The sequence below is a fragment of the Vombatus ursinus genome, unplaced genomic scaffold (genome assembly GCF_900497805.2).
Source record: "Vombatus ursinus unplaced genomic scaffold, bare-nosed wombat genome assembly UNPS02014163.1, whole genome shotgun sequence".
Classification (NCBI taxonomy): Eukaryota; Metazoa; Chordata; class Mammalia; order Diprotodontia; family Vombatidae; genus Vombatus; species Vombatus ursinus.
Genome location: NW_020953941.1, coordinates 816,964 through 889,052, shown reverse-complemented (window position 1 = coordinate 889,052; position 72,089 = coordinate 816,964). Strand labels below are relative to the sequence as shown.

Below are 72,089 nucleotides of genomic sequence, written 5' to 3'. Positions count from 1 at the left end.
AGCAAGGAAGACATGGGGTCAAGCCCCAATGCCTACACATAGTGTAGACCTGGGCAATTCATTGAAACTTTCAAGGACTCAGGGAATTCTAAAACAATGTCTAGTGCAGTTATCCATATGTATTGAAAAGGAGTGAGCCTCACTGAGAATTCCTTACAGTAATAAAATCATAGATTCAACCTAACAACAACAAAAGTAAGTATGACTTACTGGACTATAGCACTGGACTATAGCACTGGACTATAGTGTTTTTCTTTAAATCAGTTCCTCACCTGTTTTTGTTGATGTTATTATTTATTTTCAAATGAATGTACTTCACAAACACAAAATGGTTATATAGATTTTTACTTTGCAGAAGAGCAGGTAAAGAATAATTCAGCAAACTGAAAATTAAATATAAATCAATAATATGATATGACAAAAAAAAGTTAAGTATTATCACACTTATTTGAGGGAAGCACAGTCTCCACAAGGGTGGTGAGCCTGCAGCCTCGAGGCTATGTGTGACCCTATAGGTCCACAAGTGCAGACTTTTGACTGAAAGGAAGTTTCCAAGTTTTACAGAATAAATCTGTTTATTAAAGTTCTGTGAACTTTGGATTCAGTCAAAGGGCCATGCTTGATGACCTCAATGGCCACACATGGCCCCAAGGCCACAGGTTTCCCACCCCTGTATCTAGGACTATGAAAGAAGCAGTCCCTTATACTCTTTCCTGTTTATACCCTATTCAGAGTATTGTGCTCTATCCTAGGTTTCACATGGACCCTGATTGGTCACAGAATGTCCCAAATAGAGCAGCCAAAAGAGATGATGGCTTCTCTATTGTGTTACCTAAAAAGTAATTTAAATAACTTATGATATTTCTCTTGGGGAAGTAATGAACGGAGAGCTGTCTTCAATTAATTGTAAGTTTCTTGTGGAAGAAGTAGTGTACTTCTTTTATTTAGCTCTAAATCATAGCATAGATGGAGGATTTTGGAGTGGATGTTGCAAACAAATTTATTCCCAATATAAGGACAAATTACCAAAAGTTAAAGAGCTATTGAAAAGGAAAATGAGTTGCCTTGGGAAGGAGGGGGATCTTTAAAGAAATGATGAATGAATTCCCAGGTATATTTTAGGAGGGATCCTTTTTTCAGACACAAGTTAAAATACATTTCTTCTAATGTTCTCTTCAGCTCTGACACTTAAAGAATGACTAAGCTTATGTTCTACTAAAGGCCTAGGGATATATAAAGGAATACAACATATATCCAAGTAAGTAGAACATAAGGTACGATGTGATGCTCCAAGGAGAAGGTGGTAACTAAGTTGAGCACTGAAGAATTAATAATTCCGAATATTTGGAAAATCATTTTTAAGGTTTTCAAAACCATTTACATAGATTACATTCTTTGCTTCTTCTACCCACCCAGTGAGATAAAGAATGCAGGTTTATTATTTCAATTTTATGGATGAGGAAATGAAGTCAGAGAGACTCAAAGTGATTTTTAATAGTACAAATTACAATAAAAGTACAAAAATAGTACAAAATTACAAATAATGATTATGACAGGTATTATTGAAGTCTATGTGAGTAATAACATAAAGTCTCCATGCTTTCCATTATACTGTATTTCCTCTCAAGAGGGTAGAAAAATTAAATTGGTTTGAATTTCATTGAATTGTTTAATAAGATGCTTTTGCTTTTAGGTAACTTTTATTTGTTCACTCATATGTCTTCAATTTCCTTCATTGGATTTTTCTTTCTTTTGCCATCTCTGTTTTGGTCTGTCTCTGTCTGATTCTCTGTCTTTCTATCTCTGTTTCTTCCTGTCTTTGTCACTCTGTCCCTGTCACTTTTTCTTTGTCCCTCTGTCTTTGTTACTGTCACTTTCCCTCTTTCTATGTCTCTGGCTATCTTTCTGTTCTGTACAGTCAATCCTAGGAATTCAAACATCCTCATTTTACCCACTCACCCACCCCCTAACCTGTTGCCTTAGGCATATTAAATTGTTTCCTCTTACTATTAAATCCAAATGTCTTGTGAAGGGACACTTAATGACTAAACCAAGATTTTGATTCCGATTCTGTTTATTTTTAGCTATGTGATATTAAATAGGTCATTTTTTTTTACCATAACTATATATCAAAAAATGGGGGGGGGAGTGTTACACTACATGCCAACTACCATTCCATCTGGCTCTAGATAATATTTTCAATGATTGTCCTTAATTGAATGCGATATTGTGTACAAAATTTTTTTTCTTTTCCCTTTTGGATTACAGAGGTGGAAGGTCTGTCTAAAGAGGTAATAAAGCCAACTGCAAGCTGCACTTTGAAAATTATATTAACAAGATAGAACCTTGTTTGCAGAAGTTTGAGGAAATTAAAAGGCATTGAATTTCCAAAAGGTAACCCAGCCTTTGCCAGTGTATATGTGTATTTGTGTTTACAATAAAGACTGATCTAATTACAGTGAAAGATATAAGTAGATGGGAAGATGTTTACCTTACCCAGGGAATCTTTGTCCATTCATGTCATAATCTAAATGAAAGATGTCCTTCATCAAGCTGCTTTTTTGTTTGTTTATGTATTTGCTTCTTTGTTTATTCCTCATTCTGTCTATATGGTTAGATCAATTTTTAAAGTTTGTGATGTACCTTACCCAGAAAGTTCTACAGTATTTTGGGGTTTGATGCAAGGAATATAATGTCATTCAGAAAAAAAAAATGAGTAGGGTCTCAGCAGCTAAAGGGAATTCCACCTTCAACTTGGCTTCTCTTCTGATTGTCCTTCAAAGACAATGGTGACCAGAACTGGTGAGCATATGTCTTCTTATTTTATGCCTTACTTAATATTACCTATCCGGGGGGTATCTTGGATGTTTTATATATCAAGAAACCTTGTATACTTTGGATGGATACATGAGGGACACTACTGAGAGAAAATTAAGTTAGAAGCTTGCTGTACCACTTCAAAAGTTACAACAGTTGACTGGTGGTATACTAGGCACTTAAAAAATACCTGTTGATTTGGTTTGTCTTATTTTTTGAAGTAGTTTGACATTTTATACTTTGCAGTCACCTCTATGATTGCAAAAGAATGACTGTGGTATAACACATGTGAACCTGTCTATTCCCTATGAATGGAAGTATGAAGGATGTTCTTTTTCGATGTGTAAATTATTATCAATCACATTTTTATAGATGGGAAATTAAGCATATAGATCAATAGTTGTTGATATTCTTATATATACCAAGGTCTTACATATGAAGTGTATTGTTGGGGCCAGCTAGGTGGCACAGTGGATAGAGCACCAGCCCTGATGTCAGGAGGACCTGAGTTCAAATCCAGCCTCAGACCAAACACTTGACTCTTACTAGCTGTGTGACCCTGGGCAAGTCACTTAATCCCAATTGCCTAAGAAAAACAAAAACAAAAACATACTGTTCTTCTAAATCTTGTCAAGTCACTCAACTTCTCATTATTCTAGTTAGCTAATCCCTCTAAGAGCATCACTTAAAGAAAAGGTGCTAACATCAACTGACAGAGGAATTCCCTCACTTGAAAGTTCCATATAACAATACGATTATATTTCCTATCTTAAAAATTGATGCCTCATTTCCCTTATAATTGTGTTAATTCTAGCATTCATATAATTCAGATGTCTTTTTTCCAACTTTGTTCACTATTCTTTTATGTCTGCATCTTTTTTAGAACATCTAGGAAACAAATATTGAAATCCAAGTATGATTGCACTAGATTCATTGATGGTGGACAATTTGATGTAAATACATTTGCAGTTATCTTACCTCCCATCCCGGGGAAAAAAAAAGGAAACAAGTATACAAATTTATTAAAAAAAATTAAAAATCACAACAAGGGCAGTGGACCTGGGCTCTAGAAGTTTATGGCAGAGGGGTGTGATGGGGAAACTCCTGATATGTCATTCAATGCTTAAATGATTCCGTTTGAGGGAATTTGTGGCTGTCTATGGCTTTTATCCAAGGAGTATTGTAAGTTGTGATGGAAGATAGAAGATCAAAAAGAGAAAGAGGAAAATATGAAGGAAGGTAAGGAAAGGAACAATAAAGAAGGGGAGGAGGAAGAGTAAAGGTAGTGATATATTTTCATTCAAGAATATAAGAAACATGGTGATACATCCAGGAAACAAAAGAGAAGAGAGAAAGAGAGTTCAATCTTTCCCCAAATCTCATTTTAACATTATGCCTTTACCATATACTTAATTGCCACAAAGGTTGGAAAAAGAAAGCACCACTCATATCTGTTACAACTGTCACAGTAAAGATCATTGCTTCTCTTAATTAATCTCATTTTTCCTCCCTCACCTTGTGGGAAGGCATTTCTTGATTTTATGATGATCAGAGGGACCTACTCACTGATTCATTAGTCCACACTTCCCTTTCAGAAATGGAAATAAATTCATGTCAGTGGTTTCTTAGTCCATTGTAAAATACTCTTTGATATATTTTTTAATGGGTCCAATTTGGGTGCTGTGTATGGTTTGTCATGTTTTATATATTTCCTTGTTCTTATTTAGGCATTCATTCTATTTGTTGAAAGTCTATTATTTTTCACTGATTGCTAATTGGCTATGTAAAATGGATCAGGTGAGTGGAAGGAAAGATTTGTTTAGTGTTATTTTTTCTCCTAGTTTTCAAAAAAATGAGTTTTTGACAACTAGCATAATATTCAAATTTAATATTTGTTGCATTATCCCTAAAATGATAACTTTTAGTCATACTTTTTTTATAAAAATGTCAGGAATTTCCTTTTTTTAACCAGCTCAATTTAATTATTTTAAGAACTGGCTGATATAGGGTGAGTCCTTACAAAAAAGATCTTCATGATTTAGAAATCCATTAAAAGACACTGTTAAGACAATATCATATCTTTTAAAGTTATATTGCATTTTTAACTTATAGGTATAAATCGATTTTAATAGAATGAGAAGGGCTACTGGATAGGTATTTAATTTCAGGAGAATACCCATCATATCAATGAAATTAAAACAAAATTTTGTTTTTTCATTTAAATATATAGAAAAAAGCCAAAATATAGAATTAAATTATATCCACAATCTACTAGTGAGACTTTATTAAAAAAAATCTACAAACTTAGTGCTTTTACTGATTTGTCATATATGGCTTAATTTCAGATGAATTAGAATTCTTCAGGAAAGCTGTTCTCTTCTTTAAATACATGGAAATTCAGAACAATGTCACAGAATTTGTTATCTTGGGACTATTCAAGAAGCCAGAGACTAAGATGATATGTTTTGTAATCTTTTTGCTCTGCTATTTTGCCATTTTCTTTGGGAACATTATTATCTTCATCACTATCATATGCAGTCATTTAATCCAGCAACCTATGTACTACTTCCTCTGTCATTTATCCTACATGGATCTTGCCTATACTTCCACTGTGGTTCCCAGGCTACTCAGGGACTTAATTGCCAAGCAAAAATCCATCTCCTATAATAGCTGTATGACTCAGCTCTTTGCAGCTCATTTTCTTTCAGGTGTTGAAGTGTTCATTCTGGTGTCTATGGCCTTTGATCGGTACATTGCCATCTGTAAACCTCTGCATTACATGATCTTTATGAATAGACAGAGATGTAATATGATGCTCCTGATGGCCTGGCTAGTGGCCTTTTGGCATGGTATTGCCCAGATGATCATGGTCATTCGATTACCTTTCTGTGGTCCTAATCAAGTGGATCACTATTTTTGTGATGTGAAAGCTCTCTTAAAACTTGTCTGTACTGACACACATATCCCTAATATCTTAGTCATTGCAAATACTGGGATGGTTGTCTTGGCCACCTTTCTGGTTTTGGTGGCGTCTTACATCGTCATATTATATAACCTTAGGAACCATTCATCAGACGCTCGATGGAAAGCCCTCTCCACCTGTGCTTCCCATGTCATGGTTGTTGTTCTGTTCTTTGTACCCTGCATTGCCACCTATATCCCACCTCCCAGTGCCAGCCCAAATGATAAGGAGTTCTCAATGTTTTATACAGTCATTGCACCCATGATGAATCCTCTCATCTATACACTGAGAAATACAGAGATGAAGAATGCTATGCAGAAGGTATGGGCAATGAAAATATTTTTAATATTCAAATAAAAGAGAATTTTAATTTGATTTTTCATTTAAGGCCCTTTGAAGAAATTATATCATACTACTATTTTCACCATTTTTTCAGGGATGAACTTTATTATTTTTTCTTCTTTTTATTTTATTTGTAACATTAATTAAAACTTTTTAATTTTCAAACTCTCTTCCTCCCTCTCACCCCTCCTTTACCCATTGAGAAGGTAAGAAATATATCACGTGAAATCATGCAAAACATTGTTCCATATTAACCTTTTCACAAAAAAAGCAAGAATTATAAAGAAAATGAAAAAAAAATACCTGGATCTTCACTAAGAATAGGGATGATTTTTTTTAAGGGCAAAAATTCATGTATTAAAAGCAGGAATCTTAGTTTATGTACCTTTATATCAGGTTTGTTGCCTAGTATAGTATTTTTACACAGATCTAACTTAATAATTCCCCCAATGATATAAAATGGAAAAGATTAAAGAAAATGACAATCTATTACCATGTTCCTTTGTTATACAAATTATTATTCCATGTCTAGATGTTTGACACCATCTAGAATGTAATACAGCCTAAGGAATCAGTAAAGGGCAGTCTATAGAAAGACTGTGAAGTAAACACTTTTCTTTATTTTTTAATTCCCTCCCATTTCTACTGTTCTCAGTTACAATCTTTTTATACTTTAGTGCCCTCCACACGTTACCAAGGCCTACTTGCTTATCTAAATTAATTACACTACTTATCTTAAGTCCGCGTATTTGTATTGTCTGTCCCCAGTTCCTCCACAGTTCCCTTTTCTCATCTCTACCTCCTACCTTCCCTGGCTTCCTTCTAGACTAAGCTCAAATTCTATCTTCTGGAGAAGGTCTTTCCTGGTTCTCAAATAGCTCCATCTAGTATCTGCTCATTCAGATTGATTTCTTTTGACACTCTATTTTAACAGGATGTATATAATATAGATCCATTAAAATTATATTATTTTATGTCCTTACTTAGAATGTATTCTCCCTTGACAGGAGGAAGAATGTTTTGGGTTTTTCAATTTCTTTTTATTCCCTGTATTTATCACAGTGCTTGGCTACTATCAGGTGCTTAATACTTGCTTAGTGATTGACTGTCTGTCTTCACTTTAAGGGAAAGTTGCATGGTATGGTGGGAAGTGTACTGGATTTGTGAGTTAAGAGAGAAACAAGGAGAGAGAGAGAAGAGAAAAGGAAACATGGACAGAGTGATAAAGACAGGGTCAGAGAGTGAGAGAGACAAAGAGAAAGACAGATAGACAGAAGCCAAGAAACAGAGAGACAGAAACTCAGAGAAAGAGATACACAGAGAGATATAAATCTATTAGGTACTTACTACATACCAGACACTGTATAACATACTGGGAAAACAAATATAAGAAAACAAGATGATCTTTTCTCTCAGTGAGTTAACATTCTAATCAATTAATATAATTCCTAGGGGTAGCAGAGGAATCATTATTGCTCATGTGCAAGGTTGCCTAGAATGTGCTGTAGCTGGGATGTGAACAAAAATCGTGCACTAACTATGTCTCTCTCAAAACTTGGGGCCTTGAGTTATTAAGATTCAAGAGTGCAGGGGCAGCTGGGTGGTGCAGTGGATGGAGATTTGGCCTTGGGGTCATGAGGACTTGAGTTCAAATCCAGCCTCTGACACTTGACACTTACAAGCTGTGTGATCCTGGGCAGGTCACTTAACACTGCCTCACCAAAAAGACAAAAAAAAAAGATTCAAGAGTAGAAGGAGGGAGTTTATCTACACTTTATAATTTCTTTGTCACATTCAGCATCATCATAATGCTCCATCCAAGGAATCATTTCATGCAAATAATATTGTGATATGTAATTATTAAGTGACTGAAATATACAAGGAATCAGGCAGTGTGGTTCAATAATTGCATATTCAAAAAAATAAATTTAATTGTGACCACTGACATATTGTTTTGGTAACCCTAATTAAATCGCTGAAACTCTAGGCACTTTAGGCAACTTTAAGATGATAAACTTTAGAACAGTTACCAATCTGCCTTAGCAAGAGGACTTTTCTCTATGGAATTTCTCTACACAAAGTTACAAAGACAGCACAACAACAAAGCACCAATAATAAAAAAGTAACTATATCCCATAGTATTGAGTAAAACTAATATTATATCGTGCTAATAAATAATTATTAATTCGTGATCTATTCTTTTCTTCCTGTTTCTGTTGAACTCCTATTCCTGAAAGTAAGTCAGTCTCTGAAGGGCATGACTGACTGATAAGGTCACTCCTAGCCCCCAAAGCACATGTTCATTAACTAGGTTGGGTGGGAATGCAAGCAGAAGCAAATTCTGTCAGGAAGTATCAATTTTTCTCAAAAAATACACAATTAATTCAATTGAATTAAACTATTTTTGCCAAGTAGCCTTTGCTCAATTTCTTTACCACCTTTTCCAAGAAGCTATTGGACCCTACCTTCCTTTCTTCTCATGTGAGAAAATACAATATTTATGTACATCCTTTAGTCGCTTTCCACTACCCAGAAAAGAAGAAAAAGTTTGATCATTCACTGAATGCCAGAGTTGGAAGGTTTTTTGAGGAGATCTAGCATGCATAGATGTATATGTGTTTGATTTCTCTCTTTATTTTGCTTTATCACTTTCACTGTCTGTTTCTCTTTCTGTCTCTGTTCTCTCTCTCTCTTTCTCTCTCCCTCTCACTCACTTACTCACTCTCACTCTCTCTCCTCCTCTCAGTCTTTCTATTACTCTCTGCTCTCTGTCTCTGTCTTAATTCTCTCTTTGTCTCTATTTGTCTGCCTTTCCCCTTCCCTCTCTCTCTCTTTCTCAGTTTTCTCTTTACCTCTGTCCCCCCTTCTTTGTTTCTCTATCTCTCTTTCTCTGTCTCTGTCTGTCTCTTTAATATAACATGGTAAGCATGGTTGGCTTGGATTCAAAGGAACTAGATTAAACCTGTGCTTTTCTACTTCACAGTTGTGGGAACTTAGAAAATACTTCACCATTTAGAGCCTCAACTTTCTCATCTGCAAAATGAGTGAAGCCATATGATATTTCCTCTAAGGTTCCTTCCAACCTTGACTTCTCCCTTTCTTTCCCATTAATTAGTTACAATTCTTCATTTACTGACCATCTAGTTCATGGGTGCTTTGGATAAACCCACTGAGGTAAGTGATAGGACATAATATGAAAAATGCACAACAGTAATCTAGACTCAGTATCTCAAGTTATCTGAATATAGTTAACTATAGCAACAGTAAACTCACCCATCAGAATCAGTCACAGGTGTCTGTAATCTTCTGTGGTCTACAGTAACTAGGAATAGAAACAAGGCTTTCATAGACCACCAGGACTGGAAATGTTAGTCTCTGTGTCGTGGCTCCAATTTTTTGATTATGAAATTGCTTATTAGAAAGATCTTTGCAGTTCTTCCCCCCCCCAAAAATTGCAACATGGGATCTAAAATTTTATTAACTAAAGTAGGATAATAGAAGATGATGCAAATGAAGGTCAAATTCTTGCAGATCCTGGCAAGACTGAAATATCAGTCTTGTCCTGCTATTTTGCAGTTTTCCTGGGGAACTTTATCGTCTTTATCACCATTACATGCAGCCATTTTATCCAACAACCCATGTACTATTTTCTATGTCATTTGTCCTTAATGGATCTGGAATATACATCCACCATGGTCCCTCGGCTCATCAGGGACTTAATTGCTAAAGAAAAAATCATATCCTTTATTAGTTGTATGACTCAGCTTTTTATTGCTCACTTCCTGGCTACTGTTGAGATGTTTATCTTGGTGTCCATGGCCTTTGATCGCTATGTTGCCATTTGTAAACCATTATACTACATGATCATAGTGAATCAACAGAGATGTAACACAATGATTCTGATGGCCTGGGGGAGGTGGCCTTTTGGGCCATTGCTCAGATGCTCATGGTATCTAGGTTACTGTTTTGTGGCCCTAATCAAATAGATCACTATATACATGATGTCAAACCTCTCTTAAAACTTGTCTGAGAAGACACACATATTGCTAACATCTTAGTCATAACTATTTCTGGGATGGTTGTGTTAACTACTTTTCTTGTCTTGGTGGCATCTTACATTGTCATATTATACAACCTTAGAAAGCGCTCATCAGAAAGACGGCGCAAAGCCCTTTCCACTCGTGGCTCCCATGTCATGGTTGTTGTTCTATTCTTTGTGCCCTGTATTTCCACCTATATTCGACCTCCCAGTGCCAGCAAAAATGACAAGGAGATTTCCATGTTTTACACTGTCATTGGACCCATGCTGAACCCTCTCATCTACACATTGAGAAATGCAGAGATGAAGGATGTCATGCAGAAGGTGTGGTCAAACCAAATGTCATTGATATTTAAATAAAATGATAGGTTTTAATTTTATTGTTTTCTCCCTTTCTGCCCTTGATGAAGAAATGGTTATTGTGTCAACAAAAACACATTAATGTGTATTCTTTTAAAAAAAACATCCATCAAGTCCCCTGGTGAAAACCAGGGATACATCCTCATCAACACTTTGTATAACTGTTAGTGTTTGGCACTAGGCTTTGTGCAATTTAGTTACCTCACATATAATACTATGGAAACGATGAGCAGAAAGAATAATCTATCTTTTTTTCTTCTCTTACATGACTCATCATCCCAAATCCAGAATATGTTCCTCTTCAAATAATGACAAAGAAATGAGCTGTGACATAGGGACAGGCTCTGTCTCAACTTTGAAGTAATCAACATTTTCTTTAATAGTTAAGTACTTCAGCCAAATCCGCAAGTATTGTGTCAGGCACTGTGCAAAGCACTTGAGATACAAATACAAGTAAAAAGAAAGACAGTCCTTGCCCTCGAGTAACTTAGACTCTAATGATGAAAGACTACATGTAAAAGAGTGCTGACAATTTGGGAAGAGAGGACATGGGAGAACTATGTCTATCTAGAGGGGCATGGCAGGAAATGACTTCCAAACAGTAAAGAGCAGAGCCTAATGAGGAATGGTGGAATGAAAATGGCTAGCCTGGATATTGGTTTAAAAGGGATGTTGAAATAAGAACTGACCAATAGGAGGAAGGGATTCTTTAAGGTAATAGGTCTCTTCATGGATGACAAACCAAAGATTGGCGGAAAAATACATAAATACAGAGAGATAGGAGTAGGTTTAGGACAGAAATGACACTTTCTAATCTACTCTCCCTTGCTTTCTGCTGATGCCTTTGATCAAAACAAATTCAAGAGATAGGTTCCTGTGTCCCTTTTTGACTCTCAGTTTTGTGCAAATTTTTTCTTTCAAAAGAAACTTCCTACATTATAAAAAATGTCATTAGAACGTAGGTAGCCCTAATTTCCACCTTAAAAATGAATGTTCTGGGATAGCTAGGTGGTGCAGTTGTAGAGCACTGGCCCTGAAGTCAGGAGGACCTGAGTTCAAATCTGCCCTCAGACACATAACACTTACCAGATGTGTGACTCTGGGCAAGTCGCTTAACCCCATTGCCTAGACAAAAAAAAATGAATGATCAAAATCAACAAGACTGTATAATGGTTGCTAGATTTGGAATCAGAAACAACTGAGTTCAAAGCCTACCACAGACACTTATTAGCTATGTGAGTCTATGCAAGTAGATTAACTTCATCATCATCATCTGCTAAGAAATATCAGTTCAGGCACTCACAAGGTGACTTTAAGAAAATTAGTTCATCTGATGAGATACAAGTTGGAGTTACAAATTCATGTACTATCAACAATGTTAAACACACACACACACACACACACACACCAGTAGACAAACCAAAGATGAAATAAAAGGTAATATGTGGTCCTGACCCCACTCTTTTTTCCCCCATAATAGAAATTACTCATTGAAAATTATGAGTATGCACAGAGAAAGAAATACTGAAAAAATGTGCCTCACTTCTTGTCCTTTAATCACTCTTTGTAGAAAATATAAAGGGATGATATGAAGAGGAAGAACAACAATCACAACATTGCTTCTCTTGCTTGAATACTGTGGTTATACCTAGACTAGCAGAGAGGAAATACCAGTCAAGGTTCCTCTCATTACAAGGTATGTCTGCTCTTTTTCTGCATCTATAATTCTACTGTGGGGCTTTCCCTATTGTATGCAATAAACGGTAAATTCTTTAAGGTCAGGGAATTCATAACAAGAAGCAGAAAAGAAATGGGACCTCTACATTCTCCAAGTATTTATTAACTTCTTAGAGAGTAGATTACTTGACACATTTACTTCAAATCCATTTAATCTTAATCAATAAGGCTGTCTCCATCTTTATATGGGTCAACACCCTTTGGAATTGTTTAGACTGTTCCTTATTCATTCTACCAAAGATGACTAAGGTTATGTGCATATTGGAAATTAAGTGATAGATCTTTCTTATTTAGGTAACATCATTTTTTTTTCTGTCTCTTAACCATTTTTCCACAATCTTCCACCATAGAAAATGGAAGTAGAAGTGAGTCTGGAGTGAATTGATATGTGAGCAGTATTCATTACTGGTCTCACAGGAGTCTATAGTAGGGAGAATTGTGAGCTTAGTCTAGAAAGAGAGGACAATGCTGGATTTCAAGCATTCTGGAACATTTTGGATTTTGAACAAGGGTCCATTGAAGCACTTTAAGCAAAGGATGATACAATAATATTAAAACATAAGAAGCATCCCTTTGAAAATGAATAGGAGATTATAGGGATGAGGCAAGATAAAAGCCTAAAGAGACGAGGGACATGTTAAGATGCTATTGTAATAGTCCAAATGTATTGTAAATAGTGCCTATGCTCTGATGGTATCAGTCACAATAAAAGGCAATGAATTCACAAGTATTTCAAAGATAGCATATACATCACTTAGTTATTGATTGGATGTGAGAAGTATGAGAGAAACATCAGCAAGCAGCACCAATATTTCAAGTATAAATGAATGAATTTTATTGACCAAGACAAAATATTAAGAAAGAAGGTCTTTGGGATGGAATAATTGGGATGTTCTGTTTTGGACATGTTGACCATGAGATACCAAAAGGGTATCAAAGGGGAAATTCTAAATATGCCATTGGAAGTTTAGGTCTGACATACAGGGGACAGAATAAGATTGATAAGAGTTTATACTGCCTGTCAGCAAAGAAATGATATTTGAAACCAAGATAGTAGATCATATTGCCAAAGAAGATTGTAAAGGGAAGAGAGGAAAAAATCAACTTTGGAAAACCTAACATTAAGGGATATAGAAAGCAGAAGGGGGGAAGGCAGAGCCAAGATGGCAGAGTAAAAGCAGTGACTTGCTTGAGCTGTCCCCCAAACCCCTCCAAATACCTATAAAATGTGGCTCTAAACAAATTCTAAAGCAGCAGAACACAAAAAAAGACAGAGTGAAACAAATTTGCAGCCCAAGACAGCCTGGATGGTTGATTGGAAAGGTATATCGTCCCGGGTTGAGAGGGGAGCATAGTTCGGCATGGGAGTGCAGGCCACAGCGAACCTGGAGCAGGCCTCAGAGTACTGAATGTCAGGCAGCTGTGGTGGTTTACAGACTTCTCAACCCAAGAACACCAAAGACAACTTAGAAGGTCAGTGGGAAAAGTCTGTGTCTGCGGTGGTGCAAGAGAGAAGAGGGGTGGTTTCAGCTCCAGTCCCTGAGCTCTTCCCTTGGGTGGTGGGTACCTCCTGAACTTCTGGCCCACAGACTGAGGGGGAATCAAGTGACTGATCAGAGCGGGATTGCAGGGATTTCTCTGCTGGTGCAGGAATCCCTTGCTTTGCCCATGCTTGCATCTGGGTCACATTTCTGGGTGGCGTTCCTGGGGTGAGGAGGAGCCCTGGCACAGTGGAGCTTCTAGTGACAGTAGAGAGGAAATCCTCCTCACATTTCCAAGACAGAAAAGAGTGCTTTTGGTCACTCATAGACCAGAGCACAGGCCAGGAAAGGAGTAAACAACTCTCCCTTGATCATAGTACCTTGGAAGAATTGAAAATTTACAGGTCCCTAGGAGTAGCTCCGAAAACACCTGCACAAAACCCCAGAAGCTTGGGACAGTATATTCTCCACACAGACCCCAACCTTAACAAAGAGTTTATAACAAGTAATTGACTGGGATCATGAGCAAGCAGAGCAAAAAGAGTCAGAGTATATTATCTTACTTTGGTGACAAAGAAGATCAAAACATACAGCCAGAAGAAGACAGCAAAGCCAAAGCTCCTACATCCAAAGCCTCCAAGAAAAATGTGAATTGGTCCCAGGCCATGGAAGAGCTCAAAAAGGATTTTGAGAAGCAAATGAGAGAAATAGAGGAAAAACTGAGAGTGATGCGAGAAAATCATGAAAAACAAGTCAACAGCTTGCTAAATGAGACCCAAAAATATACTGAAGAAAATAACACCTTAAAAAAATAGCCTAACCCAAATGGCAAAAGAGGTCCAAAAAGCCAGTGAAGAGAAGAATGCCCTAAAAAGCAAAATTGACCAAATGGAACAGGAAATCCAAAGCTTACTGAAGAAAATTCTTCCTTAAAAATCAGAAAGAGCGATTAGAAGCTAGTGACTTTATGAGAAATCAAGACACTGTAAAACAAATCTCAAAGAATGAAAAAAATAGAAAAGAATGTGAAATATCTCATTGGAAAAACAACTGACCTGGAAAATAGATCCAGGAGAGAGAATTTAAAAATTATTAGACTATCTCAAAGCCATGATCAGAAACAAAAAAAGCCTAGACATCCTCTTTCAAGAAATTATCAAGGAAAACTGCCCTGATATTTTAGAACCAGAGGGCAAAATAGAAATTGAAACAGATTCCCAAAGGAAAACTCCTAGGAATATTGTAGCCAAATACCAGAATTCCCAGGTCAAGGAGAAAATACTTCACGCAGCCAGAAAGAAACAATTCAAGTATTGTGGAAATACAAGCAGGATAAGACAAAATTTAGCAGTTTCTACATTAAGGGACCAGAGGGCATGGAATATAATATTACAGAGGGCAAAGGAGATAGGATAACAACCAAGAATCACCTACCCAGCAAAACTGAATATAATCCCTCAGGGTAAAAAATGTTCATTCAGTGAAATAGGGGACTTTCAAGCATTCTTGATGAAATGACCAGAGCTGAATAGAAAATTTGACTTTCAAATACAAGACTCAAGTGGAACAGGAAGAGGTAGACAGGAAAGATAAATCATAAGAGACTTATTAAGGTTGCACTGTTTACATTCCTGCATGGAAAGATGAAATTTGTATGTCATGAGACCTTTGTCAGTATTAGGGTAGTTGGAGGGAAAAAACTATATGTATGTAGATAGATAGATAGATAGATAGATAGATAGATAGATAGATAGATAGATAGATAGATAGAGGGCAGAGGGTGAGTTGAAGATGAAGGGGTGATATCTGGAAAATAAAATTAAGGGGTGAAAGAGGATTATACTGGGAGAAGGAGAAAAGGAGAGGTAGAATGTGATAAATTATCTGACACGAAACAGATAAGAAAAGACTTTTACAGTGGAGGGGAAATGGGGGAAGGTGAGAGGGAATGAGTGAATCTTATTCTCATAGTATTTGACTTAAGGAGGGAACAACATACACAATTGGGTGTGGAAATCTATCTTACCCTACAGGAAAATAAGGGGGGAAGGGGACAAGAAAGCAGGGGAATGATAGAGGGGAGGGCAGTTTGAGGGAGGGGATAATCAGAAGCAAACACTTCTGAGAAGGGACAGGGTCAAAAGAGAGAATAGAGTAAATGGGGGCAAGATAGGATGAAGGGAAAAATACTTTCTTAAAAAGAAAAGCAGAAGGGGATCCAAACCTATGAACAGATGAAAGTCAAAGCTGAGAGTAAGTAAGTAGTTCAACATTGCTGAGTACTGAATACAGGATGTACTCATTCAGTCAACTGGCATTGTACTAAGGGCTTCTCATATGCTAGGCAATTTGTCAAGCATTGGTGATAGAAAGAAAGGTAAAAAAAAATCATTCATCTCAAAAAGATGACATCCTAATAGGGGAAATAACATGAAAATAATTGAGTAAAAAAAGATATATAGAGAATAAATTATAGGTAAGTTCAGAGAAAAGGCACTAATATTATGGAGGCTTAGGAAAGGCTTCTTTCAGAAAGTAGAAATTTAGATAAAACTCTACAGAGTCCAGGACATCTGGGAGGCAGAGATGAGGAGGGAAAGAGTTCTAGGCTTGCATGACTGCAATTTCTCCATGTTGATAGAATGTTCTATGTGAAGAACAGAAAAGTTGACAGTGTTCCTGGACCATGGAGTGTTTAGAAGGAAGTATAGTATATGAAGACTGAGAAGGTAGGAATGGTCCAGGTTTAAAAATCAGAGACTTTGTAATTTTTTCTAAAGCATGATAGAGATCCAATTAAATTTTATTGAATAGGAAGGTGACATGATCAAACGTGTTTTAGGAAAATTGATTTGGCAGATGAAAGGAGGGTGAATTGGAGTAAAATAAGATTTGTGTCTGGAAGAAAGACAAAAATGTTATTTCAGAGAGAGAGAGAGAGAGAGGAGGGAAGCAGGGAGAGAAAAAAAGAGAAGAATGAGGAGAAGGAGGAAGAAAAGGGAGACTATGTGGAAGGAGAAGGTGATGAATAGTGTAGATTCTATAGCGAGGTGTATGTTTTCCTAGGTGTCAAATATACTTTTGGGCTACACTCAGATATTGGAACCCCAGTTTTATGTATTTTCAATATCTAGTCAACATCCATTGTAACAGACACAATGTCCTTATGACATGCCACATACAGGAAGGAGAGGGAAGGCAACTGAATGTCGAAGTAAAATTTCTGCTTACTAATATGTGTATTAATGAAGCAATCTGATCACTGAAAAGTAAAAGACTAATTTGATTTAACCAAGCAGTAAAGTTGCTTCTGGGTGCTAATAATCTACATGTTGGATTGCTTTGAAAAGCCTCTGGGAGCCTTGGGAGCCTATCTCCCTGGACTCTAATATACCTTTAAATTCAAGTAAAACTCAGTAAGTCTTTCCTAGAAGGTTCTTTTCTTGCAAAGTCTGATGTGGAGACAGAGACTTTGAATGATTGATTTATATTTTTTTTCTGGAATATGCTCCAGACAGAGAGGAACTGTCTATGGAACACGAGCCCTGCTTGCCATCCTAATGAGTTACAATTACCATGAAAAAACACAGCTTCTTTGCAGTTGTAAAAGAAAAAAAAACTTTTGGAGGTTCAGCCATTGTCTTGGACCACACAGATTAATATTTGCGAACAATGCCTCCTCAGGTATCAGTTCAGGTTTTCAGGTGCTATGCTTGGGTTCTTATAACATGGCATAATTGGAGTTGCTTTCTATTTGTTTTCTTTTCCAGGTTGTACTTATTTTCTTTGCCTTCAGGCTTAGATTATCCCTGGACTAGGAATTTTTTAATCTGTTTTTGCATCCTGGGTAGTCTTTGGGTGTCTGGAAAAGCTTGTGGACACCAGAGAATAATGTTAAATGTATAAAACACAATTCATAGGATTACAAAGGGAACAAATTATATTTTAAAAAATGTATCTTTTTCCATTCAACATCATAGACATCTTGAAATCTATCCATGGTTCCCAGGTTAATATCCCCTTCTTGTATATAGCACCATTCTGCTAATTTCAGAAATCTCTCTTTAATGTGTGTTTTACTATATTTATATGCATTCCCTCTCAAATCATCATCTTCATAGATTAATCAAAACTCTTTAATGATTTTGGGAAAGGTCTGCACAGCTCATAAAAATGGAAGACATATCAACTGGGCAACCTCAGTTCAACCTCAGGCCCCATTCACTATATGATCACACTCCTCAAAATTATTTTCCTCAATTTCCCACACATATTGCTTATCACTCAGTCCTTCTTCACTTCCCTGCCTTCACTCATGGGACAAAGGTGAGTGAAAAAATATGGCAAAAAGTGTTGTAATGAGGAAAGTGCTATCTAAAATTGTTATGTGTTATGGAAGTGTGATTAATATTTCTTTTAGGTATCAGTTTGTTCTGCTCCAATACATTTTTGAGGAAGGAAAGGAGGAATTTAGGTGGAAATAGTTTCAATTAGCAAGAGTGATCCTCACAGTGGCACAGAGCTTAATGCATTTCAAAGTTCATTGTCAAATATTATCTGGTCTATCACCAGGAGCCTGTGATATATCAGATATCTATTATGTTTCCTATTTTGTGAGTAAAGTGAGACTCAGAGATTAAATCATGTTCCTAAAGTGAAACTACAAGCTGTATAGTTGCATATACTAGATGTCATCCCATTACAGACTTTTATCAGTATCACAGCTTTCTGTAATATTCCTAGCCAGTCACTGGCTCTATCTCACTATTTCTTGCTTTGGAACTTGGAAAAATCTATTCACAGGAAGAAATTGAATTTGAATCCAGACCATCTATTTTTGAAGACCAGCTTCATTGCTTATGACCTACGACAATTATGAAATCATTTCACTATGTTATCCTCAGTTTTTTCATCTGTGAATGGAGGGGTTTAAATATCGTGACATCCATGTTCTCTTCCAACTGTAAAGTCCGACATACGATTTATTATATTGGGATAGATCATAGTCAGATCTATTACAGATATATGAGACATACAGCTGGGAAATGTGTAAAGGAAATCCTTCAGGTTTTTTTTTTTCTGTATTCCACTTTGGAATATTCAGGAATGCACTGTTTCTACCTCCAATCTACTAGACTGCAAAGGCCAGGACACACACTACTCATTGAAAGGTAGTCTAAGCAACATTACACTAGATTCCAATTGAATTTTGTCAGGACACTTGGAAGAGGATTGAAATTCTGGATAGAAATTGGACAGAAGCCATGTTAGGCATTCATTCCAAATGGCAGCAGATGTTCATAGATTTATTTTCTCTTATCTATAATCTGATCATGTCCTCCAAATGGGAAGGGGATCCTCAATTAGCCTTGACTCAATTACAGGTTATGATGATAAATCAGTTCTGTTAGCTCCATAAATGAGCCTTATAACTACTGTACCTCACCTAGTACAATCACAGAACTCAGCCCACAGCAAATGCTTCCTCCATCAATATCTCCACATATAGTTATTAAATTTCTACCATATACAAAGTATAACATGTTAAGCACTGTTTTGAAGGTGGCAAAATGCCTAAGAGGTAATAAAAATTGCATCTGGGTCCCCCCTCTGAAGGATGCAGAAATCTTAGCAAGAATTCCCTAGTCTTACCTTAGTCTGACTGAGGTATGACGCAGCTCTTCAATTCTCACTTACTCGGAGGTGTTAAGTTAGTGGTCCTGGTGTATATGGTCTTTGATTGGCATGTCACCATCTCTAAACACTTACACTCCATGATGTTTGTCAAAAGACAGTGATATAACAGACTGATCTTGCTTGCCTAGGTGGTGACATTGTCGTACTCTGTCCATCTAGTCATGATCTTGAGGTTACCTTTCTGTGACTCTGATCAAATAATCCATTACATGTATGACTCAAAACTCCTCTTAAAACTTATCTGCATAGACCTATGTGTATTTTAGCATCTGGAATATTGTTCTAAGTTCTGGTTTTACATTTCAAAATGACACTGATAGGATATATAATGTCCAGAAGAGGACAATCAGTATGGAGGAAAACATCAATGGCATGCCATAAGAACATCCATGGAAATCAATGGATATGCTTAACCACGAAGAAAGAATATATCACAACCTTTTTCAGCTATATGAAGGAATTACTTGAGGGACAAGAATTACTCTCAATCCTACAGGGTGGAGCGAGAAGTCATGAATGTAAGTTGCAAAGAAGCAGATTTATTTTCAATAAAAGGACCAAAATCTCCTAAATATTGTTGAAAGGTGGAATGAAGTCTGTTGGGTGGTATTTGGTTTCCTAGTCATTGATGACTCCAGAAAATGTATGGAGAAACTTCAATGTCCTGGACCTAACAGACATTTAATGCTTGGGGTGGGTGTAGAATGGAATCAGCTTTGAGATACATGCAAGATAGCACATGGTTCATCTCCTGGATCATAATTAGGTTTATCTTCTGTCTAGGCTGCCTTTTGTGGAATGGAATGACATTCTCATGAACGGTCTCTGAGAACTTTGTAAAATATTTCTAGAAAATCTATTTTTATTCACTTGATTTCTAGTCAGCATGTAATTTGGTATACATTGTGTTTGTGTGTGTGTGTCTGTGTCTGTGTGTCTTTCCTCTAGTCTCCTCACTTGACTGTTGTTTGATACTTTAAAAGCCAGGGATGATTTAATTTAATTTAATTTAATCTAATGAATGAATTAGGTATGTGGGTTGGGAACGGGCCTGCAAATCTATTCCTTTTCATGTTTGCTTATGATGACACCCTATATATTTATCCTTGATTTCTTGAGTAATTATAAAATATTCACATTGGTACTTAATGTTGAGAATTTTATTTTTTTCCATATAAAAGACCAGATTTAAATAGATGTGCCTTGGCTAAAAATGAATATCTATATGCCTTCTTTATTATTCACTTTTTAAATCAAATATATTAAATTTAATTATGTTGTGATCAACTTTATATGGTAAGGACCCAATAAATGTCAAAATATAGCCAGTATATTCTTAGAATATTACCATCTCTTTTAAATTGCTGTTATATTTATGAAACTAAAGATATTTGTGTATTTTATTGGAAATGAAGAAATTGTTGGATGGATAATGAATTTTATTTTATTTTATTTTATTTTTGTTTTTGTCCTCTTACCTTTTTCAAATGTAGTTTCTTTATTTTTTGTTTTCAATTTATTTTTTACTTTATGTTTATTTATTTAATTTATGTTTATTTTCAACATTCACTTCCATAAGCTTTTGAGTTTAAAATTTCCTCTCTATCCCTTCCCTCCTCCCTCCCCATGATGGTGCACAATCTTGTATAGTCTCTACATATACATTCCTAGTAAACAAATTTTCATATTAGTCATATAAGTGGACGATGAATTTTAGAAAATATTCCATGGGGTGGATAATATTGACTATCTTTGATCCTCTCATTTTAAAATGTTTAAAAAACAGTATTCGATTTCAGAATACAGTGTGAGTTGTAGTAATAATGTGGAATTGGACTTTACCTTTATAAAGAACTATTTATTTGATGCTAGCTAATCTTTATCATACCGTCTATATTTTCAGATTAATTACACTTCTAGATAGCTATTTCCTACTCTCAATATATGGAAAATCATAATAATGTCACTGAATTTATACTCTTGGGACTTCTCATGAAGAAAGAAATGAAGACAACGTGTTTTGTCATTTTCCTGGCCTGCTATTTAGCAATCTTCCTGGGGAATTTCATTATCTTCATCACCATCACATGCAGCCATCTGATGCAGCAGCCCATGTACTACTTTCTTTGGCATTTGTCCTTCACCGATCCATGCTTCACTTCCACCATCGTTCCCAGGCTGATTAGTGACTTAACTGACAGGCAGAAGATTATCTCCTACAATTGCTGCATGACTCAGCTCTTTACCTCTCATTTTCTAGGAGGTGTTGAGATGTTCATCCTGGTGTCCATGGCCTTTGATCGCTACGTTGCCATCTGTAAACCCTTATACTACATGATAATTGTCAACAGGCAGAGATGTAACATGCTGATCCTGCTTGCCTGGGTGGTGGCATTTTGGCACTCCATTGCCCAGCTAATAATGATCCTGAGGTTGCCTTTCTGTGGCCCTAATCAAATAGATCACTATATGTGCGACTCAAAACCCCTCTTAAAGCTTGCCTGCACAGACACCCATGTTGCTAGTATTTTAATCATTGCTAACACTGGACTGGTTGTCTTGGCAACCTTTCTGGTCTTGGTGGCATCTTACATCATCATATTATATAATCTTAGGAACCATTCATCAGACGCTCGATGGAAAGCCCTCTCCACCTGTGCTTCCCATGTCATGGTCGTTGTTCTGTTCTTTGTATCTTGTATCTCCACCTATATCCCGCCTCCCAATTTCCTAAATTATGACAAAGAGTTCTCAGTGTTTTACACTGTGATTGCACCCATGTTGAACCCTCTCATCTACACGCTGAGAAATACAGAAGTGAAGAATGCCATGAGATTGGTGTGGTCCAGAAAATTGGCTATGTTACTCAAATAAAACAGATTTATATTAACGTGTGATTTTTTTTTCCTTTTACATCCACCCAGTTAAGAAATAAGGAATAACCAGTACTTTAATAACAATGAATACCAAGGCTCCAGAATGCCAAGAAATATTACATTTCATGACTCTTCCAGGGTTCTCCTGAGTCCTTCAAGGGATTTCAGCTATCTAGGCATTCTGTAGTCATTGGATTCACCACCTTTTGTTTGTTTTCACTAAAGAATATGAGATGGGCAAATAAAGCAGAATAAAACCATTTCTCGGGGCCACAGGGAAAAAAGGGAGAGCAAGAGAAGGAAGAACCAACCCCTTCTCAAATCAATAGTTCATTCAGCTAATGATGCTTATGCTGGGGTTAAGCTTCACCTCTGAAATGCTGAAACAGGAAAAAGATTATGACAGTCCCAGCTCCCCAGTTGTAAAGATGCAGCTTGCTCTAGTTTTACAGCCAATCAATGGAAGAAACTCCCACCAATGTGAAATAGGATGCAGAGAATCAGGGTTTTCCATGGTAGCTATCTCAACAGGTTATAAGATTTCATTACACTTAAAAAACCCAACTAGTCCTCAATGAAAAACAGGTATCCAGAGAGTGAAATAGATTGCCTCCTGGAATGTCTCCATAGTACTTGCACATAACAGGCATTTATTAAATTCACAAAATTGGGAGGTACAGAGGAAGAAAGAGGAGAAAAATAGAGGAAATAGAATAGGGAGATGAAGAGCGAAAAGCTACAAAGGAGGAAAAAGTGTGAAAGAAGGAGAATAAGAGAAAGAAAATATGGCATGACTTACCAGTAACATGATCTTACACAAGTTATTTGTCATTTCTGAGCTTTAGTTTCCTCACTTATAAAATGAGAGGGAAAGTTTGAACTATGGGATATCTAAACTCACATTTGAAATCTTGTAATCTTAGGCAAGGTAGAGTGAGAAGGAAATGGGATAGAAAAAAAAATCCCTAATTGAAAATTTACATGCCCCATAATTATACCATAAATATTTCAGGTGTGATTTCTGGTGTCCTTCCTCAGCTCCAAATTCTATTTCTGTTAGTCCTTCAACTGCATCAGAACACAGAGCTAAAAGGTATGGAGATTGGTTTAGAGCTATCAAGCAGTACCTGTAGCCCAGAAGTAATTCTGTTGGAAATCAGAGTGTTTTCATTGGAGATAATTAAATAATGCCAAGTTGAAGTTTAGTGAAAGCCCCTTTTGTTTAATAACCATGATCTATATTATTCAACTGAAAATGGCAAATCAAATCTTGACCATGTTCTACCTTGCTTCTCAGTAGGAATCATTTTTGGAGGGAGGGAGTCTCTGTAGGGTATTTATGTTTGAAATGAGTGAAACACAGCATGTAAAGCATTTGGGGATTTGGAGACTTGCTTGCTCAACTGCATAAGGTACATTTTGATATAATTATTTGAAACTTGTTTTGAAGTTTCCAGATACAATGTAGGTTTTGAGAATTCAATAAATAGCTTTAAAAGGGTACTTGGAAAAAAAAAAAACCTTACCTCTTCACATTACATATGAAGAAACTCGGCACAGTAATAGCACAGGGATGTTAAAGGACTTTACCGAGGCCAAACACATTATTACTATTATTATTATTATTATTATTATTGTTGTTGTTGTTGTTGTTGTTGTTGTTGTTAATGTAAGAGCCAGTATGTAAAATTCCAGTTTTCTAAGGATAAATCTAGTTCTCTTTCTACTATCCCACACTGGCTTTTACATACTGTTTCATCATATTTTTTCGTACTTGCAACATATAGAGAGAAGTTTTAGGAATAATAATTTTCCCTGGAGTATGGCCAAAATCATACAATGATGAGCTTTGGTATAAAAGGATTCTATTATTTCTTAATTCATTCATTGAGGAAACAGTTGTTTAAAAACCCTACTATGTATCAGGTAATACACTTGGCACTGGAGATAGAAAAAAAACAACCAAGCAAGAAAATTTGTGGAGTCAGTTTAAGGAGCAAAAATCATGTATTTTTATATATTGTTGTTAAGAATAATGTTCCTACATTGAACAGTGGTAATGCTGGAAAGAATCAGTGTTAATGCTAGAAAGAATTGATATTAAAGGTGAATACTGGAACTTGGTAGGCTGTGACAAATGACTGCATATGGCCCTAGCAGGGTGGCATTCCTTTTCAAAAAGAATCAATCAATCATTTAATAAGCACCTACTATGCATCAGACATTGTATTAAGTTCTAGGGATATAAAAAAGAAACAGTACCTACCATCTATAATCTTATAATCTAATGACCTATAATAAAAGGATAATAATAATAATAGTAATAATAATAATAAAAGGAAGTATTGGGGAGTTTTATATTAAGAAGATTTACTCAGATAAGGTAATAGAGAAATAGGGGCATGCTGGGAAATATTAAACAACTCATTCTGAAAAAATGTATATACCACATGTTACATTTTTAGGTTTAATCTAGATTAGTAACGTCTTTTTCCATAATTTTTAAAGAATAGACAATGAATGAAACAACCAAACAAGGGCTACCTGTTTATTTCCAAGGTGTAAATCAGGGGTGGGGAACCTGCAGTCTCAAGGCCACCTGTGGCCCTCTAAGTCCTCAAGTGTGGCCCTTTGGCTGAATCCAAACTTCAAAGAACAAATCCCCTTAATAAAAGGATTCCCCACCCCTTGTGTAAATACTCACAATGAAAATTTAACAATTATCTCTTGTGTTTCCAGCATACCTCTGTCCTCAAATGTATTCTTATCTTCAGGGAGAAAGTCACTTTTAACTACCTATGAGCACACTTATGAGCTTTCAAAATAATAAAGTGTTTTCTTTAGTGTTTAAAAAGTGTATAAAGAAGGGAGTATTCTGTGGATTCATCTCCATAGTTATATAGACCTGAAGGAATTCCTTGAATATTTCTTGGTCTAGCTCAGTGTCAGGAAGCTACATGTTGTAGTGCATAGAATGTTGGACTTACGGCAAGGAAGATCCAAATTAGAATCTTGCCTCAGGTACTTACTAACAATACGAACCTGCACAATTTATTTCACTTCTGTGTGCCTCTGTTCCCTCATCTATAAAATGGAATAGTCATAGCTCTTACTTTCCAGAACTGTTATGAGGATAACATAGAAAACCCATTTAGCTAATCATAAAGCACTATATACATTTAGCCAATTACATAATATTATTTCATGTTTCTAAAGAAAAAGAAAAACTCTTTCTGATGTCTCATTCAACATTGTTCTTTTTTTGTGGCATCTTCCTTTTTATCCTGACTATAATGATGTGATCTTGGCCAAGACATTTGACCTCTCTTATCAGCATTTTTTTTTGGAATTTTTTTTTCATTTGTAAAAGGCCTATATTGTACTGAATGATCTTTCATGTCTTTTCTCACTCTCAAAATTTACGGCCAATGTAAATTCAGATCAGAAAAATAAAGAGATGGAGATATTATACTAGAATATCTGGTTTTCCTTCTGAAAGTACTTTATTCATTGGTATATTCTCCATTTTCCCTAGTAGCACCACATTTTTTCCCTTCAAAATACATACAGATGAGAAAATTTAATGTTATCAGCTTCATTCATAACTTGAGCATCACTTTCATATTGGGTATCTGCATTTTGAGGCTATATAATATCCTTAGGGACTATAGACATACACATAAATCAGTTTGGAAAAGGAGAACAGGGCTTACAAACTCAGTATCAACAACCAAGGGCAGGGCATACAATATGTCACATCATAAAAACTAAGTAAAAGGATGGATATTCAGCAAAAATTATTTTGTTCAAGAATTATATTTATTATTTCAGCACATGGCCTATTTTATTTCATGTAAAAACAACTCTAGTGACAAAATTAAATCACATATTATTTAGGCTAATTAATCTAGAGAAACAACTGTGCTCTGGTTATCAAAACACTGGATTAGGCATCCCAATTCCACTGTACTACCAGTGGATTGAGTACTGTGGAGGAAAAGAGAAAGGGGACACTTCATGTTCTTTTTCTTGACATGGATGATTTCATATTAGAACCAGCTTTTATTTCAGGTAGATTTAAACTCCAGTGCCCCTAAACCTTTTTGTACTATGCAAGAATAATTAAGAAGTTAAATTGTCTTGGACAATTGTAGAGGAAACAAACACTGCCAATCACACCCCTACCCATTGTTTAAAAACTTTAGGGAAAGGTATTACTTTCTCAAGCCTGTCAGTATAATTAAAAATAATTATTTTACATAATAAAATTTATAATTGAGAGCATAAAAAGTCTTCTGTATTAATATATACCTAGACTAATATGTACCTGGATTACTCCTTTGTACATTTCTTTATCTAGCTACATGCTTCTGAACAAATTTCTTCCTGACTTGATGCTACTACATACGGTACTATTTATAGATCTACCTGCTCTTTAGGAGTTTTCAGATCTTGTATGAGACTTGTCTTGCCTCACTTGTCTTGCCCTTAGTTTTCTCACTTAGAAAAAAAAGAGTGAATTGAACTAGATCATCCCCTGGGGCCTTTTGTACTCCATTTTTTTTAAAGCGGGCTTAGAAGGTCACTAGTTAATCAAGTTGATATCCTTACCATTTACCAAGTCTTTGTGTCAATGATAGAATTGAGTTTTAGAAAATGTCCTTTCTTACTATAAATATATTTCTACTCCAAACCCTCTTCACTACATTTTTCATGTCTTCGTTATTCAGTGTGTAAATGAAAATGATGGGAGCAATGATGGTATAGGAAAGAGCCACCAGTCTGACCTCCTTGAAAGTGGTGGATAGTGTAATGTAAATGAAGAACATAGGGGCAAAGAACAAAATCTTAGCAGTGATAGGGGAACCACATGTGGATGGAGCTTTCCAGTGGCTCTCAACAGCGTGTCTATGAAGAGGACATGATGTCACATGTAGGAAGACATAACCACCATGAAAACTACCAAGCCAACCATCCCTTAAGTGACAATGACTAAGCAACTCTCCCTTTGATCATCAGTCTGAAGGCAAATTCTATAAGAAACACATCACAGAAATGGTGATTCATCTCATTGGGGCCACCAATATGTTAAAACAATGAGGAGTAAATGTGGAAATGAATGAATAATTTACCCACTAAAACCATCATGTTACACCTCTATCTCCTCATATATGCAAATGCAGAGATTTGCATAAGGCCACATACCAATGGTAGGCTATCCATGTGAGGATGAAGACCTCTGTGGTCTGAAAGAAGTACATTGTAGAGAACTGGGCTAGGCAATTGGTGTAGAAAATGCTCTTCTTTTCAGCCAACAAGTCACAGATAAGTTTGGGGGTCATTGTGGAATTGTAACAAATATCTACAAGAGACAAGTAAGTCAAAAAATAATATATGGGCCTGACTGCCCAAGAATGATGGTATGAGTCACCCATGAGAATTGCCTTATAACAAAGTAGGAATAGGACAAAACAACAAATCAAATCTCATTATTCTGAGAAAGTACCAAGAGAATAAATTTGGTGACATAATTCTGAGTTTGCTGTAGTTCTTCAGAATTAAAGAGTCTCTAATAGAGCAAACTAAAAAAGATATAAACCACATGTCAATTTCCAGAGCATTTATCTAAGACAATACTGAACAAGTCCACTCATGAGTCTCACAGAAAAGTGTAATGCTTCAGTGTCTTTGAAATCTGAAATACAAACTGTATTTCAAGCATATGTATGGCTCTAACTGGTTAAAGACAGACAACCACTTTTTTTCCCACATTTTTACAAATCTCAAATTTGTTAAGAGGTGCAAAAAAAAATACATTTCAACCTCTACTGGAAGAAAAATCCACACTGCAACTTTCTCATTAGTGCTTATTTCATTATTTTTAAAACTTCTAGTGATGGAGAGGTTATCATCTCCCCAGCTTGATAAACCCCAAAATATAATTTCTTCTATAAATAAGTTCAAGATCAATTTGATAGTAGGCAGCTATGTCACAGTGGAGAGAGCATATAAACTAGAATCATGAACTACTGAGTTGAAATCTTACATAAGACACACTGTATGACCATGGGCAAGTCACTTAATCTGTCTATGTCTCAGTTTCCTCATGTATAAAATGTTTAAAATAATAGCACCTACATTCAAGTGCTGTAAGGATAAAATGAGATTATGTTTATTAGGAAATTGGTAAAATTTAAAAGTCTATATAAATGCAAGGTATTATGAGAAAATCCATATACTTATTTGTCATAAAGCATTTGTGCTTTCCATTTTATCATACTAGTCTTTGTATAAAACTGGTTTATTGATGACCATATCTGTATTATGTAAGAAAACTAGGAAAAACCTCTGGAATTAGTTTTAAAATCTTTCTCTTGACTGTACGTACTTCTCTTAAATCTCTTCACTGCAACTTTTCTAGATATTCTTGGAGGGAGTGTATTTATAGAAGGGGTTTTGCTACTGTAGTACATAGAATTTTACTACTGAAAAGAAAGAATTTCATTACCTAGAAACATAGCATGTTAGAACTAAAAATTAACATTAGCACTTAGGATAAATAAATAAACCTAATGAATAAATGTACATTTTTTCTAGATTGATTAAAGTGATGGAAGGGGAAAGTGACAAATGTTGGAAAGGATGTGGAAAAATTGGGATACAAATTCATTATTGATGGAATTGTAAAATTGTCCAACCATTTGGAGAGCAATCTGGAGTTATACCCAAAGAGCTATAAAACTGTGTATAAGCTTTGACCCAGCAATAACTACCAGATGTATTTCCAAAGATGATTAGGAAAAGCAAAAGAATCTATATGTTATAAAATATTTATAGCAGCTCTCTTTGTTGTGGCAAAGAACTGGAAATTGCAGGGATGTCCATCAATTGGGGAATGGCTGAACAAATTGTGAGATATGATTGTGATGAAATATTACTGTGCTATAAGAAATGATTAGCACAATGATTTTAGAAAAACAAGGAAAGATTTAAAAGAAATAATGAGTGAAATGAGCAGAAGCAAGAGAACATTCTGCTGGTTGTTTATTAATAAAAGAAGTCAGCAGCCTTCTCAAATGCCAAATACCCCGCATGGTTGTGGGCTCACATTTTCAATGCCCTTGGAAGAGCAGATATTTCTGAGAGTGGCAACGAACTCTGATTGGTTAAAAATTAATGAGAAAATGAATATTACATAAAAGGGTTGGGCTATATTCTAATGACAGTCTTGAAGTATGTGAAAACTCCTATCAGAATCCTCTTTTCACCAGTTTCTTCTTTCTAGATCATTTTCAGTTTGATTAAAGAAAGGGGGATTTATTTGCAACTTTTTTTGCCATAAGAATGAGGACCAGAAAAGCTTATGCAAAAGGGAAGAATTGAATTGATTCTTGAAGGAACTCCACCAAGCCAGTAGGTGGAGCAAAGATGAAGAATTCTTCTGAATCCCAGTTGAACCACTGATAACTTGGGTGACCCTGAATGCATTACTTCACCTCCTTACTCATAAATTTCATTATCTGTAAAAATGAAGAGATTGGAGTAAATAATCTTTTGATTAATTCACCTAAAACATCCAATCAGATTGTGGTTTCAACATATTTAATATATTTTTGTTTACTACTATTAAATGTGGGGGCAGCTGGGTGGTGCAGTAAATAGAGTGCTGGGCCTGGAATAAGAAAGACCTGAATTCAAATTTGGCCTCAGACACTAGTTGTGCGACCTTGGGCAAGTCACTTACACACATTTTCCTCGGTTGCCTCATAAGCAAAATGCACTGGAGAAGGAAATGACAAACCATTTTAGTATCTTTGCTAAGAAAACTGCCCAAAAATGGTATCATGAAGATCAAGACAGGAGTAAAACAACTGAACTATTGAATGGTATTAGAAGAAAACTAGGTTTCCCTAGAGATACAGAGTAGTTTCTCTACAATGACTTCTTACAATTTAGTCCAATTTAGCTAGGAACAGCAAAAAAAAAAATATGAACAAAATTCTTCAGGTTTGGGCAGCAATCTATTTCTAAGTGTTTAAGAATTCACTGGCTTCTCTTCCCCTGCTCCCTCACACATATAAATAATAATCTAAGCATGGTGTTCACCTACAAAAAATAGAATAACTACTTATAATGTGAGATTCACTTCTGACACCACTTCCTCTTTGAAACCTGTAGTAATTTTTATTAAAACCAAAAAACAAATAAACCAAAAAAACCTTCCTTCTTTTTATCTTTTATAGCATTTAGCTTCACCTTTATACATTTGATATATTAGAAGCCACATAATTATTTCATAAAATAGTCCATTGATGAGTATCTGCCACTTATTTCATACAAGGCAGCCAGGAAATTCCTTGGGGATTAGTCTTGAAATCTCTCTGCTGACTATAAATACTCCTCTTTATTTTATTCAGTACAATTTTCTGGATGATCACAAAGGCAGTATATTTGGAGAATTACAGCATGCTATTATATGACATAAAATTTTATCACTGAAAAGAACCTCAGTACTTACAAACATGGAATGATAGCACTGGAGGTAATACTAAAATCTAGGATGTCAGATTTGGCAAGGACCTAAGAGCATAGGCTGAGCTTCAAGGGACCATGAAACACAGAAGACTTGAGCTAGAAACAGTCTATGAAATGATCTTAATTTTATAGAGAACAAGGAAGAAGAAATAACTGAGGGCATTGTACTTGGGGAAGAAATGAGTGAAAAGCAACTCCTGTCCAGAGCTTTCTATTTTTTTTCCATTTTGATCAATATATTACTCAGAGCTCAATGCCTCAGAATATGAAGATAAGTACTAATTCTATTTGAGACTGACATCTCAAAAGTTCTTTATGTAAAGATCTGAGGATAGACTGGGATTCCTAGTTCCCTTTCTTTTGCATATGTCTTATTAACATGCTGAAGGAATTTTCTTTGTCAATTTAGCAATCATTTACATTTAAAATCTGCAAAACCAAAAACCTTTCTATCCACTATCTCATTTGAGGGTCATTACACAGACCTGCTTGAATACGGTACTTCAGATCCTTTCTGCATGTCACAGATGAAGAAGCCAAGAGTTAAAGAAGCTAATTGGTTTGCTGAAGAACACATAGCTGAAAAGTGGCAGAGGTGAGCCATGATCTCAGCTTTTCCTGCCTTCAGGTCCAGTGCTCTACCCACTTTGACAATTTGCCTCTCTCATGGTGTAAGATGGAAAAAAAACAAGAGATTATTTCCAGAAGTCCAGCAAAACTGGGGCATTCAAAAGATGTAAGGGTTCTGGCATAGATTCATATTTTCTAGCTTCCTCTTTGAATGTATGCACAGTTCTCATATTGATTTTTTTCCAGATCATTTTAGAGATGAGGTTACTGAGAATCAAATAAGGAAAGCAACTTGGCCAAGGTCACACAGCTAGTTCATGGAAATACTTGAACTAGGAAAAAAGATTTATAGAAATCTGTCCTGGGTATATATGAGACTAGTCACTATTTGTCATTTTTTTTCTTACTTAAGAGGCAAAAAAAATAGGCTAGATGTATTTAATATTTAATAATGGTTCCAGTTTTTTGGAATCTTCACCCGGGCCAATGAAAAACATGGTGCAATGGAAAGTGTGCTTAATTTCAAGGCCCAGAAACTGGGTTTAAATCCTCACTCTGTTACTTAGTATGTGAGTGACCTTGGACAAGACATTGGATAGCACTCTTCTCATCTATAAAATAATGTGTTTGGACTAGATTCTTCAAAGGTCCCTTCCATTTCTTAAGCTTATGATTTTATGACACTGAGGCTGTTAGATTGTCTATGAGTTTGTAAAATATCTTACTTCCCACATTATAATGACTTAAAACAAGCAAAAAAAAACCCAAAATGGATAAAATGTATGAAATGAACAAAGGCGGCATGTGATTTTACCAGGAGCTGACAGACAGAATGAGAAATAAAAAAGATTAGGATAACTGAATGAAGATGAGAATAAAAGTGGTTTTACTATACCAGTAAATATTAATTATCTGTTATTTTTGTTCCCCATTATTGAATGCAAAAAATGTGATATCTGTGAAGGAATTATATATTACACAAGGAATTTTCACTAATTACTGTCATAAAAATATCATATATGGTAATTTATTAAATAATGCTTTAATGGTTAAATCACTTCAGTAATGCAAACAACTGTAATGTTCACCAGGAGGCAACTGAGGAAAGGAGGTCTATGTCATATAAATTAATTCTATTATTGGGGAGGGGGAGAAAGGAAGTGGATTTATGATTTTTTTTTAAAAAATAGTCTCAATAGCATTTACTCAAATACTCATTACTAACTTTTACAATAGAGATCTATTTTGAACATTGAGAGATAAGGGACTTGTTTAGAGTTACATTAAACCAATAGATATCAGGAGACTTAACTCAAGGTTTCCTAACAATGAAACCAACTCTAAACCTTTTCTACTACAAGAAATCTCAATTCTATTCTTACATAAAATGAGAGACTAGAAAAATAAGCAATGTAGTATCACAGATTTAAAGCTGGAAAGAAAAAAGAGACCATATAATCTAACCTCATCAATTTTCAGATGAGAAATCTGACCCTCTGAGAGGTTGACTGACTTTGAAAAATAATACCAGGAGTAGCAGTGGCAGAATTTAAATCCAGATTCTCTGACTCCTGAATCAATATACTACGCTCAGTGCCATAATGCTTCTTTGAGTGGAGCTTAAAGTCACCCTTCATGGACAATTTCAGAAGATATGATCACTCCCTTGTTTTACATATTCCATATGTATAAATTACACGTTTATATAAATTCTAAGTAATGAAAGATAAGTCAGTAGTTAGTAGATGAAAACAGAATGTTTGTCTCTATAACATCTTACTGAAAAAAAAAAAAGTTCTATCAACATAGTCTCTGTAAGAAGCTTCCTTGGATACCCAATGTTTTGGGGGCTGTAGAGAGAGCTTCTTAAGAGACTCAGTCTGTTTCTCTGAGAATCAATTGAGAGGATGGTCATGCTGATAGTGGTTCTTTCTTTCTTCCTTTTTTTATGGTGCCCTAATAGTCATCATTTCCCTGAGAAGCTCATTATGTCTTACCTGGAGAAGTTTCAATTGTTTTGTGCCAAGATTACACTGTGCCTTTCAAGGAAAAAAAAATTGTTACCAGGGTTATGGCAGTGAAACAGAGACCAGCTGGCAGTAATAAATAGCTATATTTCTCTTCCACTATATCAGAGTCACATGTATTTTTCAATCTTGTTTCAGTGAAATGGGATTTAAATCTAGGACCCCCTGAGCATGCTAACATTGTCACCATAGGTTCATACAATAGTGTTTCAGATGGCCATGGGGGAATGACCTCTAACACTTTTTCACAGCTTCCTAGCTATGTCAACTCAATGTATTTGTGGCTCACGGGTGGAAACATTTTCTTTTTAGTTTTTATTATTATTATTATTATTGCAGAATCATACAGTTTTAAATAAGTTGTGGAACATAACTAACATGCTGTTTACTTGTGATTTATGATAAATTATCTTCCTTTTACATGAGGTTGAGTTTCAGAAATTGGTTGGTAAGTGATTTCAAATATCTTTTAAATCAGTGCTCAAGAAGACCTGTACTTACTTGTTGTGGTTCATTGGAAGGAAAAAGCCTTTCAAAATTAATTTGATTTGTTTACTGGATAAACCTGGAAGCCCTTTGGGAAATTATTTTTTGAATGCCCAGTACTGGGATTCCAAATGATCAACCAATGCATTTCCACATTTGAACATCATCATCATCATCATCATCATCATCATCATCATCATCATAATCACTTGAAGTTTTTTGAAAATATGAAATAAAGTGTTATAAAGGGCATAACATTGAATTTGGAGGCATAGGACTTGTGTTCAGATCTAATTGCTCTACTTTTTACCTTTGAATATTTAGGAATGTTCCTTAAATTCCCCAAATTCCAGTTTGCCTATCTAGAAATAAGAATGATATTTACACTACTTACCTCATAGGACTGTTGACAGTACGAACATTTATTCACATTTAAGTATTATATAAAATAGATCTATTATTATGTTAAAAAAGCAGAAGATACATTCCTTATACCTATAGAGATGGCAGTCTTTTAATTATTTAATGGATTATAATCTTTATTCCTTTACAGTGTTATCTGTGATCTCATCAATGCAAGAATCTCCAGTAATGCATAATGAAACCTGGTCATGCCTTCTCATTTCATGCTTCAGTTTTCATTGCTTCCCCATTACATTTCTCAGGAGCATGCGCTTAATGCACAGGAGAACATCTAAATGAAAAAAGGGAAAGAACCTGTTTGTTCTAAAATGCTTATAACTGCTCACTTTGTGATGGCAAATAATTGAAACTGCAGGTATGCCTATCAGTTGGGGAATGACTGAACAAGTTGTTGTATGTGATTGTGATGGAATCCTACTGTGCTATAAGAAATGATGAGCTCAATAATTTTAGAAAATAACAACAATAACAAAAAATGAACAAACTTGCATGAAATAATGAAGAGCAAAATGAGCAGAACCAAGATAACGTTGTATACAGTAATAGCAATATTGTTTTTAAGAATGACTTTGAGCAAATAAGTTATTTTGACTGTTATAAATATCCAAGTTAACTATAAAGGACGTATGAAGAAAAACACTTTTCCTTTTTCCCTAATCAACTTTGAAAAAAGATGAAGTAGTGGTATTACTGGGTCAAAGGGTATACATAGGATTTTTATTTGAGGGAGGAACCTAGGGTCAATGAAAGCTCTGTGAAATTTCCTAAATCCAAACCATTCCTTCCTTCCTTCCTTCCCTTATTTTTCTGTATTTCCTAAATGGCATGTAGTTTGCAGGGGGTCATGTAAAAATAAATAAGGTGACCTTTGCTGTTGATGATTTTCTTCAGTTTTTCCAAACTTATGCCACATTTTTTTATTTTGTTAAGCTACAAATAATATGATTCTTCCATTTCCTGTACAAATGATTATTATCTTATTTTTATACTCCTTCCAGTATAAAATATAGTAGTGGTATCTTTTCATCAAACAGTTTAAGAAATTTATTGAAATATAATTATTTTTTTTCCAGAATAGCTCTACTTAATCACATTGTTGTCAGCCCTGGAATAATATACTGTCTTCCTACAACTTCTACAAATTTAGATTTCTCATCTTCTTATCATCTTCAGCAATTTGATCGATGTGAGGTAATATATCAGAACACTCTCTCGTTATGGATCACAATCCATCTCACACCACTGACTTGTGAGGTACCCCGAAGATCTTTTTATGTGTTTCCATTTTGTTCTCTATTCACTCACTTGCACGTCGTGAATATAATTATCAGTTTCAAGATGTATCTGTACATTCATCCAGAATATCTGTCCTTAGCTAGAGTCATGAATAGCAAACTGCCTTCTGGCAATCTTGACCTGGATATCCTGAAGGAACTTTGAACTCAATATGTCTGAAATAGAACTCATTGTTTTCTCCCCAAACTATCCATTACTCCCAACTTTCCTATTATTTTTAATGGTACTACCATACTTCTAGTCACACAGGCTCACAACCTTAGTATTTTCCTTGACTCCTCATGTACCAAGAATATCATTTTGATATCAAGCCTTGTTATTTCTACCTTATTAACATCTTCCACTTTTGTCCTCCTCTCTTTTCACACAAATGTCACCCTGGGACAGGGCTTAATCACCTCATATCTGGACTGTTGCAGAAGTCTCCCTGAATCAACATTTATTCATTCTAATCCATCCTCCTCTCAACTACCAAAGGAATTTTTCCAAAGTACAGATCAGCCTATGCCATTCCCTTATCTAATAAACTCCAGTAGCTCAAAATGGCCTCCAGGTCAAATACATTCTTTTGGCATTCATTCAAAGTCCTTCACAATCTGTCCCCCCCACACACACTTTTATAGTTTCATTTTGTTTTAATAATTTACTTTCCTACATAGCCTATATGATGCAGCTATATGGGACTATTTGTTGTTCCCCACTCGAATCATTCTTATTTATTGACTAGATTACTTTAATTCTGTCCCCACCATCACTCAGAATGTTCTTCCTGTTCACCTTTACTTATTATTCTTCCCGGCTTCCTTTGAGAATGCTCAAATCATGGGACATCTAGAGGGCACAGTGGATACAGCACTGGCCCTAGAGTCAAGATGACCTGAGTTCAAATCCAGCCTCCAGTATTTAGTAGCTATGTGACCCTGGGCAAGTTGCTTAACTCCAATTGTCCCCACAAAAAAAAAAAAAGATTGCTCATATCCAAACTTCTGTAGAGTACTTGTTTAATTCCCGTTGCATCCCCTTGCCAACTATCTTCCTTCTGAGATGAATCTCCACTTGACAGATGATGAATAGAAAGATAGGTACATGATAGATATAGGTACATATCAATATCTATCTAGTACAAGTTAGATAATAGAGAAACATGGATAAATACTCAAGTGGCAGATATCTGGTATAGGAATAGTTGCATGGATGTTATTTTCCTCTTCATAAAATGAGCTCCTTTAAGCCAAGCCCACAAAAAAAGAGCATTCAAAGAATTGCCAGACTTTCAGAATTTTATAGTAAAAAAGACCTGAATTTAATAGAAAATTTGACATACACGATCCAAGAGAAATACATGGTAAACATGAAAGACTGATTACAAGGGACTCTAAGGATAGACTACTTTTTGTATGAGAAAATTTAAAGTGTATATCTAAGATTATAATTTTTAATTGGGTAGTTTGAAAGAAAGATTAAGATAGAGCTGAGTTTGATGTGATTCTAAAAAGTAAAACCAATTAGGAAAAGGTAAAAAGAATAATTATCTTACACAAATGAGGTGTAAGAGGAAGAACTGATGCAGAGGAATTAGATGGGGGATGAAGCTTTCTGGGGTTCTGGAACCCTACTCTCACTGGGAAGGGGATAAAGAGGCAATGATACATATATATCTAGAAGGGTGTAGACATCTTCTAAATTCAGAAAGAAAGAGAAAGCTAAGGGTATTGGGAGGGGAACTTTTAGAAGGAAGAGCATGACTGAATAGGGTAAGGGGGTATAGTAATGTGTCTAGATAAATGGGAGATAGGATAAGGGAGAGATCTCTGGAGGAGGCAAGTTAACAAATAGGAGGGCAAGGTAATGAGTAGACGCAAAGTAGAGGAGTCAGGGGGATAGGGAATAAGAGATACACAAAAACATAAAATAAAGATCAGAAGTAGAATTTATTAGAAGATATAGCAGGAGTTGTAATCATGATCTCAAACAGAGTTATAGCTGACATTGAAAAATAGAGAAATTACACTATATGTCAGCCATATTAAACAACATTGTTTTAGACTATTTAAAATAAGTAGATAATATAATGTTGGAATATGTCTACGGTGTAGGAATCCATGTGTTGGTGGACTTAGAAAAATATGGAAAGACTTGGACTTAAGAAGGAAGATATTATCCATCCTCAGAGAAACAGAGGACAAACAAGTATAGTATGGTTTTACATACAGGTATAGGAATGTATATGTCTATATTTGAGTATGATTATTGATATCTAAATATATATACATGTAAATGTATATATGTATGCATATACATATATTTGTATGTATATGTGTATTATGTATATATATATGTGTGTATGTGACATATATCTCTATCTATATCTTTATATATCTATATCTATCAATCCTTCTTTGGGGAGGGGAGGAGGAAGGATAAAAAGATAACAAAGTGAAAAGTACACAGCAAAGAAGAAAAGAAAATTCACAAGGAAGCAAAGATAGACAGCTCTGAATACAATATGAAGTTTTTATTATATAAGCTTTCTTGACATACATTTATTGCTCTACATTTTGAATCCTCTCATATTCTGTTGTGCATATGACTGTTTTTTTTTTCTTTTCTTGCTTTGCATTTTAGTTTTAGTAATTAAGTTTATAATTTTTTTTTCTTGTTGAATAAGTTTCAAATAGTATGCAACTAAGTAATACTGGTTGATTGACAATATTAAAATGGAACCAAGAACTTAATAAGTATCATGTTCTCTCCCTTCATGGTGAAGGTAATACCTGGTTATTACTGGGGATATTTAATACATAACTAACATTATCCTTGATTTTTCTAGTTTTAGGTATACCAACTTTTCCCTATACACTCAACTCAGTGCTGAAATCATGGGGGATAGAAACAATGTCACTGAATTTATCCTGCTGGGTCTGTTCAATAATCAAGAGATCAAGGAAGTCAGTTTTATTTTCTTTTCACTTTGCTATCTTGTGATCTTGATGGGAAACCTCTTCATTCTGACCACTATCAGATTTAGTAAACTCAATGAACAGCCCATGTACTTTTTCCTCAGTTACTTGTCCTTCATGGATGTCTGTTTCACCTCCACTGTTGCTCCAAAACTGATTATGGATTTATTGGCTCAGAGAACAACCATCTCCTACAACAACTGCATGGCCCAGATGTTTTGTGCTCATTTCTTTGGTGCCACAGAGATCTTCATCCTGGTGGCAATGGCCTTTGATCGCTATGTTGCCATCTGCAAGCCATTGCATTACATGGTCATCATGAGTAGACAGGTATGCCGTCTTATCATGTTGGCCTCTTGCATAGGGGCATTCCTTCATTCAATCATGCAAGTATTTATTGCTGTTCAGTTGCCTTTCTGTGGCCCCAATAAAATAGACCACTATTTCTGTGATGTGTTTCCTCTGCTAAAGTTGGCCTGCACAGACACTTTCTTGCTTGTTATTGTGTTAATTGGTACCACTGGAATGCTGTCTATTTTGACCTTCATTTCCTTGCTTATTTCTTATATCATCATCCTGACCACCTTGAGGACTCAGTCATCAGAGGGTCGGCATAAGGCCCTCTCCACTTGTGGATCACACATTACTGTGGTTGTCATGTTCTTTGTGCCCCTCATCTTCACCTATGTACCTACAGGCAATTCTGTCAATGAAGATAAGGTATTTGCCCTCTTTTACACCATCATTGCTCCTATGTTCAACCCTTTCATCTATTCCCTTAGAAATACTGACATGAAGAATTCCATGAGAAAAGTTTGGTTACAAAAACTGGTTTCCAAAGGAAAGTGACCTCCATGGAATATATGATCCTCTTTCAAACATACAACTATTACCACTTGCAAGAGAAGAATTTTCCTGTACTCACTGGACTAAGCTAGAGGTTTTCCTAAAGTCTAATCAACTTGCACAATTGTCTTATAGGTTAGACTAGCTCTTCCTTTCTGAGTTGAATTAGGTATTGGGCTCTTAATCATAAAGCCACCATTGGACAAAATGACTTTTTTTTATATCTGTGTATGTTTATGTCTGTTGGTGCTAATAATACCCAATATTACTATACCAACAATTAGTTCACACTATTATCAATATGATGTTATTGTGTTATTCCTTTTCTTTTCCTACTATCTTTTAAAGCACCAAATTTCAGTAGTACAAGGAATTCTGAAGTTCTGTAGTCAACTCCACCAATGAAGAAGAAGAAATAGAAGAAGTAAAAGAAGAAGAAGAAAAAGAAGAAAAAGGAAAAGGAGAAGGAGAAGGAGAAGGAGGAGGAGGAGGAGGAGGAGGAGGAGGAGAAGATTGATCCCTGATCCTGTCTTACTTGAATATCTCTAAGGAAGGAGAAGCAATATTTTCTAGAATTCTATACTCTTGGTGAATTCAAATAGCAAGTTTTCCTGACATTGAATTGAAAATGCTCCTTTTTCAGTTTCTATTCATTTTACCTAATTTTACACTCTGGGGCCAAGAAAAATAAGGCACAACTTTAATCCACAGTACATCCCTTCAGATATTCAGACAACATTCATTCCCTTTTTACCCTCTCGCTCTAAGTCTCCTATTCTCTGGCCTAAACATACCTAGTTCCCTTAAAGAATATTCAAATAATATGAAATTAATGTTCTTCCTCAACCTAACCACTACCTTGGATCTGAAACTTTTCGTGAATCTCCTTTTTGCCTATCCCCTGAATTATATTGGTTTGCTTTGTTTATATTCTATATGCACTTGCACATGAGCATGTCCCCACTCAAAAGAAGGTAAGCACTGTAACTTTGTATCCCCATTTCCAAGCCTCATTTGTCCCGTGGTAGTTGGACTTCAACACCATACCACTTCCATGCCATACCCCTTTCCATTGTCACTTCCATATTCTCCATATACACCATCTCTCAGTAACTCAGCCTCCTTTGGAATTCATTCAATTAAAATTTGTTGCCCAATCATGTCTTTCTGTAGCCACTGTCTACTCACACCTAGGGCAGTATTCATACTTCCTAAAGGAATGTGGTGCCCCCTCATCATATTTTTTTCTTTATCCATCTCCTGTCTTTATACTAGGGTACTGCAACAAGCTTACTGCTCTTCCTTCAAGCACCCTGATTTCCTGGTCACTCAGTTTAGTCAATTCTCATGACCTACTACACCACTCAAAATTAACTAAATATGAAACTGGCTTTACTCTTGATCTTGCTATGAATCAAAAGTGTTTCACAGCATTTCTTTATTTGAAATTCCTTAACCTGATCATAATTTTTTTTTATCATCCAGTCTCTCCCTCTGCCTTATGATCTCTAATCTTGGTCTATCTTAATCGTGACTTTCAATCACTTTGCCCCTCAGTTCTTTCCTAGACCATCACTTTTACACTGGCTACACTATCTTTCCCTCCTCCTCTTGCACCCTTTGTAAAACATTTCATATCAATGCTATCCATTACAATCAAATATCCTAAATGCTTCTGTGATTACAAATCCTGTCTTGTAAAAAAAATCATCTTGAATTACTCCTGACATTTAACACTTTACATAGTATTCATCTACTGGTAAATGGAGATAGAGAAAATCCTGAAACTGTGTTTAGGATAGACTACAGATTTATATTATGTAAATCCAATTAGGACCTCTTTTTAAGAAAGCACAATTTATACACATTCCTAATCAATGAACTATTCTACTCACTATAGTAGTCTCTAATTTTTTTTCTCTCTCCTCAAACTTCTCATACCACCCTTCCTTTATCCTTTAGCTAAGGACCTAGCCTCATACTTTATTCCTTTGTTCAATCATTTTCCATCTCATTCGTTTCTTTGTGACAGCATTTAGGGTTTTCTTGGCAAAGATACTGGAATTATTGTTCGCTATTTTCTTTTTTCTTTTTTGATGTTCTAAGTAAAAATTAAAACCAATAGGAGGAACCATGAGAAAGATGAAACAAAACTCAACAGAAGAGAAAAAGAATACTAATTCATCTTCCTTACTTCTTTCATTGGATGTGGATAGCACTTTCCATCACAAGGACTCTGGAGATGTCTTAGATCCTTGTATTGCCAGAAAGGGTTAAGTTTATCAATACTAGTCATCACAAAATGTGGTTGTTATTGTGTACAACGTTCTTTTGGTTGTGCTCACTTCACTCAGCATCAAACCATACAAGTCTTTCCAGGTTTTTCTGAAGTCAGCCTGTTCATCATTTCTTATAGCACAATAGTATTCCATCACATTCACATACCACAACTTGTGCAGCCATTCCCCAATTGATGAGCATCCTCTCAATTTCCAATTCTTTGCCACCACAAAAAGAGCTGCTATGAATATTTTTGTACATGGAGATCCTTTTACCCTTTGTGTGATTTCTTTGGGATATAGCCCTAGAAGTGCTATTGCTGGGTCAAAGGGTATGCACATTTTTATAGCCTTTTGGGCATAGTTCCAAATTGCTCTCCAAAATGGTTGAATCATTTCACAACTCCACCAACAATGCATTAGTGTTTCGATTTACCCACATCTTCTCCAACATTTATCATTTTCCTGTTTTGTCATGTTAGCCATTCCGATAGGTGTGTTGTGGTACCTCAGAGTTGTTTTGATTTGTATTTCTTTAATCAATGGTGATTTAGAGCATTTTTTCATATGACTATAGATGGCTTTAATTTCTTCATCTGAGAACTGTCTGTTCATATCCGTTCATCATTTATCAATTGGGATATTAAGTCAAATTTTGACTTAATATCCCAAAATATAAATTTGACTTAATTCTCTATGTATTTTAGAAATGAGGCCATTATCAGAGAGACTAGCTGCAAACCTTTTCAATTTAATGTAATCAAAATTATCTATTTTGCTTTTTGTAATGTTCTCTATCTCCTGTTTGGTCATGAATTCTTCTGTTCTCCATAGACCTGACAGTTAAACTATGCCTGGCTCTACCAGTTTGCTTATAGTATCAGCCTTTATATCTAATTCATGTACCCATTTTGACTTTATTTTGGTATAGGTGTGAGATTTTGGTCTATGCTTAGTTTCTGCCATACTTTTTTCCAGTTTTCCCAGCAGTTTTTTTCAAAGAGTGGGTTCTTATCCCAGAAGATGGGGTCTTTGGGTTTATCAAATGATAGATTATTTATAGTCATTGACTACTATGCCTTGCATATTTGACCTATTCCACTGATCCACCACTCTATTTCTTAGCCAGTACCAAGCAGCTTTGATGATTGCTGCTTTATAATACGATTGATGATCTGGAATGGCTAGGCCACCTTCCCCTGCATTTCTTTTCATTAGTTCTCTTGATATTCTGGACCTTTTGTTCTTCCAAATGAATCTTGTTGTTATTTTTTTCTAAATCTATAAAATAATTTCTTGGTACTTTGATTGGTATGGCACTGAATAAGTAAGTCAGCTTAGGTAGAATTGTCATTTTTATTAAATTAGCTCGGCCTACCCATGAGCAACTGATGTTTTTCCAATTATTTAGATCTGACTGTATTTGAGTGAAATGTGTTTTGTAATTGTGTTCATAGAGTTCCTGAGTTTGTTTTGGGAGGTGGACTCCTAAATATTTTGTAATGTTTACAGGCGGGGAGCAGTGGATTCTTTCTATAGTTGTTTCGCCTTCTGCTTCTAGGACACAGGGGAGTTTTCCTTTATGATTTCCAGAAGGATATTGTCCAGGCTCTTTTCTTTTTCATCATGACTTTCTGGTAGGACTATAATTTTTAAATCGTCTCTCCTGGATTGATTTTCCAAGTCAGTTGTTTTAACCATGAGGTATTTTATGTTTTCATCTATTTTTTTTCATTTTTTTTTGTTTCTGTTTGACTTATTCTTGTTCTCTCATAGAGTCACTAGTTTCTATTTGTTCAATTCTAATTTTTCACATATTGTTTTCTTCTGTTAGATTTTGTACTTTCTTGTCCAATTGGTCAACTATATTTTTAAGGGATTTGTTTTCTTCAGGGCACTTTTTTTTCCAGTTGGCCAATTGTGTTTTCTAGGGACTTGTTTTCTTCAATGCACTTTTTTTCCATACTTTTTAAGGACTCCTCTACCTCTCTCTTTTGACTTTTAAAATCCTTCTTGAGCTCTTCTAAGAAGGTTTTTTGGGATTCAGACCAGTTCATATTCCTGTTTGATGTTGCAGATCTGGTTTTGATGACAATGTTGTCCTCTTCAGAATTTCTGTCTTGATCTTCACTCTTCTCATGATATGAATCTATCATACATTTCTATTTACTCATGGTGTTTCTTTATTTCCTGGCCTTTAAAGAGATTAAGCTGTCCTGCTGGGGAGCAGAGGGCACTAACCCAAGCTTCTTGTGTTGGGGAGCTAGGTCTTGGTCACCGGCTTTGTGTACTGGGTCTTGTTATGTTGGCAATTGGAGGCTGTAGGGTTTTGGCAGCTTACCTGGTGTTGGGCTGGAATCAGCAAGGCTGGGATTTTCAGGTAAATCTAGGTTGCCTGCTTTTCCTTTCCTTTAGCTTTGTTTAGCTTCTTTTAGATCTGTGCTGCCCAGTGTTTATCTGCATTGGGCCACTTGCAGTACTGCCTCCCTTAGTTCTGTTGAGGCACTGGGAGACTTTTTTGCTGTAGAATGCTGAGGTGTGTTTTACTGAGCTGGTTTCCACCAGTTTCCTACCCTCACTGAGGCACTGGGAGGTCCAGCTGTTGGTGTTTGCCTGGTCGATCACCTGGTCTTTGGGATCTCCTCCTAGTTGGCAGTTGCAGGCTGTAGGGTTTTGACAGCTTACCTGGTATTGAACTGGAATCAACAAGGCTGGAACTTTCAGACAACTCTAGGTTTCTTTCTTCAGCTCCTTTCAGAGGAATGTTGCCGGATACTTATCTGCTTGCAGCCCTTTGTAGTACTGCATCCCTTATTTTTGCTGAGGCACTGGGAGACCTGTTTGCTGCAGAATGCCAAGGCACTAGAATATCCCCCTGATGTGCTAAAGTGGGTCTTTTGACTAGCTGGCTGGGTGACTCCAGGTTCCATACTGCTCCCCTTCCCCCAGGGTAAGAGAGGCTTTTCCCGTTAATCCCTCTAGCTGCCTGGGTTACTGTACTGCTGCTCCCGGTCTTCTGGTTCAGCTATTACAGGGTTTTTTCTGGGGTGATATTTTCCGGGTTTTCAGAGGTTGATGGGGAGGGTGAGAGTGACTACCTTTTTACTCCACCATCTTGGCTGCCGGAAGAGGAAAATCAGTTTGCTATTTTGTTGTTTACTTTATTTGACATATGAAGAAACTCTGGCAAATATGGTTAACAGACTTGTCCAGAATCACACATCTAGTAAGTGTCTGGGCCTGGATTTGAATGCAGGAAGATGAGTCTTCCTAACTGAAGGCCCAGTACTCTCTCCCACTCTACCACTTAGCTGTCCTGCTTCAATTCTATTCTACCATCGACATGAAGTCATTTGACAAGATCTCCATCTTCCATTTACCTTCTCCTCTCATATCACTCAGAAGCTTTCTCCCACTGTCTCGTCCTTTAATCTGGATAGAAGCAACCCAATTCCATCCAATCTTTTTTAACAGATTGCTTCCTCTGTCATTCTCACTCTTTCACTAATTATATATCTTTCTTTATCTCTGCTGCTGGCAAATGTGTCTATGTCTCTACCATACCAAACCCTCTATTGTCTTGTGACCTAATTATTCAACTGGAATTGTTATCTTCAAAATTATCAATGACTTCTTAGTTGTCAAATGTAATGTCCCTTTTCAGAATTCCCATCATTCTTCACCTCTTAAGTTTTTGCTCCTATTGATCACCCTCTTTCCTTGAATATTCATTTCTTTCTTGGATTTCAAGACACTTATGATTCTTTTTCAGACTGACTACTCCCTTCCAAGCCTTCTTTTCTAAATCTTTTTCCAGCTTATACTCAATAAATATGTATGACTCCAAGAAATCTGCCCTGCACTCTCTTCTCCCTTTATAATATTTCCTTTGGACTTCATCAGCTTTCATCTATTCAATTACCATCTCAATGCTAATCATTCTCAGATCTGCTAAACTTAACCTCTAGCTTAACATCTAACCTAACCTTTCTCTTGAGGTTTATTCTCAAATCACCTATTACACATATCAAACTGAATATATTAGAGTCATCTAAAATGTGACATGCCTGAAACATAACCTATCATCTTTCACCACACAAGTCCCCCTCTTTCAAACTTTGTAGTTACCTCACAATGACCAAGACTCACAAACTTAATTCTTCATTAATATTCATCCCATATATACAGTCTTTTACTAAGTCTCATCATTTCTGTTTTTTTCAAATAAAATAATATTTATAAAGTACTTAGCATGGTACCTGACCTTCGTAGGCAATAAATAAATTGGTTTCCTTCCCCTATCCCATAACATCCCCCACAGGGATGACCTTCTCTCCACGAATATTGCTGCCTCCTTGATTCCTCATCACCTCATTTTGGAATTATCACAATATCCTTTTAGTTGATTTCCCTGCCTCAAGTCTCTCCCATTCCCATTAACTAATATACCAAAATAGTTTTCCTAAAGCATAAATCTTCTCATGTCATACACATCCACTCAGAAAGAAAAATCTGTTAGCTGTAAAATCAAGTTAAAACCTTTCAAAATATGGTCCCTTCCTACCCTTACATACATTTTACAATTTGCTTTCCTTATCATATACTATGATCCAATTTCATTAGCTTTTTTTGTTGTTGCTTTTTCTTTAATCACAGCACACAGTCTTTTGACTTCACACTTTTTCTTTTATTTCCTTGTATGAATGGAATGTTTCACCTCTTCCTGCTTCCTTGGAGATGAAGCTCAAAAACAACCTTTTATAGAAGGTCTTCTCTGCCCCTTATACAGTGCTAGTGCCTTCACTCTGAAATGATGTTCTATTTACACTATTTTATGCATGCATTATGTGTGTGTTGCTTAAGCCATAAGAATGTGACCTTTTTGAAGGTGGATATCAGGTTTTATTTTAATTTTTTCTGTCCTCCAGTGCTTAACAGAGTATCTTACATATAGTGAGTTTTAATAAATGTTTAACTAATGAATGAGCTATTCAAGTCATTATAAAATGTATCTACTTTGAACATAGAGTTCACACAATTTAAAGTTACAAAAATTTTAGTTATATACAAAAGTACACTGAAAAAAGATTGTGATTATTTGACATAGAATTGATATTTATAGCAATATCCATAAGACATTGCACATTGTAGGAATATTGCTCTTGAGAATGAGGAGTTAAAAACATCTCAAGTTGAAGATGACATGATAGCAAAACTGAGAAATCAAAGTTTTTCAATCAAAAAGAAATAGTAGATAATGAAAACATTCCACAATGGTAAAAGTTACAAGAATACATGCACTCACACATATATAGATATACACACATATGTATACATATAGTTAATAGTATGTATTTATGTTATTATTCTAATTGTGGTTTATTTTAAAATGTTTTCTATCTTTTATATTTCTTCTTAAATAAGTATATATATATATATATACATATTCATATGCAGGCAATATATGTATATGGATATAACCCTGCACACATATACATATATCCATGTGAAAAACACATGTATATATATGCATTTCCATATAATAACAAGAAAGATCAAGAATATAAAACATTTTAAGAAGAAACCCATTTTACAAGAAGAAAAATAAACTATTAAATATTTGGGAATTGCTTCATGCACACTTTACCCTAAGGAAAGAGATTAATGACTGAAAGACAGGAAGATTAGAAGCTATAGCTCAATTCAAGTTTCATGGAAAGGTCATACTATTGTAGACACAATAATACTACTCCCCCAAACATACAACATATTACATTCAATTCCATTAAACTCCTCTTGACTCTATACCTCAACAGTAGATAAGTAGATAGATAGATATTGAGAGATATAGTTAAATATGAATAGATGATAGATAAATTGTATATATATATATATGTTTGTGTGTGTGTATATAAATATACATATACATATACATATATATATATATATTTAACACATTTCATAGATTATACAAAGATCAGAGTATTCTACAATGTGGGCAACATGGTCTAATTATCTAGTACTAGTTCCCTCTGTTCTTGCTGGGGAGACAAGCACAAGAAGACATAAATAGTAATATTAGGCTAGATTGCCCAGTCAATAGAATGTTGAACCTGGAGACAAGAAGACCAGAGTTAAAATCTGACCTCAGATACTTGCTGGCTATGTGACCCTTGGCAATTCACTTAACCTCTTTCTGTCACAGATTTGTCATCTGTAAAATGAGAATTATAATAACACCTATATCTCACAGCGCTGTTGTGAGAATAAAATGAGATTACATATGTAAAGTGCTTTGTGGGCCTTAAGTTAGTATATAAATGCAAGCTATTATTACACAGTGACACAAAGACCCAGTCATCTTGAGATATGTCTACCCCTTAACTTTAGTACTTCAAAAGGGAAGTTTCCAGTAACTGGATTTTTTCACTTGCTTTACATGATTAAATAAATTGGTAAAATGACAATACATAAACACAATCTCATTAGCAAATGAAATCATTTGTAATCAAGATGGATCAGCATTTAGAAACACTTAGCAATGTGAGAGTAAAACCATTGAATTGTGAGTTGGAAAACTTGAATTTAAATGCTGGTCTAACAAAAAATCAGTGGTGTGACCTAATCAAAGTCATTTAGCTAATCCTGGCTCATTTTCTCATTGGTAAGATCAATGTAGTGGACTTGATTAACTCTGAGGTCTCTTTAAGCACTACATCTCATGCCACATTTTTTTCTGTGAGCCTCACAGTAGCCTCTCATACACCTGTGCTGAATGAGTTGGTATTCAGCCATTACATCAAGGCTCATAGTGAAAGCCAGCAATGCTTTTTAGAACATTTATTTTCTTCTCTTGAATATGCTTTTGTTCCACACTTTCTTCATGGCATTTTTCATTTCTGAATTCTTCAAAGTGTATATCAAGGGGTTAAACATGGGAGCAATGATTGTGTAAAACAGAGCCCAATATTTATCCTCCTGTAATGTGGCAGCTGGTCTAATATAAATGAAGAGTAAAGGCCCAAAGAACAAGACTACCACAGTGATATGGGAACCACATGTGGATAGAGCTTTTTGGCAACTCTCAGAAGACTGTGCCTGCAGGTTATATAAGATCACACCATATGAAGCCATAAGGACCATGAAAACCACCAGTCCCATTGTCCCTGAATTTGCTTTTACTAAAAGATCAAACCTGTGGGTATTAGTGCAGGCAAGTTTCAGCAGTGGATACATGTCACAGAAATAGTGATCGATCTCATTGGGGCCACAGAAAGGCAGGAGAACAGCAAGGAGCAACTGTGCAAATGAATGCAGAAACCCCGCAGCACAAGCAGCCAAGACCAATGCATTGCATCTGTCCCTGCTCATGATAGCCATGTAGTGGAGAGGTTTGCAAATGGCCACATATCGGTCATAGGCCATCCCTGTGAGTATGAAGACCTCCACCCCTCCAAAGAAGTGCATAGTGAAAAGCTGGATCAGACAATTAAGATAGGAAATACTCTTCCTTTCAGCCAGCATATCACTGATGAGTTTAGGGGTCACCGTGGAGGTGTAGCAAATATCCATAAAGGACAAGTAAGTCAGGAAAAAGTACATGGGTTGTTCAAGTAGCTGGCTGCACATTGTGGAGATTATGATGATCAAATTTCCCATCAAAATAGCCATGTAACAAAATAAGAAAATGATAAAGCACAGAATCTGAACTTGGTTATTCTGAGAAAGCCCCAAGAGAATAAATTCAGTGACCTTAGTCTTATTGTTCATCTTTAAAAAAAAAACAAAACAAAACAAAACAAAAACAAAACATGAGAAGATGGCCAGTATTTATCTGAAAAAAAAAATAAACATAAAGCAACATCAGAAATGCTATCTCAGTATTGTGTGAATTACATTGTGGAAAAAAAGTTCACGAATACCACATTGAATTCTACAGAATGGGTAATTTGATATATCACTTAAATATCCCATGTGCAGGGCATTTGGGAGCTTTATGAAATAGCAATGATTCCTGATCATTTAACTCACAGGATCACAGAATGTCAAAATTGGCAGGAATGGCTGATATCATCAAGTCTAAACCACAACTGAGGTAGAACTAGCTATGTTCTCAAGTGGCCTTTTATTTGCTTCTTGGATACTTCATGTAGCAGGAAACAGAATGTTTTGAGTTAGATCAAGTAAATTCTCAGGAGTATGGATAATATTAAAATGTCATAAAAATTAATCAACAAAAGACATTCATATATGATATCAATCTCCTGTTAAAGAGGTAATGGTCTAAGAGTAAAGATTGAGGTTTTTTCCTTGCTTGTTCAATTTTTAAACATGGCCAAAGCCATGTTTGTTCATTGTGTTTCTTCATTATGTGAGTTTGTAATTCATTTTATGTTTTTACTTTCTCAATGAGGATTGAGGAGGAAGATGAAAGGAAGATAATGAAGATCCAAAAATACAGTAAAATTGAGTTGAAAAAAGTAAAATAAAATCAAACAAACTATTAACTAAGCTCTTAGCTTAGCTCAAGCTAGCAAGTGGGGTTTTCTCTCTATCTATCTCTCTCTGTCTGTCTGTCTGTCTGTCTCTACACACACACACAAACACACTCACATGTATATATCAGTATATGTTTATGTATATATGTGATTTACTACCTCTAACCCTTATTAGTTTGTTTTGTTTTGTTTTATTCATAAGGTCAATGAGAAAGTGATCTAAAATGACAACACCTCTGTTTTCACATCTACAAAGGAAAGAAAATAATAGCTACTGTACTTACCTCACCTGGTCATTGTGAGTTTCAAATAAAATAAGGTGTGAATCACGGATATCGACTCATTTTTTTTTCAGTCCACAGGATCTCGGGGTTGACAGACACTTTATCAAGATTATAAACTTTACGAGTAAAAGTCACTCCTATAATATTTCTGAAAAGTGCTCCTCCAGCTCCCTGTTAAAGATGCCCAGTGACAAGGTGCTCACTACCTTCAGAAGCCGATCAAATTCAGCATTATGCAGATTAATTATTACAACAGTTACATGCAATAAAATAGTAAAACCAATCAACTAAGTATTATAATTGCTATTTTGGATGCTTCTTTGGTTTTTATGTTTTCAACTTTATCTATTATTTTGCTCAAATCTGTAGGAGATAGTAAAATAGTACAAACAAGGTTACTCCCTGTGAGTCAGAAATCTGGCATATTGCATTGAGTGGAAGTGTGGTACAACTAACATAATATAAAACAGGGAAAAAAGATAGGACAAAAAAAGTAGTAGTTAAGGGCTAAGTCTAAAGTCTTTGGTATCATTTACACAAGACATTAATTATGTCTTTCCTCTGCACTCTTCTCTGGGAAATTAGGTTGTACTGTGGACAGTGCCAGTCCTGAAATCAGAAGGCTGTCTTCCTGAGTGCAAATCTGGTCTCAGACACTTACTAGTTGTGTGTCCCTGGGCAATTAATTTAACCCTGTTTGCCTCAGTTTCCTCATCTGTAAAATGATCTGCAGGAGGCAATGACAAATCACTGCAATATCTTTGCCAAGAAAACTCCAAATGAAGTGATGAACAGTTGGACATGACTAAAATGACAGAACGTCAATACACTCCACTTTATTCTACTTTAAGCACTGTTTGCATATGTTTGTGTTCTTTTTTTAAGTTATTTATTTATTTATTCATTTATTCATTCATTCATTATTGATTTTGTGTTTATTATTCATCAGGATAGAAGTCCCTCCTCCATCACATTCTGACTTTGTGACTCTGAGAAACTTTTAAAATTAGAGGCAGTTGACAAATTATCATAGGTTGAGAGAATATTCTTATTTAAGAGTTTGCTATGTTAATTAAATCACAATTCTGGTCTCTTTATATATACCAGCAGGTAAGGAGGCAAATTTGATTGTCATTTTTAAAACCATTATGTATGTTTATCATCAAATGTAATTTGGGTTGGAGAATCACCAAATTTCAAAGTTGGATGGAACCCTCAACTAATTATCTGCTCCAGCTTGCATATGAAAAAAAAATATTCTCTACAACATCTTCAACAAACTGTCACCTAACTTTCACTTCATGACTTTGCTTGAGGAAGAACTCATTTTTCCCCCAAAGCAATCCATTCCATTTTGATATAGTTCTGTTTATTAGGAAGTAATGACTTTCCTCCTAACATAAAATTTAGCTTTGCTTCTTTGCAACTGCTCCTCATTACTCTTACTTCTGTCATTTGAGTTCAACAAAGTAAGTTCAATCTCTTCCAGGAAACAGCATTTCAAGTACTTAAAAATAATTATGATCTAAAAATGCCCAGAGAAAACTTTGCAGTTTTTAAAATTCTTGCTATGCCGTGGAGTTCACCTTCCTTAATTCATAGATTTGGAGTACCCAAAAGGTACTAGTGGTCTGTAGATAGGAAAAATTGCAACTTTATTTTCCCTAACCTAAATGACATTGATAATTTTCTTTGATTATGAATGTAAGTAACATACATGTTTCTGATAAAGGATATATAGGTTTCCTGACTACCAAATTGATCCAGGACACAAAACATCAAGAATTTCTGTATTTGTCAAAAGTCTTCACTTTATAGAAGAGAGAGTAGAACATGAAGGAAATGACATTTTTAAAGTTATATGGTGAATGAATGATAGTCTGTGTTCTAACTTCTTGGTCAGTATTCTCCTTTTCTGTCCATTAAGTTTAATTCTTGAACTTGAAGTTACCCAATTCCAAGTAATCCTTAGAATGTACCTTGCTAAGGTATTGTGATGTAATGAAAGGGGCATTTTATGTAGAGCTTAGAGACTGCTATTAAAATTCTACTTCTGTTATTTACTACCTGCATGGCTTTGGGGAAATTATTTAATCTGTTTGAGTCTCAGTTTCCTTATCTAAAAAGAGGGGATTGGATCAAACATTTTCTAGGGTACATTCTATTTCTAAATACTATTTTTTAAAGACTGAGTACCCTCTATCCCCAAAAAAGAAATAATTTCCCATTCCATTAATGAAAATCATTTTACCATTTTACAATCAAATAACAAGGTTCACTGTTGTGGGCAAGAAAAAGAAAAAAAGAAAGAAACAAATAGAAAAAGGTTTAAAAACTTACATATCTCATTAGTATCCAACATGTCTTTCAGGTGTGATTTCCTATGAAATTACTCTGAACAATCTGAACCACCAATCTAGCCATCAGCTCTTTACAAGGCACTCTGCAATTAGGCAAAATCTCCATTTATTTCCATCTATCCACCAATCTAAGAAGGAAGGCTATGTGGTATCAAAAAACACAAATACCCCAAGTTCAGAACTAATTGTGTGTTTTTGCCAGTTACTGTCCTCAAATGCCCTTGCTTCTTGCCCATAAGTATATCAGTCGGACCAGCAACAGAGGTATTTCCAATTTGCCTTCTATCCTACACTTTTATCAATAGTTGTAGGGGGGAGGCGATATAGAGCAATCTTTCCTGAAATGAGCAAATTTCTAATTTCAGAGCACTTGGGGAATTGGGGGATTGGGAAATTGTTCTCCCAACAGCCCTAGTTAGGTTGTGGTGGTAGTGGGGACATTTTCTTCAAATTTCAATATTGTAAAAATCATTTTATGATGGGCATTCAGAAAGAACACAAATTAGTAACAGAAAAGATTTCAGAGCTCATTAAATCAAATGTCCCCTCTTCTACAGCTGAGGAAACAGAGCCTCAGAGAAATAAAGAAACATGTCGAAAGCCGCCTGGCTGGAGACTGATGAACAATGGTTATGTTTGTATTCGAAGTCATCAAGTCTGTTGTTGTTGTCATTGGTTTTATATTTAGGAATCTCTGGATCATCTCAAAAGGATTTTGAGACTGTATCTTTGAATTTGTAATTTAGTGCTGTATTATATCATTAGTACAAAGAATCAAGTCAATTTGGGAAAATTGTTTTAGAATGAAGAGAAAAAATGAATTCCATGCCTTGTACTATAGATTATTGGTGATATGTATATAGGCTCTACCAAGAAAGAACTGGATAAAGGCTTAGTATAAGCCTGCTAAGGAGAAGACAGCACCAAGTGTTATATTTACCAGTAGGTTGTAAAGACCTGAAGGATAGGAACTAAGGCTTTTTTTTGTCCCATCAATGATAGGAATAGTGTTTTGTGAAGAATAAACTTTAAATAATTTCTCAGGAAATGATTTTTTTCTCTCAAGCACCTATAAAATAGTTGATAGTGTTTTTTTTTTCCTGCCTCTAGCTTCTCCACACTACAATAAATTTTTCACTCACCTGTCAAAAGTTCAATACCAATCATGTCACCTCTCACCTTCTCCCATCCAATAAAGTCTAACTGCTCCCTGTTGTGTACCAGGATAAAAAACTGTTCATACCTGTTTTAGAAGCAAAAACATGACAGATTTCTGAAGAGGAGGAGGTATAGAAGAGAACTTCCTCAGGTATTGACTACTATTTATGGATGAAGATACATAAACAGAAAAAAAAAAAGGAAAGCAGAATGACTTGAAACATTTCACCAGAAGTGCTAAAGAGTACTAGAAAATGAGTGTGTGTTACATTACAAAATCATTTACTCCATCTAACAATGAATAGTAGAATACAAAGAACAAATAGTTTATGTTGAGATGGATTTTCTATATGGCTTATATACTCAAATGACCTTCTAATCAGCCAGATAGTTACTTTCTCAGATGACACCCTTTATACCAACCCACTCTTCCCAAGACTAGCTGATCCTATCTACTCTTCCATCTTTCTCTCTGAGCTTCTCTTCCTTTTTTTTTTCTAAATTTCTCCCCTTTCTCCTGATGAAGTTCTCCCACAGAGAGATCTGTGAAATTTTCCTTCTTTATTAATATAATTATTAGGAGGAAACTGTCCAAGAAACATTTATTATGACTGGAAATGAGCTACATTTGCAACTATTTTTTCTCTTTAAAGAATTTAGGGTGACAGTGATTGAAGGATTCTTTCAGTTAGCAGTACAAATCTTCACAGTGTAAGATACTTTCTAACTCCTTTTTTATATTGTTTCTCTTAATTATCACAAAGACTTAGAGGCATTTTAGTTGCCAATTTTAGGAGAAAAAACTATTTTAAAAAGATTAAATAATTATAGTTAGTCACATTAGAACTTATACAGTACTTAATACTAGAAGCTTATTTTTTTCTTTTCTCTTTTAAAAATATTTTCAGTCAACAATAATCTATTTTTCCCCATCTTATTCCATCCCAAACTAGAATAAAAGAAAAAAAATCTACAAAAATATATAGTCAAGGAAAACAAATTTCTGAATTGGATATAGATACACATATACACATGTGCATATGTACATAATTCTATATATACATGTATAAGTATGTATATATCTGAAAGTAGATAGTTATATCTATATATTCATCTGTATATAATTATTAGTAGGTGAGTAAGATATTTCCTCAGTAATCCTCTGGAATCGTGGTGGGTCATTACACTGATCAGATTTCCTAAGTCTTTCAAAGGTGATTGCCTTTACAGTATTTTTCTCATGGTATAGATTGTTCTATGGTTCTATTTGCTGCATCACATATCACTTCTAACAAATCATTCTCAGTTTCTTTGTTGTCCTCCCTTTTATCATTTCTTATATCACAATAGAAATCCATCATTTTTATAGACAATCACTTGTTCATCCATTTGACAATTTATGGTCGTGTCTCCAGATTACCAGCTCAAAAGAACTAGAAGTATTTTTGTACGTATTTAGAGTTGATTTTGCTTAAGACTATTCCCTTCCTTAATCTCCCTTCACTCTAATTTTCTTAATTATTTCTACCATTTTTCCTTGTGTTTTCCTATTGAGAGGGAAGTTGCTGCTGTTGTTGTTATTTTGGATTCAACTGTATGTTTGTATTCTTCTTGCCTTTATCTAGTTCAGATGAGAATGAGCCTTATATGTCAGTCACATCTACCCCTCCTCTATCTACTTTGTTTGCAGATACAGACTTGTGAACTCTGATTACGTGAGAAATATGTTCCTAACCCTCCATTTTTTATCTCCTGCCCCCAGTGTATTCTTTGTCTTCTCACTTTCCATTCCTCTCTTTAGATTATCAAGACATTCAAAACCTATCACAGGCCTTCTGTTACATTTGATTCTCAATGACACCTGATGATGATTGAGTTCGAAGGAGACACATATAACATTTCCACATATTTGAATGTAAGTAGTTTATATTTGTTTAGTCTCTTATAATTTTTGTTCATATTTAACTTCTATGTTTCTCTTACCTCCTGTGTTTGACTTCAAGATTCTATGCAACTCCACTCTTTTAATTAGGAATGTTTAGAAGCCCTCTATTTCATTAGAGGTCAATTTTCCTCCATAGACTTTTATTCATTATTGTCCAGGTAAGTCATTCTTAATGGTAAGCCTATATCCTTTGCCTGTTGGAACATAATATCTTAAGCTTTCTCTTCCATCAGGGTGATGGTTGAAAAGTTTTGTGTGATCCTGACTTTGGCTTTTGTTTTTGTTCTTGAATTTTTTTCTGGCTGGTTGCAATATTTTTTTCCCCCTCTCAACTAAAACTTCTGAATTTGAGCCTTAATATTCTTAAGAGTCTTCAATTGGGGATTTCTTTGAGGAGATGACCATTATATTAATTTTTATTCCTGGACGTGAACTCAGGTCTTCCTGACTGAAAACTCAGTGCGCTAACCACTGCTTCATGTAGCTGCATCTTTAACTACTTCCTTTCTCATCAAAGTTAGCAGAAAATACTACCAAATGCTTTGACATTTCATGTATCTCTAGCTAGGGTTGACTTCATGTGAAGTTTCAGATACTTTGACTAGTTTTATAAGCCTTGAGAAAACACTTAATCTGTGTCTGCCTGAGTTTTCTCTAATTCTACTACCTCTTTTTCTTCTCATTCTAAGTTTTCTTTGTTTTTTTGTGAGTAGTAGGGGGAGCTTACTACTGACTTGTATACTTAAAAAATTGATTCATTTCTCTATATATTTGAAAAATGCTTTCAAATAAAAGAAAACTTCTAAGGAAGCAAAGAAAAGATGGACTGTTTAGAATACAACATATAACATTTATTATATAGGATTTCTTGAAATAGAAATTTATTGCTGTATAATTTGAATCCTCCCATGATCTGTCATACACATGGCATTTTTTTTCTTTCTCTTTAGTATTTAAGTTTATACTACATTTCTTTTTCTTTTCTTAGTGTATATATAAGGAAAAAAATAAGTTAAAAAAATAAAAATGAAGCCTTTATCAGAGGAACTTCTTGTAAAGTTTTTCTTCCCCCACTCCAGTTTTCTACTTTCCTTCTAATATTGTTTGCATTGGTTTGCTAGCATATATTTTTTTAATTTAATGTAATTAAAACTATCATTTTAATATCCTGTAATGTTCTTTATCTCTTGTTTGATCACAGTTTTATTATCCACAGATCTGACATGTGCATTATTCTATGCTCCCCTAATCTGATTATGGTATTACTCTTTATGTCTAAACCTTATATCCATTTTTACTTTATATTGTTTTATGTGTGAGATATTGGTCTCTAGCTAGTTTCTGCCAAAATACTTTTCAGTTTTCCTAGCAGATTTTTTTTTTTGGTTATGAAATAAGTTTTTTTTTTTCTTTAAAGCATGGATAATTTGGAATTATCTAACACTATATTACTATAGTCATTTACTACTGACTATTGTGTACTTAATCTATTCTACTGATCCATTACTCTATATCTTAGTACCAGATTGTTTTGGGATTACCACGTTGTGATGCAGTTTCATATCTGATGTGGCTAAGCCATGTTTCTTCACATTTTTATTTACAAATTCCCTTAATATTCTTGACCTTTTGATCTTCTAGATGAATTCTATTACTATTTTACTGCCTCTGTAAAATAATTCGTGGTGGTTTGATAAGTATGGCACTGAATAAGCAAATTAATTTAGCCAAAAGTATCACTTTTTTATTATTTTGGCTTAGCCTACTCATGAGCAATTCATATGTTTTGCAACTATTTAGATCTGATTTTATTTGTGGGAAAAGTATTTTGTAATTGTGTTCATATAGTTCCTGGGTTTGTTTTAGTAGGTAGACTCCCAAGTATTTTATATTGTCTGTGGCTGTTTTAAATGGAATTTCTTTCTATCTCTTGCTGTTAGAATGTATTGGTAATATATAGAAATGCTAATGATTTATAAGTACTTATTTTATGGGTCCCATAACATTCTGGTTGTTATATCCACTATGTTTTTAGTTGATTCTCTGAAATTCTCGAAGTATACCAATATGTCATCCACAAAGAGTGATAGTTTCTGTTCCTCAATGCCTATTCTAAATCTTTCAATTTTCCCCCCTTATTTCTATAGTTAACATTTCTAGTACAATATTTAATAATAGTGGTGATAATGGACATTTTTGCTTCACCTGTAGTCTCATGGGGAAAGTTTCCAGCTTATCTCCAGTATAGATAACACTTAGTGATTGTTTTAGAGAAATACTACTTATCATTTTAAGGAAAATTGCATTTATTCCTATGCTTTCTGGTATTTTTTATATGAATGAATGTTTTATCTTGTCAAAACATTGTTTCTGCATTGAAATAATCACATAATTTTGTTTTTTATATATTTATTTATTTTATGTTTAATTTATTATTGATATGGGCAATTACACTGATACTTTCCTAATATTGAACCAGTCCTGAATTCCTGGTATAAATTTCCTCTTGTCAAAGTATAAAATCGGTTTGACCCTGGGCAAGACACTAAAACTCTATCTACCTCAATTTTTTCAACTATAAAATGGTCATAAGAACAGCACCTACCTAGTATGTTTTTTGTAAGGATCAAATGGCATAATATATATAAAGCACTTAAAACAGTGGCTGGGACATACAGATAGTAAATGTCTAAGGCCAGGTTTTAACTCAGGTCTTCCTAACTCAGTATGAAAAGTAGCAGGGAGCATCCCTTTCCAGTTAGAGAGTCATATAACTGCCTCTGAAGTTGTTTCTAGCTCTGCAGTTCTGCTTCTGTGACCTACAGAGAAAAAAAATAAATTCACTGGGGAGAATGATGGTGGGGTGAGTAATATAAATTGAAAAGGATAAGACATGGTGGAATATAATGACTTCACAGAGGTGGTAGCAAGAGAGTTGAGCTTTGAGGGAATACTAAGAGCTGACTCTCATGCAACATTTTAATGTTTGTAAAGCATTCTCCAAACAATAACTCATTTCATCTACTAAACTACCTTCTAAAGTAGAAAGCAAAGGTTTGTTTTTATTCATTCACTCATTCATTCATTCATTTGTTTGTTTAATTATTTTGCAGCTAAGGAAATTAAGGTCGAGATAGGTTAAATCCATTCTTCATGTTTACTCATCTAGTGAGTATCAGATGTAGATTTAAAGCCAGCACACTTTCCATTAACCTATGAAACTTTTTGAGGAAAAAAAAATTCTGTTAGTTAAATTTGATTAAACTCCCATTTAAATGGATTTATCCTATACATAATATTCATTAATTATGTTCTTCCACTCTCCCTCCCCTTATACACTTCCTTCCATACTTCTCTTTTTCCTATTAACTACTAATTCATCATTGATATCCTACCTTGGATCATTTATTTCATAGGGGCTTTACCTGGGAGTAACAGTGTAATAAAAATCAGGAATAAAAAAAAATATGAGAAAAAATACTTTTGACTCAGGACCTCTAGTTATATGATAAAAGATCATAGAAATCATGCAAAAAAGAGCTATCTGTCTAGTCATCAAATTCACTAAGTCTATATACTCTTCTTCACTGAAATAAATTAAGTGGGGTGATTTGGAACTGGGGTATATCAGAAAAACGGGAATATATCCAGGAGAGATATGGGTAGAAAGACTAAGAAAATGGACTAAAAATCTTGCAAAGAAAATTGCCAAGACTTCCCTCCAATTTGTTCCATTCACACAATTTTGAGTTGACCAAATATTTCTTCTGATGCTTCAGTTGAAATTGACAAATGCTTAACAAAATCTTCACCCATTCCTAAGCAAGTCAACAGTTTCACAAGTGAGATACATATTTTTTGTCTGAAATACCCCAAATCCTTTCTCTTCTACTCCATAATATCTTCCCTATATTTCTTTCTCTGATCACAGCAAGACTGTGCCCACAAATCCTCTAGAGGCATACAAAGTGTCTTTTGTTTGTTTGAATAGGTTTGGAAGCTACCTAAAGTGCTTTTTGATTTTCATTGTTGTTATTGCTGCTGCTGCTGCTGCTGCTGCTGCTGTCATTGCATATAATCTGTATGTACCCCTGCCTTTAGTAACTTTGGAGAGTTCCTTTTTCTCTTCACTTGAACTTTTGTTTTTGTTTAATTTTTTTTGAAAGTCTTTAATACCCTCATTGATTCTTTGACTATGTTAAGGGAAATTGTTATTTTTAGAAAACCTTTTCTGAATACTTATCTTCCATTACCGTATTTTAAAGGTCTTTAGAAATGTTATCTTACAAAAAATTTAACATATTTTAATTTTTCAATGTCCACTTCCAAGGTCCAACGAGACCAATGCAAACATCTGTTAAAACAGAATGATTATATTAAGGACTTTTTTTAAGAAACAATATTGAGTTTGCCCATTTGTCTATCCAATTTCCTATTGAAAAGTTTACATAATCAAAATTTAATGAAATTGTATTTTATTTAACGGACTTTTTGGATATCATCATTTCTTTATAATCATGTTACACTTTTAAAAGTGAAACTATAAATAGATAGTAACTGATTGGCGAGGACAATGAAACATATATTTAATCTTGGAAAATGTTCCATGTGTAGAATGATATTTATACAACCTGGGATCTCTTGATTAAAAGCATGAAGAATGAACATGCCTAGTTATATACATATATATATATGTATATATATATACACATATATATACGTATATATACATATACATACATACACACACACACACACACACACATATATATATATATATATATATATATATATATACACACACAATTTTGGCTATGCAATGGGGTTTTGATTTGCCCAGGATCACACAGCTAGTAAGTGTTCTGTGTGTGAGGCCAGATTTGAACTCAGGTCCTCCTGGATCCAGGGCTGGTGCTCTATCCACTGTGCAACCCACCTACCCCTACAATTATGTTTTCTATAATTATTTGGAGTTGGGTTTTATATTAACAAGGAACGTCCAAGGTAAAATAATTGATGAATTTACATCTTCTATGTCATATCAGGTTAATTAAGATTCTTCTGTATATCAATCACCTATTCTAAATTCATGGAGATTCTAAACAATGCTAATGAACTGATTTTCTTGGGACTCCTGATGAAGATACTGATGCAGATAATGAGTTGCATCATCTTAACGCTGCACTATGGTGCAATCTTTGTGGGGAATCTTATCTTCCCCACTATCACATGTAGCCATCTGATGCAGCAAGCCATGTATTATTTTCTATGTCATTTATCCCTGTTGGATTTGTCCTATACATCTACCATACTTCCACAACTGGTAAGGGACTTCGGTGTCAAGAAAAAAACAAATCTCCTTCAAGAGTTGTATGACTCAGCTCCTTCCTTCTTATTTAGTGACTGGGGTTGAACAGTTCATACTGGTATCCCTGATTTTTTATTACTACATTGCCATTTGTATTACATGGTAATTGTGACCTGTCAGAAATGTCCTATATTGAGGTGCTCGCTTGGGGTGTGGTGGCATTTTGTCATTCCTTTGCCTAATTGCTCATGGTCTTCAAGTTGACTTTCTTTGGTCCTAATCTGATAGACTATTACATGTGTGATGTAAAATACCTCCTGAAAATTGTTTTTGCAGATACACATATTGCTAGTAGTTTAGTACTTGCTAATCCCGGAATGATTACATGGTTATCTTTATGGTCTTTTTAGCATTTTATTTTGTCATGTTACATAACTTACAAAAAAAAGTTTTTAGGGACAGCTAGGTGGCACAATGGCCTGAAATCAGGAGGACCTGAGTTCAAATCCGACCTCAGACCAAACACTTGTCACTAACAAACTGTGTGACCCAGGGCAAATCACTTAACCCCAATTGCCTTAAAAAAAGGAAAAGTTGTTAGCAGAGGTTGAATGCAAAACCCTCTTTACCTGTGGCTCCCACATCATGGCTGTGGTCCTGTTCTTTGTGTAATACATTGCCTCTATGTGCCACCTCTCAGTGCCAGTGTTATTGGTTAAGAGAAAAAATGTTTTATCCTGTACTTAAACCCCTGTTGAATCATCTCATCTGCATACTGTGAAATGCAGAAATGAGGAATGCCATGCAGAACATCTAGAAACAAAAAAGATCTGCATAATTCATATGGAAGAAAATATGTAATATAAAACACACACGTCTACATCCACTCATAGGTATAATATTTATGTACATGTAACACATATGTAACATATATACACATATATGCACATATATAAACACATATGTATATGTGTAAGTATACACATGTTGCTATCAATCTTTCGTTTTTAAGAGGACCAATGACATCAAGAGTGATGTTTTCACATGCAAGTAAATTGGACTTAAGTGAGCTGGTTACATAAAGTCATAAGACTCTCTCTTCCTCAGTCATTGAAGTCCAGCAGTAGGACAAAATCTAAGATGACTGGCAATGGCCCAGATTGCAATAGACGACCTTGCTGTCTTTGATGCCTGACCAGGCTCTAAGTGCTCTACACATTTTATCTGCCTTCATGGCCATTGGAACCCATTGTTTTCACCTGCCTGTTCTTCTGGGAGAATCATCACATGCTTGGGGCAGACATCCTCTAACTCACTGAAGGTTTGAGGCCTGTTGGTTACCCATAACCTGTTTTAGCTTGTCCACCAAGATGGTTTATCAGAGTGTGGCCACTGTACATGCTAAAGCTTCTTGGTGTCACAGGTGAGAGTTGAGTGAAGGTGGATACCAAAAGTGGATGAGCAGTCCTGAAAAGGGCTTATCAAATGCTCATACCTAATTCTCCTTGAACACTCCATATACCCCACACTTTTATAATTTTGATTAGTCTCCTTACAATGATATAAGTACCCAAATGAAGTATCTTACAAAATTTCAGGTATAAATAGTACTTTTAAATATATTTCATCAGATTTGAGAAACAGAGATCCTGCTGCCTAAAATTTTGCATCTCCTTCATTTCTTTGCATTGTTCTTTGAAAATAGGAAACTTTTAATAAATATATGTTGAGTGATTGGTTTAGGACAATAATAATTAAAGAGATTAAATATTATTTCATATTCTTTTTCACATATCTCATGCCCCAAATCTTGGTTCTTATACCAAGAATGAGCCTAAAAACAGGGTAGTATAAAGGGAAGCTGTGAAGTCACCATTATCTTTAATGCCCTCCTACCTCCTCTCATATTAGCTTTTCATAATCTTGTTTTTCTACCATTCCTTCCAATTACTATAGAAGAGATCTTTTCACTGCCCTTGCGGTAAATGTCTGTCAGCTGATATCTTCAAAAACCAATTCCTACATGATTAGCTCCTTATTCAGTAATTAAAGTATACCAGCTTGCAATAAAGACACAATATAAAGTTAAATCCTCTGGGGCTACCAAATAATTAATGTCATATTAATTCTACGTGTGACATTTTACAGACCCATTGGTGAAAAGAGGACTTGTAGAAACACCAGAATCTCTCTCTCTCTCTGTCTGTCTCTCTGTCTCTGTCTCTGTCTCTCTCTCTCTCCTTCTCTCTTCTGCTGCATGTGTTTGCCAATTCATCTAGGGTATGGGACTGATAAAATTTATTAGATCAGAATTTTCATGACTGGAATAATCTCCCTCCTCATCTCTGCTTATTGGTTTCCCTGGTTTCCTTTGACACCCACCTAAAATTCCATCATTTAAAGGAAGTTTTTCCCAACCTCTCTTAATTCTAATGCTGTCCCTCTCATATTTCCTATTTTTCCTACATGTGATTTGTTTGTACATATTTACATGCTTACTGTTGCCCTCATTACACTAAGAGCTCCTTCAGTATAGGGATTATCTGTTGCTTTTTTTGTTTTTTGTATTCCCAATACACAGCATGGTACCTGGCCCATAGTAGATGCTTAAGAAATGTTTATTGACTGATTCACTGACCAGTATGTAGAGACATACCACAAACCTAGATTTCACAGACATGGTTTGGATATCCAGATTTACCTGTTGTATGACAGCCACTTTCTATAGGAGTAATAAAACTTCTACAATTCTTAAATTAGCCATTATACCCAATGCCGAAGTTTGAAACACTGACTTAAATCCCAAACAAACCTACTTCCCCATTTATGGTCTCCTGAGGTGTTAATCCACACTCTCATCAGACAAACTCAGGAATTTGTTCCCAAAGTTTTCTCTTTTCTATTCACACTCTTTATCTTCAGTTGAATTTTTCTACTATTTTCTCTCATCGATGCTTATGGGCTGCTCTGTACAGGCCTTCAAGTGCTCCTTGCTGTTTATTTACTATCAGTCGAGTGATGCTGCTTAGTCTTGGTCTGACTGGCACAGATATACTCCTCTATCTGACATTAACCCTTCTCAACCTTTAATGCCCTGTTCAGAAGTATCATGGTGAGCTGTAATAGGTTCACTAACAAATATAAGATATGTACACAGCAAATCTAAAACAACTTGGTGCAGGGTCATTAATAACTTGGATAATCATAAGAGGATTTTAAAGGAAATGACATGACCTGAAGATTGAAGGTGATTAAGGCCTATAAAAGTTAGAAGAGAAGGGACAGCATTCTAGAAAAAGAAGAAAGGCAAACTTTCTACTTAACTGCTTTCTACTTACCATATAAAATCCTCTCTCTGGCCTTTAAAGGCTTTCATAATGTGTACCCTTTTTACTCTTCCCATTTCCTTACTTTCTTCCACATGCTTTTCATGTGATAATTCTGACTTCCTTACTGTTTTTTGAACATTACACTTTGTTTTTAGAATCTGGGTGTATTTCATGGCTGTCTACTATGCTTGGAATGTTCTTCCTCCTCATGCCTCCTTCTCAAGTCTAAGCTAAAGTTTCACCTTCTGTAAGAAGCTTTTCTTATTCCTCCTTTATTTTAGTGCCTTCACTCTGATGTTATCTTCCTTTTGCTATTTATATGTCCATTATGTATATTTCTCTGGGCATCTTGTCCCCAACCTCTTTAGATTGTAAGCACCTTGAGAGCAAGATCTGTTTTTTTTTAAGATATCTGTATGCCTAGTGCTTAATATAGTACTTGTCAAAAGTGGGTGTGTAATAAATTCTTGTTCATTTGATATGCTTACTATGTGGCAGGCACAGTGCAAAGTACCAAGAGTTTACATTCAAACAAACAAAATAGTCTCATGTTCCAAAGAGCTTATATTTTTACATGTAAAAGAGAGTGTTCATGGTATACAGATGGCCAGAAAAGGATGTGAGGAACACTTTCATATAAGATAAGGGGAGACATTACTTATAAGAGCCTAGCTCCTCAAAAATTGAGTGCAAATTGTCATTTGGAGGGTTTCCCAGGGGGGGTTGAGGTTGAGAGAAAGAAAGAGAAGAATGAGAATTGAGAAAAGAACAATTTTTTTTATCAATATATACATATATGTACACACATATGTATATATACATACACACAGACACATATATATACACACACACACACACAGACACACACACACACACATATATATGTATCAGTGGTGACATTGGAGAGGGCACAATGAGTTAAGATAGGTGATTGAGAATTGAAAAGTGAGAACTTGAAGGAATGAAAAGAGCCACCACCACCACCACCCAATTTCACCCTAGACAAGATATAAAAGGGAGGAGAAATGTAGGATGGTGGCTTCATGAGCTGTCAGGATCCACTAACTGTCTTCTACATTGATACATAGATAAATACGGATTTACCTAGATTCCATCCCCCCCATCCTTTCAGTTCCTTTCTCCTTCATAGACACCTCTTATTTAATAAAAATAGAAGAAAAAGAAAGAGTGTAGGAAGAAGAGGGAAAATAGAATAATCAAAGATATGGAAAAAAAAGTCTGACATTGCATGCAACATTAGCACCCATAGATTCCAAATATCATAGAGGAAGAATGAGAAAGCGTCTTTTCATATCTTTTCTTTGGGTCTCAGATTGTTCCCTCTAATTTCACAATATCCAGTTGTGTCTCTTGTGCAGTTCGGTGTTCTCTCCATTTAGATTATTATAATCAGTGTATATGCTGTTTTCCTGTTGTTGTTTTTACTGTTGTTATTGAAGCCGGTGCTGCTGCTACTTTGTGGTTGTGAGGAGGCATAGGAGGAGGAAGAGAAGGAGGAGGAGGAAGAGGAGGAGGAGGAGGAGGAGGAGGAGGAGGAGGAGAAAAAAGAAGAGGAAAAGGAGGAATCTTTGAGGGTAAATGATATATTCAAACCAAAAAATAAAGCCATTTGAACAATTACTGGCTGCAGATATAAAACTGAATGCTTTATTACTGATTTGTGGGTATTATCTCATAGTGGATTTCCCTTTATGAGGAAAGAGAATGAAACATTCTGGCACACTTTGGTCTGAATATATTGGCCCTTCCCCAAAAAGAAAATAATGAGCCTCCCTGGGAAATATTGAGTATTAGGGCAAATAAAGAACAAATGATGGCATGAACAACATATAATAAGTGAAAACTGTCCCATGGGGAAACAGTTGCAGTCTTCATATTCAATGTGTCTGCATCCATTGCGCATTTGGTATCCATAGAATCCTTTTAACAATAACAGGATGATAGAATATACTCTGAATGACATTTTGGATAGATAATATCTTTCTTTCTAGAAAATCTACCATCAACTAACTTTCCTTCTGACTCATTTTGCTTTTTTTAGATAATTTGTAAATCTCAATATACTATACCTGTATATATTACGGAGGTCAGAAGAAGAAATACAAAGACATTCTTAAGGTCACTCTGAAGAACTTTGGTATCAGTTGTGAGACACATGCCATCACCAGTGATAAAGCATTCATTTATATATCTGCAGCCAGTAATTGTGAGACAAAGGAGATATTAGCAAAGGAACACCTACAATGGCATGCCTGCATTAAAGTAGATGCTGGGCTCTTTAAGCAAATTGGAAACTCAAAAGAAATATGAAATGTACAAATTCAGAGATATCTCCACTCCAAATGTTCATATTGACTATTTGTACCCAACTTGTGGTACAGCCTTCAGAGCTTGTCTGATCAGCCATAATCAGGCACAACAAACATTCACCACAACATATGTCATTTTGGTCCTCTTCAAGCATGAAGGACAGCAGCCAAACAAGCAACCACCTGTATGTAATTCCTGTATTGTAACAGTTATCATACCATTGCCTGAAGTGTACCTGAATGTTATATCTTTTTTAAAGAGTTCTGCTTCAATAGCTTAGCATCTATGGAATGAAATAGTCATTAAGAGCACTGTACCCAATTATTAGCCCATCTGCAATTGTCATTTTCAAAAAAAAAATCGCTTGACCCTTATATGAAGATTTGGACAATATCCTCAAAAAGTCAAATGCCTTATAAAAGTTGAACATTTCAATCAGAAGTAGAGATTGTACACCAACTTTGTTTCAAACTGAGATGAGACTTCTGCATCTTTGATTGAATTCAATTTTGATTGTGTTATATAGAGATGATAAAATTATGACTTCAAATTTGAGAATAAAGTTGCTTAAAATTTTATAATTATCACAAATAGCTTTGAGGAATAAATCACTCTTTTCCCTTTAGTTTCTGTTTTCATGAGTTTTTAGTTTACTAAATTGTTCCATGACTTTTTGAAAACAATGTGTTAGTAATCATGAAGTAAGGTGAATAATTCATGTCACTCAGTTCGAGAAACTCTCACTACCCTTCTTTAGAGAGCTGGGTAATACAGGTGGGGAAAAAAAAGTAGATATAAAATATCTAAAGTTATTGAACTGGACCACAAAATCCCTCAGCCTTCAGTGAAATAAGTAATTTAATATAATCATTAAGATTTTAGAATTTAAGAGGAAGGACCTTAGAAACTGAGTTGCTCTGTTTTGTTTTTTTGGGTTTTTTTTGGCAGTTGGGGTTACATGACTTGCCCAGGATCACACAGACAGTAAGTGTCAAGTGTTTGGTATTAGACTGGATTTGAACTCAGTTCCTCGTGACTTCAGAGCTGTTGCTCTATCCACTGCAACACCTAACTGCCCCATTCCTCTATCTTTCAGTTTGTGATTAGTAAAAATAGAAACAAATTGTCTCAGAAAAAAAGGGGAGGATTTCCTGGCCTTAGCTGTCAAAGTGGACCATTCCATGCAATTTTGTTACATTGATATTCCTATAATTTCAATTCACATTTTATAAGCAATTATCATATATCACTGTTATAAAACTTTGGTGATCAAAAATTCCTTCCATATTGTTCAATTGCTCTATGAATATCAATTCTTACCAATTAGTTGCAAAGCATGTTTTTAGTGTGTTCTGTTGTTTCATTCTTTTCCAATTAACAATAAAGATAAACAAATATTTATTAAATAGCTATTTTGCATTAAAAAGTTTTGAATGCTACTATACATACAAAGATTTCAAAAAATGTATTTGTCCTCATGAAGCTTTCAGTCTAATAGATATTTTAACAATCCATAACCATAAAATTATACTAAAGAGTTAATATGGTAAGAATATTAGAAAAATAAGATTCAACAAAGTTAAGTAGATAGACATCTGGTCTCCAAGTAAGCAAAATCAGTGTTCAAACATAACTTTGACCACTATTGGAAGTGTGAACCTGGGGGAAAAAATAACTTGGTCTCTATGTTTCCTAGGCATTTCTCTAATAGATAAAGTTTTAGAAAAGTTTTTAATAAAAACTGGTGGATGAAATTCTCCAAAAAGAGAAAGCTATGGCCAACAAGATTAAATCTACAGAGGGAATAGCCTTACTATGTTTTAAAAGAAGTTTTGATGCTGAGGTGATAGATCATTGTGAGTCACAATAACAAATTTTTTATTGTTTGTTTTCTTAAGTGAAGAAAGATTGCTGCCCCAAAAACTTGCAAAGGTACATGAGGAACTAAGGGACCTCATCATTATTCCTTTTTAAAAGCCTTTACTCTGCCTTTCACGCTTCCCTCCCCCTCATCATGTTCTTCCTCTTCCTCTTCTTTTTCCTCCCTCCCTCCCTTACCAAATGCCAAATGCCAAATGCCAAATGCCAAATGCCATGACATTTCTGTTTGTTCTTTTAACTTGGCTTTACTTGTCATTTGCATCATTCCCCAACAGATTTTTTTTAAATAGGAGAGGTTACTTTGCCCTTACAATAAACATATTAGATTATGACAATTATACTATTCCTTATTAAAACTGTCAAACTAAAACCAGATACTTTAAAATACATTAATGATAATTATATTATCCATAGAAGTGGGGATATATACATATGTATACACATACATACACACAAATATAAATATATCTACAATAATATATTTATATGCATATAGTAAATGTTTAAGCTATGTTCATATTATTTCAAGTAATGTTATGATATTGAAACTGTAGATATAAATGGATCTATTTACCTGGAAAAAGTATAAGCAGAGAGATAATTACTTATTTTTTTTATAATCCTATGACTTAAAGTTAGACACTTTGGTTTAATGTTTTATGATCAGTGTGCCAATTAAAATGATCTTTTATGTTTTAAAAATTCTCTCAAAATGGATTTATGTGCTATAAACACAACAAATACCAATGATGATTTGTCCTATTCCACCTAATTTCAGATAAATTAATATTCTAACTTGTATTCATCAAATACTCTAAATACAAGGAAAATCAGAAAAAATTCACAGAATTTGTTCTCTTGGGACTTTTCCTGAACAAAGAGAAGACAATATGTTTGCATTTTTCTTGCTCTGTTATTTTGCAACTTTCCTGGGTAACTTCATCATCTTCATCACTATCACGTGTAGTCACCTGATTCAGCAACCCATGTACTATTTTTTGTGTCACCTGGCCCTCATGGATCTGGCCTATACTTCCACCATCATCCCCACACTGACCAGAGGCTTAGCTGCCAACAGCAAAAAGATCTCCTTTAATTGCTGTATGACTCAGCTTTCAGCTGCTCACTTGCTGGGAGGTGTTGAAATGTTCATGCTGGTATCTATGTCCTTTGATCGCTACATTGCCATCTGTAAACCTTTGCACTACACAGTCATTATGAACCGACACAGATGTGACATGCTGATAGTGACTGCCTGGGCGGCGGCCTTTTGGCATTCCATTGCCCAACTGCTCATGGTTGGTTACCTTTCTGTGGCCCTAATCAGATTGACCACTACATATGTGATGTGAAACCCCTCCTGAAACTGGTCTGCACCGACACTCATGTTGTTAGTATCTTGGTCATTGCTAGCAATGGGATGTTTGCTTGGTTACTTTTCTTGTCTTTCTAGCTTCTTACATAGTCATATTATATAATCTTTGAAGACACTCAGCAGAGGGTAGGCTCAAGGCCTTCTCCACCTGTGGCTCCCACATCATGCTTGTAGTCCTTTTCTTTCTGCCCTGAGTCTATACTTATGTGCCACCCCCCGGTGACAACAATAATGAGGAGTTTTCTGTGTTGTACGCTGTGATTGCACCCATTCTGACCCCTCTTATCTATACACTGAGGAATACAGAAATGAAGAATGCCATGCGGAAGCTGTGGTGCCACAAAATATAATAGGATCAAAATAAAACATATAGCATTCAACTTGATCTATCCCTGGAGCCCATAGTGTCAAAGTAAGTTTTCATATTCCTCAATTTTCTGCCATGAGTAGTATCTTAGAATAATCCCAAGAATTTGGTTTCATCTTGTCTAAATCATTGATCTCTGCATAACCCAGTAGCAAGAACAGGTGTGTGAATGAATATATGTATACATGCATACATATATATATATATACATACTCACAATTTATACTAATTATATGTTTATTGAATAAATTAAATAATATCTCAGGATTGCAAGGATCAAAGAAAATGGCGTTTGTTTTCTTGTTATCCTCTCAAACCGTTTAAGCCTCAATGTGAATTGATAATTTGTGAAATACTTCAACTATAAAATGGAGTCAAGCACAACTGATTCTTTGAGTACTCTCCGGAAAAAATCATGATGGCAGTAGTAAATGGGGCTGTAATCATTCTTTAATAACCATAGAGGAAATGGAGGCAAATAGCACAGAAATACAGAGACAAATAATGAGATTGGTAGAGAGGCAGATGGGATGGGGCAGGAGATGGGATGGTGAAGGAAAGCAGAGAGTAATGAGGGAGATGATGAGGAGAGAGAGAGGCAGAGTTTCATAAAATCATCAGCCGCACTCTCTCTTCCAGAATCATTCCAGTGCAATAGTAAGAAAGAAGTCAAGAAGTCTGGGGATGGCCCAGGATGCAATGGATGACTGCATCATTGATGTCTGACCAACCTCTAAAATGCTCCACAGCACTAGCTTCAGCTGCCCTCGTGACTTTTGGAATGAATTCTTCTCATCAGCCCATTCTGAGGGGAATTCTTCTCCTGCTGGGAGTAGACACCAGTCATTCCCAACTCACTCATCAGTTTGAGGCCCTTCGGGTACCCTCAACCTAGTGTAGCCTGTCTACCAATATAGTTATACTGGGGTGTGGCCAGTGCACATTCTACCTGTGAAACCACAGGTGACAGTTGAATTCCAGGTAGAAAATAAAGGTGAATGAGAAGCCCTGACAAAGGGTTGGCAAGCCCTCACACCAAAGGTGCCGGTTTTCCTTGAACACCACATATACTCGACTGACTTGCAAACTTACAATATTGACAAGAAGGGGGAGGGATTCAAGGAGACCAGAACAAGATACATTTTAACATGCAAAGAAATCAAATTAAAATGAAACAAGGACAAGTCTGAGTTTTAATCTGTAACCTATGGCCAGTCCTGAAGCAGGTTCTGAAAAAGAAAAAAAAGTCAGAGTTTCCAGTTGTGATGGATAATTAAAGGTGATTTTCCCACACCAAGATGACTGTCTTGCTGTGACTCAATGTGAATCTCTCATAGAAGAGAATTGACATTGTACCTGGAGATCTATGAAAGGGACTGAGTGAGGAATTAGGATGGAAAAACTGGATTTGGAAGAACTTTGCTAAGGTCAAGAAATTAGTTAGATTTCAATCTGGATATTGATTGGATTACGAACAAGGACTAGGAGAATGTTACATAATTGAGTTATATAAATGAGCC

At 35.3% G+C, this 72,089-nt stretch overlaps 4 protein-coding genes and 2 pseudogenes across 4 annotated transcripts; 5 read left to right on the top strand and 1 right to left on the bottom strand.

The window, feature by feature from the left end:
• Positions 1-5,206: 5,206 nt before the first annotated feature.
• LOC114040971 (olfactory receptor 4P4-like) lies at positions 5,207-6,136 on the top strand. The gene has a single exon (XM_027859202.1). It carries the CDS (start codon positions 5,207-5,209, stop codon positions 6,134-6,136), a length of 930 nt encoding a protein of 309 aa, XP_027715003.1.
• Positions 6,137-7,261: 1,125 nt separating this feature from the next.
• LOC114041020 lies at positions 7,262-10,520 on the top strand (annotated as a pseudogene).
• Positions 10,521-21,379: 10,859 nt separating this feature from the next.
• On the top strand, positions 21,380-22,309 carry LOC114040969 (olfactory receptor 4P4-like). The gene has a single exon (XM_027859200.1). The coding sequence runs from the start codon at positions 21,380-21,382 to the stop codon at positions 22,307-22,309; it is 930 nt and encodes a 309-aa protein (XP_027715001.1).
• Positions 22,310-38,527: 16,218 nt separating this feature from the next.
• Positions 38,528-39,457, top strand: LOC114041037 (olfactory receptor 4P4-like). The gene has a single exon (XM_027859236.1). It carries the CDS (start codon positions 38,528-38,530, stop codon positions 39,455-39,457), a length of 930 nt encoding a protein of 309 aa, XP_027715037.1.
• A 5,199-nt stretch (positions 39,458-44,656) lies between these two features.
• LOC114041034 (olfactory receptor 4P4-like) lies at positions 44,657-49,503 on the bottom strand (the record flags this gene model as incomplete). Its single annotated transcript, XM_027859234.1, has 2 exons — positions 48,591-49,503; positions 44,657-44,679 (listed from the first exon to the last, which is right to left on the bottom strand). Coding segments are annotated over exons 1-2 (936 nt in total), but the record flags the coding sequence as incomplete, so codon positions are not given.
• A 17,595-nt stretch (positions 49,504-67,098) lies between these two features.
• Positions 67,099-70,552, top strand: LOC114041019 (annotated as a pseudogene).
• The last annotated feature ends 1,537 nt before the right edge of the window (positions 70,553-72,089 follow it).

Bases quoted from the DNA above. Each gene is read 5' to 3' on its own strand.
- LOC114040969 (XM_027859200.1), top strand. From the start codon at position 21,380: ATGGAAAATCATAATAATGTCACTGAATTTATACTCTTGGGACTTCTC.
- LOC114040971 (XM_027859202.1), top strand. From the start codon at position 5,207: ATGGAAATTCAGAACAATGTCACAGAATTTGTTATCTTGGGACTATTC.
- LOC114041037 (XM_027859236.1), top strand. From the start codon at position 38,528: ATGGGGGATAGAAACAATGTCACTGAATTTATCCTGCTGGGTCTGTTC.